Genomic DNA, 72,089 nt, shown 5'->3' with positions numbered 1-72,089 from the left:
TATATTTAAGTTTAAACTCTTTATTGAGATTTTTGCATGAGAATCAGTTATCTTTCTTAAGTCACTCACTAGGCTAGCAAGCTCAACTCGTTTTCAAATGTTTTCCTTTCCCTCAGGTAGTGGTCAAATCCTCAGAAGATAGTTCTGCATCTGTTCTGCCACTAAAGGATATAGATATTGTAACCCGTCTGTTTAGGTGGTTACTGTAAATATTGTACACATGTTTTCGTTGGTCATATAAGGACTGGGGTTTTTGGGCTTTGGGACTTATGAATCTAATGTTGTAATGACTCTAAATATGTTTTGTTTCTGAATTAATAAATTTTTGGCCTATAAGGCATTTCGCTATATATGAGTTATATCTTGGTATCAGAGTTATTCCGCAAGAGTTATTAGGCAATAAGTGTAAACAAAAGGGTTGATAAATGCTGCAGTCACGCCCTTTCCGAGGCTGAGAGGGTGGTCTGGGGCGGGGTGTGACATATCGCCAGTAAGTTTTTCGGTGCTTAGTAATGCCAACGTGGTTGTTGCCATTTTGAAAATTTTGCTGAAAGATAGGAACAAAACTTTATTAGATTTTGCTAAACCACTTTTAAACCAATCAGTGTTGCAAAACAATTTCAAGTACCCAAAGATATAGACTTCTATTTTGCAATGATGCCCCAGTGAGGTAGGACAAATGTCACCAGTGGGGTGATCAATTGTCCCTTCGCTGGGATGAGACATTCTCAACCATTAGGCAGAACGAACTCTTGGAATTAAACCTAACAGGCACCATTTTTCAGTCAAAAACTGTTAACCTTTAACAATTCCGTGTAAGTGTGACCCCTCGCTTTAGGTGCTACAGTCCCACCCTAATGAGCCCATCGTAGGGAAGAAGTAGATTAGGACAAGAAACTAAGTTACCTTATCCTCTTACAGGAGATCAAATAAAGAAACATGCAAAACTGTCATCCTTTAGGGGGACACTCCCAGGGTGCCTTAAGGTGATGCGTAGTAACTTTATTCAACCTAACGGGGGAGACCGAGTGATATGTTGTCGCACTTTCCGCTCCCACTTACTATGAACACTCTCTCCATCCACCTTGATATTGACCTACCCAAACACCATCCGTTATGGGGACATGCCAAAGGTGCCACGAGGCCGAGGGTAGATCTCACGGTGTGGACTATTTAGGAGAAACGTGAAAGGTTTAAGTGAAGCATCTCATGCCCCAAGTACCTCCCACTGAATGTTCTACCTAGGGGTTCATTAACCTAGACAATCCGACTACTAATTTTAGTCTAAGTTGTCTTTTTAAACTCGGCTCATAAACAACGTTTGTTTATGAAATATGAACAAGTTCAAGTAGTCACATTTAAACACTTTAATGGACTATCCTTAACTTGCATGTATGCATCAAATCTATCTAATTCACCTTTCCAAGTAAATTCCCAGGTAGAGGTGTTACGTTTCCGTCAACTTAAATACCCCAGCCTAGACAGAACCTGCCTTAGACAAAAGGTCCCTTATAGATAGATTTGCTATATTTTAACCTTTTTTAGCCAATTTAATCTTTTTAAACTGATTAAAAGATTAAAGCCTTAGGGTTTTTAATCATATTAGAACCGTGATCTTTGGTCTATGTTATCCAAGTTTTAAACACTTTAAAACCATAAAGTAAACCTAAGTGAGCATGCATGTCTTTCTTAGTTCTTTTAGTTCTAATTTGTCTTTAACTTTTAAAAAGAAACAACTAAAACCATTATGCACAATGAGGTGTTTATAACATTTATAAAGTAACCTATGTGTCATGCTTCATGCAATTTCCAGTCATTACTATATATAACTTTTATATAACATGTAACAACCAAGCAAACATACTATCATTCACCCTTATACTATAACAATTATAATATAAAGATGATTCATGTCAATGCATTTTATGCATGTATAAATATAACTCTTATATTATATGATGCATGAGCATGCTCTTACATAATTAAATCATGCTTCTCTAAATTATAACAATCACAATAAAGAGATGATGCATGACCATTGCATAACCTAAGGTGGGATTTACTATATGTGCATACCATATGATATATAAAAAACATACATCGCACATAATAAATAAAGGATTAATGGACCGGTATGAGCCTTTAAAAAAAATCGGAATGAAATAACCCTATCTATTTCATTTTTCATCAAGAAAATCGATTCACAGGCAAACCGGTTCTTGAACCGCCAGGAGGACTCCATCGTGTAGTAAACGTCGTAGGTAAACGTCCAGTGCGCACTAGACGATAGAAGCAAAATTAAAAGATCGTGTAGATGACAATGAGGCTGCGAAGCCAAATTGTCTATGTGATCGCTTAACGCGGCGACAAGTAAACAATTTACCTTGTGTTACTAAGCAATCGTTTAGTCAGTTACTAAGCGAAAAAGTCTGCTGGCCTAAACGATCGTCCAGTGCATGCGTGCGTTAAACGATACGCGAGGATTCCAACGCCTACACAACCCGATCTTATCACGAATGACTCAAAACCCAAACAAACTTTGAATACAGACTCGATAATGATTATTAATGCCCAAAAAACGCAGGGGCCTTTACAAACAACTACAAATGTAAGAGAATTAAACCAAACCGAGGCTACCATCCACGAAAACATCCATTATTCCGCACATCCACAACAATTTAACCATTAAACAGTGTAGAAATGCACCCACCATAAACGTAAATGTCATTTTGTTGCAATATATGAAATCGGAGTATCAGAACCTGGCTTTGATACCAATTGAAGGATCTCTTACCGAAGAGTTCCATGAGCACATTTGGATCGCTCCAATTTCACAGTGACCAAAATACATCAAATACGTTCAAATGCACAGTTATGCAAACAAGCAGTAATTATCGGCATGCTTTGAACAAGAAATTACAAGGGAGAGAGCTGTCATACCAGTTGAAGACGGTCTTCAAACTCAATGCAGCGAAAACCTCTAACCAATCAACCAACGCCTAGCAGATGTGTCGATTGAAGCAGCACGAACAACCGTAAACTCACGAACGTAATGGGGACAACACCACTAGAAAAGATCCCCAAGTATTCTTTGAGCGAGAACGCAAAGCGTGGTCTTTGGTGAATTTGGTAGAGGAAAGAAGAAAAACAGATCGTGTAGGCGATAAGCAAGTGGGAGGGAAAAAGACACTATCGTATAGCAAGATGCTTATCATTTAAGAGAAACTACACGATCGTGGGCCTAGGAGACATAAACGCGACAAGCACATTGAGTGGAAATACCATCTCATCCGAGAGATTGTGCATCGAGGGGACGTGATTATCAAAAAGATAGCTTTGGAGCACAATGTTGCAAATATGTTTACAAAGACACTCACGACTACAGTGTTTGAAGGTCACCTGCAGAGTATGGGTCTATGGAAGAGACCACGGTTGGACTAGGGCAAGTGGAAGATCTTATACCAGGCGTATTATACCCTAGTTTTTAGTTTATTGTTTTGTGTACTTGAATTTTGATTATCTTGTACAGCCCACTAGCTTTAGGACAAATGGGAGATTGTTGGCGTTGATGCCCTAAATCTCGTAGGGTCTTATAGTTTGTAAACCTTGTATGAACAAACATATATGTGAAAATATTTGATATTTTATTCACTTTGTCTATGAAATATATGATATTTTAGTTGCATTAACCACAAACCAATAAACTAACATCCACGATTATCGTTGTAACTTAAACATGTATGTGGAGACATACAGGTGGATCATGTTTAAATGATAACCTAAATGGTCTGTAGTATATGGATAAGGTTGGGTACCTTATCCTGAAAACACTACGAATATGACCCACTTTGTAGGTGTTACAAATGTTGTAAAGTACTACAAATGATCTTATCCTGATCATTCATCTATTAGACATACGAGCGGGGATATTCTATGCAAAGGAGTTTGTATAAGAATGGACCATGAAATGCTTAGTCTCATTATATAACGTCATTCATAATAGAGACTTTCATTTCACTAGGATTACCATAGGTAACATGATCTTAATCCTGAGTAAGTTGTGAACTCCTGCCTATGAGGGCGGTCCTTTGATTTTTATAGGTGAGAGTGGCCAGATTGCTAACTCAACAAGCCTACCATTTTGGGGGTTCCTCTATTTAGGGAGTTGGGAACTCAGCTACACAAGATGGAATTCACTCCTTCCCCAAAGTAGGGGTAAGTAGATAAATTACTCCCTTAAGTGCTGATTTCGGGACTTGAACAATGTGGCGCCACACCCTCTCTTGGTCCGAGAGGGGTTTAGTCATAGTGGGACCATGATGTATTGTTCATTAGAGGGATCAGTAGTATTTAAGGAGTTAAATGTAACTATAGGGGAAAAATGGTAATTTGGCCCAGCTATACTTACGAGCAATTTATGAAGGGTCATCGTAATGTTGATTGGTTATATCCAATGGACATAGAAATATATCTGTAGTGCGAAGAGTGCAACTGTCAGTCTTTAGTGGAGTGCCCGACAATTAACGGATGGTGGATAATGTAATTAAAGAATTTAATTAATTATTCACGTACCATTGGAGCTTTGAGCTACAAGTCTATAAGGTCCCCTTGGTAGCTCAAAGGGATTTAGTTGAGAATCAGCTTTTGGGTTAATTTGAAATGTTCAAATTAATAAGAGGAAATTTAATTATATATGATATAATTGAATAGATTCAATTATATATGATATAATTGACATAATGTATATGATACATTATAGTTTAATGGAGGAACAAATATTTGAATATGATTCAAATATATTTTCTATGAATAAGATTCATAGTTGTTAAATTTAAATAAATATGATTTATATTAAATGTCATAAAATAGAGAAAAGGAACTATAGTTTATATTGTATATGATGCAATATTAAAATTATAGATTTTAATATATAATGTGATAAGTTGGTTATCATATTTATTTATAATTATTAATTATTTGATAATTAATTTTCTTTTTCTCTCTAACCACCTTAGTGGGAAGTTAATCAGTTTTTGTGGCAATTTGGGATAAATAAAATATGATTTTATTTTTTCCATAATATGTGTTACACGACTTGTAAGACAAGAGATTACACGATTTTATCAGAGTCCATGCGATAGACTTGGTTCTCTACACGATTAAAGAGAATTCTATGCGATAGCTTGTTCTTTCTTCAATCATCTTCCTCCTCCAAACCACAAACTTCTTCCTAACTAAAATAGCCAAAGCCACCACTCCTGGGTTCTCAGCCTGAGAATACCAAAGTCACCAAGTGGTAGTGTCCTTTACACTTTTGGTTCGAAAGGAGTTCGTTCTGAGGGATTTACTTCAACAAGAATTCTTCAAAGGTATAATCTCTAAACCCTTTTCTAGGTCAAAAGAATGTTGTAATTATGTTTTGATGCATAATCTGTATTGTTTACTGTAAATGTTTATTTCAATTGAAATGGGATTTGGACGATCCGCTTCCGCTCATAGGTTCTCTATAAATGAGTTTCTTCAGTAAGGTAAGCGTGAATTTTCTTAGTATAAGATATGCTTGAGGATAAACATTATTCAAAATTTGAGGGTGTGATAACTTGTAGAATACAAGTTATTGTAGCCTTTTTCTGAAAATAATGAAGGAAGGAAAAAAGATTATGTGTCAATCATGCTTAGAATTCATGCTAAATATAAAACTTACGCTAAAGTATCTCAAAACACCCACTGACCGCATATCATGAGCATATTATGTCTAAAGTATTTATTTTGCAAATGACCGCAGAAGATGCCACATGCGTCGATCTTCCAAAGAGCAAACAGTTGATCCCATGCCTCGGGATCTCTGAAACTGTACCAGCTGATTTTCTGTCAAGCTTCTAGAACGTTGACCATGATTGTAGTGCTGACATTCGCACCTACCACGTCAGACGATGACGACTGATCAGAACGGGAATCCTAACAAGGAACAGCACGTGGCTCTATAAATAGAGTCTTAACGCTACGAAAAAGAGAGACTAGATCAGATCATTTGAAAATTTACGATCCAGAGATTCTGTTATTTACAAGAGAGAAATCTAATTCTATCTTTCTCACTCTAATTCATCATCGGACCCTCACCGGAGTAAGAGTCTGAGAGGGCCTTCTCCATCCCGCTCAACCATATCAACACCAGCAGCTTAGACATTCACTTGTTGAGAGCAAGAAATTGCTACCAACTACCTCTTCACCTTATTCTTTTATCATTTTGTTGTTGTACTACACTATAGCTTAAGAACTTATTCACCTGTATTCAACAACTGTATCTCTATCTTAATATCATCATGTCTTCATGCATCATTTCCTCTATCTTTGTTTTCATTTTAACCTTTGCCATGAGTCACTAATCTCAACGGGGTAAGAGAAAGCTTAATATCATGAGCTAAGTAGAATCTGAGGAAGTTGTCTTGTTTGCTTAATGTATAGTCATTTAAATGTTGGCCTATGAACACTCATAGATACAAGTAGCTATAACTATCCTCCTGAGAAGGAAAGCAATTGTGGAACTCGTTAAGCAAAGCAAGAAGTGTTTCTAGAGATAGAAACAACCTTGTGCTCATAACAACTTCATTCATGCATCATAAAGATATGATAAGTGTGGCTGGCCACCAAAAGGTGTGCGATAATTGGAAGTTGTGAACTCAATAAGCCTACCTTTTAGGGGATTTTTCTGATTGGGGAGATGGGAACTCAGTTACACGAGATGAAATTCACTCCTTCCCCAAAGCAGGGATAAGTAGATAGATTGCTCCCTGAAGGGCTGATTCTGGGTCTTGAACATAGTAGCCACATCTTCTCTTTGGAAGAGAGGACCTAGACATATTAGGACTATGACTTATTGTTCACTAGAGGAATCAATGGTACTTAAGGAGTTAGATGTAACTACAGGGGCAAAACGGTAAATTGGCCCAACTGTACTTACGAGCGATCTGTGGAGGGTTATCGCACTATTGATTGGTTGATATGGACACATAAATATATCTGTAGTGAGAAGAGTGCAGCTGTCGATCTTTAGTAGAGTGCCCGACAGTTAACGGATGGTGGATCCCGTGACTAAAGAGTTTAGTCAGTTATTCATATACCGTTGGAGCTTCAAACTATAAGTCCATAAGGTCCCTTTGGTAGTTCAATGGATTCAAGTTGAGAATCAGTTCTTGGGATTGATTTGAAGTGTTCAAATTAACAAGAGGAAATTCAAATATATATGATACAATTGATGTGATGTATGAGATACATCAAGTGGAAGATTAATGTAAATATGATTTACATTAAATACCATAAAATAGAAAAATAACTATGGTTTGTATGTTTCATGAGATGAAATATTAGAACTATAGGTTATGAATATAATATGGTAAGTTGGTTATCATATTTATTTTATAATATATTGATTGTATGATAATTAATTTCCTTTTCTCTAATAACCGATTAAGCGGGAGGTTATTGGTGGTTTTATGGTAACCGTGAGATAAAAGAAAAATGATTTTCCTAAATTTAGAGTTGCCTCATTTGGAACTAACTCACGGTAAAAAGCTATCAAATGAAAGTGTTTCACTAAGCGATAGCTGATAGAGACTAAACGATCGTGGAGCTTTTACTATATGATAATTCATTAGCTGATCATAGCTAAACGATCGAGTGGCTAAGTCTATACAATAGGCTGTCGTTTACTACACGATCGAGCACATTGTCTATATGATAGACAATGTATTATCTCCCACTTGCTCAATTGCCTACTCGATTGTTGTCCTCCAGTCTCTTCCTCAAGCCAAGATCATACAGCGCCCACAACTCATGGATTCTCACACCAAGAATACCTAGGTAACCATTGTGGTGGTGTCCTTACTCACTTCGTGAATCGAGTGTGACTCGATTGTGCTATCATTGTGTTTGTGTTGTTTCGGTTGTTACGTTTGAGTATTTCTGTTCTTAGACGCTCGAAGATTGATCGAGAGAGTCTTGAAGAATGGTTTTTCAAAGGTACGCATACTCTATCTCTTGATACTTTTGTTAGCATGCTGTAACTTCGTGTTGTGCATGACTTGTTAGTTTCCGTTCTTAGACTGTAATTGATTGTGTTCATTTGAATGGAATTTGGAACGATCCCTTCTGCTGCTCATGGAAATCCTCATGCTTGATTTCCTTCAATCTCTCACGAGCATCTCTACTAGTTTAGAACTGAGTTAATCACATGTTTTCAACCTCATTCTTATAACTTCGTAACTCTACTGTATATTCACACTTATCTGTCTCGATTGGTACGAATTCCCATGTTCGACCTTAGCATACCCTGAGAAACTCATAATCAGGTTACACTTGGCTTAAGAACAAGAAAACTTGTGATTGACACACACTCGCTATAGTTAGAAGAAGAACATTAATAACGACATTAAACCTTAGTGTAGACTAGAATCAACGCATATTTTCAAACCAACATCCGCACCTGCGAACGTCAAGGCCCCGAGAAGCTTTATAGGCCACGGGGGTTTTTATCGAAGGTTTGTTAAATATTTTTCCCAAATCATGCGTCCACTAAGCACGTTATTAGAATTAAACAGGCCTTATGTATGTGACGAAAACTGCCAACATGCATTTGAAACTCTACGGTACGCGTTGATAACAAGACCCATATTGGTAGCTCCTGATTGGACACAACCTTCCATCTTAATGTGCGACGTCAGTGATGTGGCAGTTGGAGAAATACTGAGCCAAAAGAGGGAAAATCTTATACATCCTATTTTCTATGCATCCAAAACACTCAACAAGTCTTAAGAACATTATACAACTATAGAGAAGGAAATGCTTGCAGTGGTCTTTACAATTGAAAAATTTCGAGCATATCTGGTTGATGCATCAGTACCATTTATACAGACCACTCCGTCATCAAGTTCTTAATGGATAAGAAGGACGCAAAGCTCAGACTCGTTCGCTGGGTACTTCTACTATAAGAATTCGACATGGAAATTACAGATAGAAAAGGAACAGAGAATCAAGTGGTTGACCACCAATCGCGCCTGAAGAATAAGGAAATATAGTTGAAGCTGGCTGAAATTGAAGAAACATTTCTTAAGCCTGCTTAAAGTTGAAGATAGAGAACCTTGGTATGTTGATATTATCAATTACTTAACCACCAAGTAGTTTTCCGAAGTAGAGGTACAACACATACTATTTGAATGTCATGACTCCCCCTATAAAGGCCACTTCAAAAGACAAAGGACCGCGACAAAGGTCCTTCAAAGTGGGTACTTCTAGCCCACTCTGTTCGAAGATGCACGAGACTATGTACTCAGATGTGATTCATGCCAACGCACGAGTAATATATCAGCAAGAGACACAATGGCCCTTAACAATATACTTGAAGTGGAACTCTAAGTGGAACTCTTTGATGTTTGGGGTATTGATTTCATGGGGCCATTTTCTCCCTATTGTGGTCATCAATATATTGTGGTAGCATTTGACTATGTATCGAAGTGGGTTGAGGCAGTAGATTATGCAAAGAATGATGCGGCGACCATTTCAAAATTTCTAACAAAGTACATCTTCACACGCTTTGGAACACTTAAGGTGTTAATAGTAATGAAGGTACGCATTTCATTAACCACATTATTTCTAAGTAACTGCTAAATACAATGTTAGGCACAAGGTGGCCACTTCCTACTAACCACAAACAAATGGGCAAGCTGATATCTCAAATAGAGAAATTAAGACAATCTTGGAAAAAGTAGTCAATGCATCAAGAAGGATCTGGGCGCCGAAACTCGATGAAACACTATGGGAATAACAGACCGAGTTCAAAACACCAATAGGAATGTCTCCGTATGCGTTAGTATTTGAGAAAGCATGCCACCTATCATTAGAATTGGAGCACAAAGCGTACTGTACAGTCAAGAAGCTGAATTTAGACCTGAAAGTCACTAGAGAACACCAAAAGCTGCAATAAATGAATTGGAGGATTAATGATTGAATGCATATGAGAACGCGATGATATATAATTAAAAGACCAAACATTGACATGACAAACATATCAGTAAGAAAAAACTTTTTGTTGGTAAAAAAGTTTTGCTATTTAACTCGCATTTACGATTGTTTCCAGGAAAACTAAAATCCAGGTGGTCCGGACCACTTATTATCAAGACAATCTTTCCTCATGGAGCCGTGGAACTAACTCGAGAGGATGGAACAAACGCCTTTAAAGTGAATGGTCAGAAAGTTAAGCCATACTTTGAAGGGAATGTTGAACGTTGCAAAACATCCATCGACCTATGCAAGCCTACTTGAAGCTTGTGTCGAAGTTGTCCCTACGTGCAATCAGATACGAATATTTTAGGGACGCTTCCTTTTTCATGCTTTCTTTTTTATTTCTGTATATCATGCTTCTTTTATGTTATTGTTTGAATTCTTGTTTGGTAGTAAAGTTTTGAGTTTCCTTTTGAATGGATGTCTTGAAACCAACTTTATGGATTTGTAATTTGAGGAACTAGAATTGGGGTGTAAGAGTTAGACCAACGCATACCCATGCATTGGAAGAAAAAAAGTTGTTATATTGGGAGACAAATCACTCAAGTATTTGAGTGGCCCTAGGCATCTTTTTATGTCCGCATTTAGCGCATAGTCGTAACGTCACGTGTAGCTGAAGAGGGGTCACGTCTGTCCCGAAGGGTAAAAAATCCCAAATATTCTTCTTCTTCCTCCTTCGATCTCTAATGCCCTAAACTCCTTTGTGATCCGTCTGCGTGGCTCTAATCATTATTTTCAAAGAACCTTCAAGTTTCCTCACTGGAAATCATGTTAGACACTTTGGACAACCAAAATGACTCAATGATCTTCGTTGGAGATAGCCCAACAAGATCATTCTCATCCCCTTTGTTTCTCTACCTTCATCCCCATCTCCATCTTTAAGGCCTGCAGTTTTCACCAAGAAATTGATCGTTTCGTCTTCCACCACTCAACCTGAAACAATATTGGTGAAACCCTTCAAAAATCCTTCCATTCCCCAACAATTGTCTGCCTTCTTTAAAACTCCTTTAAAACCCAAACCCTTCATCTCCCACAAACCCAAAAATCCCAAGTCTTCAACTCCCTACAAACCAATGCGGCAGCTTGCGTTGAAAGACCCTGCCAAAAAAATTCCAACAAAGCCTTATAAAAAGTCCACCCCTCCACTAGTTAGCCCAACCATCACACCCAACGTGCCAATGCATGATCCTATTCCTAAACATCTAAGAACTACACCATCGCATGTCATGCATCCAACAATGCCTTTAGCTATCGAACCTTTAGCCCCCATCTTCCCTATTGAAGCAGCCTCTTTTTCTCCCACATCCTCTCCTAGTTCATTGCACACACCCTCTGATTCCCCCATATTACACCACCACCACCCTCAGCTGATCCACCAAGGTCCAACAGCCTTGCCTTGAAACCTACTAAGCAATCTGAAGAATCGCACCTAGATCTCAATGAGCTGGATTGAAGAAACGAGCAAGAGGTCTTTAGACCTATTTTAGCTAGTCTTAACTAGAGACAATTTTTTGAAATGGATCAACTGATGCATTAAGAAGCTGTTGTTGTGTTGGTTGAAAATGAGCCAGAAAGAGAAAGGAGTGAAAGCGAATCAATCTCAATAGAGGAGGAGATGGATGAGGCTGATCACTATGCCCTTATGTTAAAAGAGGAAATGGAAGTTGAAGAAGATGAAGAAAGGTCGTAAAGATTTAGCCATGCGGCGGTCGATTAGACGTATCCCTACTGCGATTTTCATATGTGAATGAAGGGGTCCTCAGTACAAACTTCAAGAAGAAAAAGAAGGTTAATAGTGGAAGAAGAAGAAAAAAAATAAAGGAAAGTGAAGTTGCACCTAAACCTGTGGATGCAACGCAGGAAGGCAACTCATCCAATTCAAGTGAGCTGAAATGTAGGCTAGAGGAGTATAAACCTACAAAACATCGACAAAGAAAAGGAGCCCTCTAAAGAGTGTTGGAAGAGGAGTTGAGAGCATTGGCCAGAGAGGCCGAGAAGCATAAGAAGAAGGAAAAGAAAGGAAAAAGGGTGGCACTTACATCACCTAAACAAGCAAGGGCGAAGAAACGGCAGTTCAACGACATACTTGTAGAGAAGGGATTCTTCCACGAACGCAATCCCTTGCTAGAGTACATCATACATACCATCAAGGAAATGGGCTAGCGTGAACTCTATGTCAGCCCATCCAGAATCTAGCCTCACCTCGTCTGTACATTCTACAGTAGTGAATTTGATGAAGAAAGGAATCCGACGTTGGTGGAAGACTACATTGTGTGCTTCTCCTCCAGAATCATTAATGAAGTGATCGACGCACAAGAAAACCCTGATGTAAAGGGTAATCGCATCATGGAACAGCCAACTCCAAGCCAACTGGAAGATACTGTACAAGTAGTGGCCAAGCCCAGGAGTTCATGGCAAATTTCAAGAATGAGCATCATGACTATGGCATAAAAAATTCTTCTCCCTAACACCAACTTGTTGTTGTATTTGATAAGAATCGAATCACGCCCACAACGCATGATGAAACTATATCACAAGAGAGAGTAATAGCTATCTACTGCATAATGTGATGCATACCTCTTAACGTGGGAAAGCTTATAGTTAATTAGATCAAAGCTGTCAAGGGGAAGCCACGCAGGCAGTTGTACTTTCCATGGTTCATTTGTGCGTTGTGGAACACGCTGGCTTCACTCTAGGGGATGATTTTGAGGAAGTTGATGGGTTGATGGACAAAAAGCTCATAAGGTGTTTATTAAGAGGATCACCCAATCAGCCTAGCTTACCTCCTAAACAAAAACTTCAACACCTCAGCCTTCATAGTGCAAGAAAAAGAAAGCACGCGTTGAAACTTCTGATGATGAACTAAGCAATGAAGCTTCTCCTGTTGAGCAAGAGTCAGAAGTTGAACTTGCGTTAGATTATGAAGACACCAACCTTGTGCATCTCAATCTTCCTCTTCATCTGTTAAGCCTCTCAACCCTCACGTCTTCTGTTAATGAACCAAATGATCCAAGTCACCACGATGAAACGCAAAGGGATTAGATTGGTGAAACAGAAAGCCCTCAGCGTTCTCCTCTCCACTCTTCTTTACTTCCTGCCTTTGACCCTCCATCAGTCATCTATGAGCCAACTAGGTTGGGAACAAGCAATGCCCATACCATTAATAGCCCAGTTGAAGAGATGCGTGAACCACAACCACTTCAGTCCAACGTACCTACACCTTTTACTGCACAAGCCAACATGGATGAACTTAAATAGTTCATCCAAGCACAACCCTTGGTCGCATCCAGGGAAGCTTTTCACCTGCATCTAGTGATTCTGCAATGCCAAAATGTTGTCTTAAGGGATTACTTGCATTAGCAAATGCAAAGGAGTCAAGACCAGTTCGACTTCACAATGCAGTATATTAATAAAGTCTTGATGGGATTTTTCGCCCCACCTCCACTGCCACAACACTTGTGCGATCCCCTTAGATTCATGGATGAAGACCCTGCTTCTGAACACAGGGATGACACACTGGCCTCGTAAATAAATTTGGTGGTGTTGGCCTATTGATTTTGTTCTTTTCTTAATCAAATTTTGTATGTGTTTATCCATTTAGAATTTCATGTATATATATCTTTGATATGAATGAAATTTACAACGCTTTGATCCTTGTGTTTGTCTTAAATATTCCTCTTATATTTCCTTTATCATTATTTTTGTGTCTTGTGTCATGCTTTGATACCTCAATGATAACACTAATGTATGATAACTCACATGTTTAGATAGGCGTTAGAAATCTAAGTCTAAAAGACCTCACTAAATGAAACATATTTTTTATCTCACATGCGTGCAAGCCTCACCTCAAACCTCATTTTGAAATTTTCTAAGGCATTTTTGTAGTTCTTTTTCAACAATGAGGACCTTGCTAATCTCCAAAATTTGAGGGTGGAGAGGTTCGAGTTGATGCATTCTCTAAAGATCTTCATAATTTCATTTAATTCTTCAAAAAAAAATAATAAAAATAATATATATATTAGACATAATAGCAAAACTCCACTACCAACGCATAAGGGTAAACCCAGCTTGATATGAGTTAAGATTGGGAATGACACTTACTCGAAGTTGGATGTCTGCATGACACCCATGGAGACAAGCCAAAACGAAGGTAAGTAATCAGGACCAACACGTCCCAAACTCCGTTATCTAAGCCTAAGAAAGAAAACATAAGGCTTAGATAGGAGTTTAGTCGTGAAGGACATTTGCTCGTAGTTGGATGTCCGCATGACCTTGTGGGGGCAAGCCAGAACGAAGGCGAGTTACCTGAATCGATACATGGGTAGTATTTAAGAAACAAAAACCTATTTTTAAAAGAATTTTGTAATGAGAAAACCTTCCAACGCATTACTGAACTTGAAAGATGGAAATGTGTTGGAAAGCAAAAGAATATTTGAAAAATATGCTTGCAGCATAAGAGATCGAGTATATCTTTCTTTGGGAAGGGAAGCTTATATTTTAAACACTAATCTAAAAAAACTTTGAGGATAAAAGACATGATGAGAGGTGGAGCTAGTGCGTTAATACCATGAGAGTATGTTAAGGAATTGTTTTAGGAATGCTCGGGCACGAGCATTGTTCAAAATTTGGGGTGTGATAACTTGTAGAAATACAAGTTACTGTTCTCTCAAAGTTGAAATAATTAGGATTATAAGTGATGTAAACGTACTCATGATGAAGGAAAACGCATGAAATTGTATATATGTGATAAACTCATTCAACAGTATCTTTTTCAATGAAAAACTGCATCACTAACGTACTTTAATGTAGAAATCAGAAAATTTCACCAAGTGTTGTAGACAAGGTAAATGCAAGGGCATGCGTCTATTTTACCCGACGCATGAAAGATATATTTGGCTCGCGCAATTCACGTCAAATCACAACTTTCAAGCATGGGCATTTGACTGGCAGCGTCTGATCGAAGTAGAGTGGTGGGCAGCTATCTTAGGGTATCATCACCAGGTGGCTGAGCAGATTGCCTATATAAAGAGTAGCTGCCTACAAATTAAGGAGTTAGCAAGTTAAAGAATTAGCCAGTAATTAGAGAGTTAGTCATTTTTTTTCATCTTTTTTGTCTGCAAGCAAGAAGTAAGAGGGACGACATCCATTCTTCATTGTTGGTAATGATGTGCTGCCAGAGAGAAGCTTAAGAGGGACATCTCCTTCAACCCCTCAACCGAGTTGGTCACAGCAAGCATAAAAACAAGCCAAAGAGGACAGATTAAACCCTGTGGCTTGACTTCTTTCTTTTACCTTGCATTCTCATTATCCATTCCACTTGATTGAATTAAGATTATTTGTATCTAAACTTATATCATTAATTCGATCTCATTTCCTATCATTCTTCACGTCTTCATCTATTAATTATCTAAGTTTTTTGTATTTCTGAATCTTCTGGTTGATGAATGCATAAATTTGGTTACTTGAATCCATAAGATCAGTTGATTGAAGTGAAAATGAAATTAGTCACTCAAAAGAGTACTTAATTATTGAACGTATCAAGCTAGGGCATGAAGTAATTCTAGAGAAAAAATTATTCATGTCACTTATTTGTTCATTTTAACCAATGCATGCACCCTAGAGATAGGATAAGAGTGGCATCTGCATCGAGAGATGTTGAACATGAATTAAAGAACAAATCTTCAATGCATCACACATACACTTAGATTGTAGCAGACATCTGTACCATTTCCATTTCATTGATATTGTGCTTATATAGGCTTGTGGTTACCACTAGGAAATCAACGTATAACATTTATGCTTAAATTAGTCATCCACGATATACTTTTCTTCTCTCTGAACTCCTATTTTTCTCTTGCATACGTGCTAATAGTTTAGTATATATAACCAACGTATATTAAACAATTAGGAAACCTTTGCAATAGATCTAAAACCCAAACCTGCGTTAGAGTACTTTAGAGTCCTTGCATTCGACCCTGAGCTTACTAGGACACTTAGGTTAGATTTATACTTGGGTTTAGCTTAAGAGAACTTGTATGCACTAGCAAGGTGAGTACATAAAACCAATCATAAGTCCAACACATAGCATCATCTTCATACCAAGAGATAGATTAAACATCTTTTCCATTATCATTCATCCTCGTCATCACAAACACACAACGCAATAAGCAATACTCTCCCTAATTCGTAATAATAGATAAAGTTACCAAAATATCCTCACTACTCCTACAACTCATTTCCACTAATGGTTGGTACTAGTTACTACTGCCATCATTCAACCACTTCTAGCTAAACTCTTGGCAATCATCTCCAACAACAACCACCTCTGGCAAACCAATTCTAACAACCACCACTAGTAGCCACCTCATGTGGCCAACTCCAGTGACCTCCTCTGGTGACAGCCACCAGCGATCAAATCATGTGACCACCTCCGACGATCAACTCTTGCAGGCAACACCGATGGCCCCTCCAACAACCAACTTCGATAACCAACTCTAGAAACAAGTTGCATTTATTATCTCCAACAATCAATTCATAACGAAAAACTCTAATGACCAATTAGATCAACCGTATGCTAAAAAAAATAAAATCTTGATTAATAATATTGTTTTTAAATACAAATTTAAAATTATTAGTTAATTAAATTGAATTGTAAAAAAAGGAAAGAGATCTAAGTTATGGCTTTCTTTATAATAATTTGGCATTAATATAAACATTTTGAGTATATAGCAAACAAAACAAACTTATACATAAAAATAATTTTAAGAAAATGTAACCAAATACATGAGTATTTTTATTTTAAACAAATTTAGCAAAAAAATAAAATATTTAAATGAAAATGACTTTTTGAAAAGCATTTTTTTTAATCAATCAAAATACGGCTTTAGTGTCTAACAATTATTTAGTGTATATTTTACTATTTATAACAAGTTATTTTCTACCATGAAAAATTCTATACAAATTAAAGATCATTTTTTATTATGTAATGACTTAAGATGTGTTTCGAGTTAGAGTAGCGATTTTAGAAAATGAGATTTTGGTACAATTTATTTGTAAGGCCCCGTTTGGTAACCATTTCGTTTTTTGTTTTTGTTTTTAAAAATTAAGCCTAATCCCTCTCCGTTTCGTATAATGATTTCCACCTTTGTTAAGCACAATGGTTGAATTCTTAGCCAAATTTCAAAAACAAAAATAACTTTTTAAAAGCTATTTTTTTCAGTTTCCAAAATTTGGCTTAGTTTTTTAAACCAGACACTCGAAGGGCTAGCCATATGTACCTCGCCTCGGGAGACCCAACCCATTCAAATCAAAATCGAATGAGCACCTACGACTAAGGGGAAAAGATGTAAAGAACGCGGAGCGTGAAGTGATATTGGACTCTTCGATGAGTTCCATGAACCAGACCCACAAAGCAGCATCATAGGTGCAATGCAAGAGGGAACTGCCTTTGCAAATACGATGTTAAAAGTACTAGACAAATTTAGAAAAAAAATGTCAACTAGAAAAAAAGTATTCTAGGGTTTTGTTGGATCTTTTAATGCACCGTTATATCCTTTCTCGTTCAAGCAGCCTACTGTAAGCCAGAAGTGACTCGGGAGGAAAAGGAGGAGCATCCCCCGTGCACCTTAACTATAGCTTCGCAGTGACAACCTTGATCGAATGTGTAGGATAGGTGGTAGGTGGTGGTATGCACTTCCGTGTACTAGCTAAAGCTTACGTATGACTGGTGGGTCAGCAAACTGGTATCTCGCCCAAAAAGCAAAGCAGATAACAAAGGAAAAAATTTGGATGTAGAAGTAATGTTATAGACTTAATTTTTCAAAAACAAAATAGTTACCAAACAAAGCCTAAACAATCCAATTTATGTTTTGTTTCAAACTCTTTAAAGTAATTTTCAAATATTTAAAAGTGATTTTGAATTATTATGGTTGGTTTTAGAAGTGAACTAAGAGTTACCCCATTACTCAAAATTGTATTTTCTATTTGAGAAATTATTATTTAACTAAATATCATAGTAAATATCTATTTATATTTATCTTATGGTTAAATTCTTATATGAATGGTTGATATTTTGTGTAAGTTTTAATATATATTAAAAAAATTCAAAATATAGATAATCGTTTGTTTTATTAACAATTTAGTAAAAGACAATATTTGTCATATTTTGTTCCTGTATTTAAAATTAATAAAAAAATTGATTTTACAAATAGTTAACCAACAATATTTTAATAAAAATTGAATTAAATAGTTATTTTGGGACTGATTCCTGTCAATCACCTAACAAAAATCACCTATCAACTAGTTCCTCCAAAATCATTTTGAAATTATTTTAGATTCTTCTAAAATCAATTTTAACTCATGTCAAACACCATCATATCTCAAAATCACTCCCAAACATATTCTTATTTTTTTTATGGTTATACACACATTTTGATCTTGATCCGTTTACAAATGTACATAGATATGAAATATCCTATTGAATCCTAACAACATTGTTGAAGAAATGGACTTAAAAGTTACAAATTTTAGAGTAAGAGAGTGTGTTATTGCATACTAAAGTTTATGGACTCAATTATAACAAAATTGTAATACAAGAACTAGATTGTCACAAACTAAAATTTAATTAATGATTGTTAAGTTCACAAAAGTTAAACGGACCGAATATATTTTTTAATTAATAAATTAAGGAGGAAACAAGACGAATGACAAATTTAAAAATACATTATGAAAAATAGTAAAAGATCTATATCTATTGAAAAATGGCATACCAATATTCTTTGATTAAAAATCAGACTTAATAAAAATACTAACATACTCCCAACACAAAAATGCCGCGCCTAAATTCTAAATTTATGGGTTAACTAAAAAGAACATTATTAATTAATCCATAAATTTTTTAATTATGTTTTATGTTTTCATAAATTTTTGAATAAAAAATTATTTCAAATAGTAAAACTGTTGAAAATATTTTGATTTTTTTCTATATTTAAAAATAACCATTTTTTAATTATGTTTTATATTTTCAAGTTCACTACATTCAATACATTCAATAAATATATATTTAAAAGATAATATGAAATTTGTTTTTAAATTTTTTTTTTTTCAATATGTGATATATGTAAAATTTGAAAAATAATATTTTATGTTTTAATTGTATCCATGTTTTAAATTTTAAATTTTATAATACAAAATTAAATCAAACAAAATAAAGAGTTTAGAAATACTGTAATTTAAAATAGTATTATGTAATATATTATAAATTATATAATATTACAAAATAATAATTATATAGTTTTTTAACCTAAAATATGGTCATAACTAATTAATAATATTTATAGTCAATCTAATATTTAGTAACTACAAGTACCGTTATAATTTATAAATATAATATCAAATACATTTAAAACAATTGTTTAAATTAGAATCAAGTGATTTTGTTAGAATCTTTTGTTTTCAAATTTTTGTTGTCAAATACATTGTATTTGTAGATTCATAGCATCGATGTCACAGTGACCATCAGTAACACAGACCATTTATCATGTCACCCAAGACAATCGACAACCATAACAACTTCTTGTCTTGGTTAATCGTAAGTATATTGGACTTATTAGATCCATTCATCCAAGTTAAAATCTCTATTAAAAAGGAGAATTGAGGAGAGAAAGAGTGAGAGAGAGAGGGCAATATATGCATATCTACTTCTCATGTAAAATTGATCCTTCAGATACAGAAAGAATTCCTAAATTGAATTCATGAACCTCTATGCAAGCTTCCCATATATTTTCTATTCAAGAGTCAGAAAGTAATGGGGGGGTGGTCAAATTAGTGAATCTACCAAAATTTCTGAAGTCTGCTTCTTCTACCTTTCACCATGTATGTGTTTCATCAGCCAAAGAGGAAGAAAAGTCCTCTTGAAATAGCCATCTTCTACAGTTTGAAGTCTGCTTCTTCTAAACCTTCACCATGTGTGTTTCGGGCAATGACGAAGAGAGGTCCTCTCGAGATTGTGACCGTCTACTTTGAAGGCGCATCTGACTTCGGCGCGGGGTCCAGAAGGAACCAACACTGCCATTGTCAAATTGCATTTGGCCAAGGCTATTTGAAGAATAACTATGGGAAACCCCACTACTCGTTGACCGGTGCAATGACGACTCCATAAGTTGGATGCCACTGCTGCTGCCGAAGCCATGCCCTAAGCCAAAGGGTCTTTCTTGAGAACCTCTAACTGTTGGACTCAGTGGCATCTTCACTCTGCCGTCACCTGTTGCACCATGGTTTCACATTGTATTCATAGTTTATACCAAAAAAAGGGGCTATAAAAGAAGCAATCATACAGAAAAAAGAAACCATGATAACTAGACTAGATTAGAAGCCATATTGTGTGTTATATAAATATACGTACATTTGCAGATTTTAGGTGAAAGAAAATTACAGCTAAAAACTTCGATAAAAATCACCATTAAACGAAACACACAAATGTATGAAGACCATCACGATATTTGGAGCCTTGAACATGATTTTTTGTTTTAGTACAATAGAGATTTTAACCCCAAACATTAAGAGAAGAAACCCTTAACCGCTAAGCTATACTCACGTTAGCATAGAGAGGCTTGCAAAGGATTAAAATGATATTTCTTATGTGGATGCATAAAAAGTGGCATAATATCATTGAAGCAGGGCAGCAAATGTGCATCTTCTACTTGTAGAAAACTAACATTTCAAAATGAAGCCGACAGCACATTCAAAAAAGTGTGACCCGAAAATTGTAGATAAGTTTATCTTAATCAATAACCACATTTCTTTCAACTTTTTCCACTAACAGATGAAGATATATTGCTCTAAAGAAAACTTCCCCATTTAGGAAGGCAAAGCAGAAAATCACGATAACGTTGATAAAGCATAAGTAGCCTACTGATCTCATAACATAGAACTATGACAATATGCATTCAGGCCAAAAACCTTTTTTAGCTGACGAAATCTTCATGCATAAAAGTTTCTTCCATAGAAGTCAATTTGCACATCTGTCTGATCAAAGATTGACATAACACATTCACATTGCACATGCGGGATATTTCATGTTAGACAAGCTCATGGAGAAAAATTCATGTATGTAAATATCAGAACAGAGTCTATTGCAATGTAAAACCTAAAGATATTACATGTGTAGAAACTTACCAGCACTCATCGGACTCCACCGCTGTAACCGAAAAGGAGATGGAATGTTTAGAACAGATGTGGTGGAGACAGCATTATGCCTGAAAATTGGGAGATATGGCCTCCGGAAAAATCTAGGTAATGCACTTCCTACACAGGATAATGCAAGCAGGAAAAACAATGATGTGAACAGAATGACCATTAGAATTAGAGGATCAATCTTCATTTTAAAAATTTCATAACCACGGAGTCCTAGCCTGGTTGTAACAGTAAATGCATTTCCAGCCTCCAACAGTGAAACACCAAATGTCCAAGTCGTACTCCCGGAACCAATAGTAATTTGTTTATCAGTAATATGCAACCCCTCTCTAAGGAGTGAGACTATGTATGGTGCTCTAAAGCAGTATTGCTCAATAAAGGGTTGTGGAGGAACACTAGCCTGTGCAACATCCCAAGGTTTCTCACAAAATTTGTGGCCCCTTTCTAATACATCATCAAGTGTAGCCTCTGAACTCAGATTGAAAAATCGAAATACCACAAAGAAACCAGAAATGGCATAAAAATTTCCGTATGGTGGAGGGTAGTTATTAGTTATGGCACAAGGTTGTACATCACAATCAACTCCAGCGCTTGTATTTGACCACTCAGAAAAATTTACAGCAACTTTAGCAAGTGCGGAACATTCTTCCCAATTTGGAGCACCAATCAGCCTTAGAGAAATTCCAGAATTGTCTCCTCTGTCCAGTAACTTTCCACACTGGTTACAGGTATACTGCTCATTGTACCCAGTATGCAGGCAAGGGTGGTTAAGTTTAAATTTTCCACTAGACAGGTCCTGCTTTTCAGGTTCTTGGATCCTTCTTAATAAGTGGACAACAGATTTCCCAAATGCATCATTTAAACCATAGCCAGTAAGAGAATAGGCATTAAGATGATAATCAACATTTCCAATTTTAATGTTCAAACTAGACTCATTTTGTTCCTTGCTTTCGAAAGTTACTTGCAAAGAAGAACCACCCAAGTCAAGTGCCCCATATGTTGGTTCCCTTGGTGTAGCCCCCAACAATTCTTTTTGATAGTTAAGGGCTATCCATCCATAATAAGCCTCTTCTGTACCCGAAATGGTTTTAACCCACTCTCTCTGGCAAAGAAAGCGCGAACTCTTTAATATAGACCAGGCATTGTCCAGAAGCCATTTCGAATCTGCAGGCGGTAACTTTCTAACTCCAGCAGTCGCATAAAGGAAAAGAGAGGTGCTTTCATGGGCACGCTTGGGAATCTGCTTCTCAGCCCATTGAAGCAGAGGTTTAATAGCTTTTCTCAAACCAGTTACATTACGAACCAACTTATCGAGACCAGGTTCTGTTTCCATTCGATCATAAGCCCGTCCGCTTTGAGATTTCAATTTCTTCTTTTGTCCTGTATATGACCTGATGGCAATGGGAAGGGCTCCATTTTTCTTATAATTAACATTAGCTTGATATACATAAGCTCGAGTTCCAGTACTTCCACAGTCAAGCACCACATAGTATCTGAGTGTTCCTTGGGACCAGTATGAATAAATATACATAGAAACCGTATAAATTAGAAAACAAAAGAGCAATAAACACAGAAAAAGAAGAATGGTCCGCACCCACTTCCTGTTCAGCCACCAGAAGGAGCCTCCGGGCAATGTTTTCTCCTTTGAGAAACTAGAGCTGGCACTCTCTCGCTGAAGTGGTGAAAACTCAGGAGTAGCATTCTCAACACCGCGCTTACCCTCTTCAAGATCAAGTCTACGGTAAGTAGAGAGATCCTGAAGAGACGATGAAAGCCTTAGATTGTTCTTAAGCGCAGGACTAACAAATCCAGCAACCAGAGGAGAAGGAGAAGCGATCAAGGGAGGCGACGATGACGACAAATACGCATCTGTAGAAGAATGGCGGCCTGACCAACGAGTGGTCACAGACGAGAGAATATCCCTAAATTTCCTAAACACCATTTTTCTCCGAATCGGTACAAAACTTCAAAAATTCATCAGAAACCCACCAAAATCCATAATCATAACAACTGAATTTCGTAATTGTAGATCAAAGTGATCCCCAAACTCGCAGTTTCTCCCAAAACCACAGTAGAGAGAAAGAGAGAATGGGGGGATTTTCAGATTGAAGTTCGTTTAAGGGTTGACTAGAGGGATAGATCAAAATACATGGAAAGAAATGATGGGAAAGAAAAGAAGTGGAGAAGATCAATGGGAGAGACCAAATTCTTGAATTGTGAGATACATACAGTAATAGGGAGGAAGAAGAAGAAGAAGAAGAAGAAATAAGGGAGTGTATGTGTTAAAGTTAGGTTTAAGGATTAAGACTGACCTGAAAGAAGCGATTCGCAATAAAATTAGATCAAAAATGGAAGTTAGAATTGAGAAATCACAGTTTCTCCTTCTTCGTCACTTTTTGGTCTCAATCTCATCAGATGATCAGATTCAGATCCAACTTCAGCGACAAGCTGCTCTGCCAGCCACTGCAACCGGACCAATTTTTTCTTCTTTTTTTTTTTCTCTTTTAATCCACTTTTTCCTCTAAAACTTTTCCAAACTTAAATAAGTATAGTCTTAAACTTTAAACTTGAAAAATATATACATATACATACATACACATATATATATATATTTGTATGATAATTTTTTATTATATTTTTTTAAAAAAATGAAATGTCAATAGTATAATTCAAATTGTTTAAACATATACCATTGAGTTATTGACCTACAAGTTTAAAGATTTGAATCTCTCAACTTCAAGATGTTCAATTACGAAAAAAAAAACGACATTATAGTAAAGGATGTGTTTCAAAAGACAAAAACTAAACAAAAATAAATAAATGCCACATGTGCATTGCTCAAATGTAATTGACATATACTTTTTTTCTTAAAGTTGATAGTTCGAATCTTCTATTCCACTGTTGAAATACTAAAAATTAACAAAATTATTTAATTGAAAAAGAAGAAGCAAATATGTGATTTCTAAAATTACCATATTTCCATTGTACGTCCTTATTAGTTGTTATTATTATTATTTTCTTCTTTTTAGAACCCTTGATTATCTTTTTCTTATATTATTCTTATTATTTACATATATTAACAAATTGTGAAGGGTTAAATTGAATCCAGATAACATAATTAAATCCAAGGTTTAGGTAAAAGTAGTTGAACTAAGAAGGTGGGCTAAGGAAGGCCAACCAAACTCAACAGGCAACCCGAAGGTGGAAGCCAAGCTAATAGACTTTCAAATGGTTTTTGGCTAAAGCAATATTGTATCTTGTGCATATGGAATGATATATGCATAAATAAGAAATATATATGTGTATATATATATATATATGTATGTATGTATATGTATGTATGTATGTATGTATGTATGTATGTATGTATATGTATGTATGTATGTATGTATGTATATGTATATATATCCATGAAGTGAAGAGGGGGCCAGCCGGTTTCCCCCAGTCCATTCAATGCTAGCCCAAGTGGACTGGCAATTGGGCTTTAGGCCCAGCTAGCCTCCAAACGAGGCCAGCTCAAAAAAAATATTTAATAATATAATAATAAATATATTTTTATGAGTAGTCAACCTCATAGTCCATTTCTACCCTCAATTGGGCTAGCCCAATTGATGTAAGGAATTTTAGCCATGTATTAATCTTTCAAGAAAAGGAAAATTAATGAAAACCTCCTTTAAGATGGTTAATTTAAAGACTATTTATTTACCCAATTCTATTTGTGCAGCTTAATTATTACATTATTAAAGAAGCATAACACATTAAGAATAACTATTGATAAATCAAAAGTCATACTTCCACCTAAAAGTCGAGTACATTAAGGGTTGAAGTCCGTAACAGTCTAGATAATGATGGCTCAGGTGAAAAACGGATAAAGTAATGATTAATGATGGCTTGAAAGCCGAAGAGACAAGCTATGTTCAGTTATTACATGGATGACCTATATAATTCAAGGGGTACCATCATAGAGAGGTATACTTTTCAACCTATGCTAATTGTTACCAGTTGACTCAAATTCAAACCCGATTCTAACTTGAGCGTCGGAGTGGATTTGGCTCAACACCACACCGGTGTTAGCTTTACTCACCTTTTTTGTAGGATATCTAATTATTCTCCTCTAAATACAAATTTATCATTGGTTCAATTTTCGGTATCAACAGTTGGCCCCATCTGTGGGGAGAATAACAATATCTTTTAGCCTTACCACTATACTCTGTGTTCAAACCATGGGCAACAATGTGAATAGAGAAAATCTCCCAACTGACGAGGATGATTCGGATCGTGAACGTCACCCAAGGCAGATCCACACGTGTTCAAGAAACTTACGTGGGGGGAACCCATCGACTTGAAAATGAGCCAGCTCTGGAGTACGTAGCTCTAGCTGCCAAAGTAGATAACTTAGGTCAGAATTTGAGCTAGATCATAGAGATGCTCAGATGACCAAACCCCATCATCGAGGCCATCAAGAAGAATATGATCCACTCTCCTGAGGAAAATAAGTGTGATGGGAAGCAAAGGCACAATTTGGGCCAAAGCACTACCTTAGTGGCCCAAGACCCAATCAAAGGTATGAAGGAACTCTAATTATAGAGGATCTATGAGTGAAAGCGAATTGTTCCAAACTCCATTGTGAAAGAACTCAAACATTTACAATCATACGGAAACGATTATGCATTAAAGATAAATCACAACATGCTTCTTATAAAAAAACAAAGGATAGAGTGACAATTCCTTTGAAGAACACTTTCTTCATGTATTTCCCTCGATCGGTCACCAATGCGTCGAACAGCACGAACGCAACGAGCAACTGGAACTTCCTCGATCACCAGTGAGTAAAACTTGATCCTCAAACAAAACTAGACACCACCACAAGATTATCTTGGTATTCTCGGTGTGAGAATCCAGGAGTTGTGAGCTCTGGCTGATTTTAGATAGAATGAAGGAGGAAGTGAAGGAGGAAATGATCGAGTAAGCGATCACACAATCATGTAATAAATGAAGTTCATCGTATAGACTCGACGCTCGATCATTAAGGCTCTGTAAAGCTATGGTGTAGTAAAACTCCTTTCATTTACTCGAAGTCAACCTTATAGTCACTCAATTAGTAATCTGGTTACTTGTTGCGTGTAGTTTGTAAGATTTTGAAATCTCATTTCATTTTTATCTCACAGTTGCCATCAAAACCGTGTAAAACCACCCACTAAGGTAGTTATTGAGAAAAAGAAATATCAATTATTATACAATTAATAAACTACCAATAAATAAAATAACCAACTTATCATATTATATTTATAACCTATAGTTTTAATATTACATCATATGCAACATATAAACTATAATTCTTTTTCTATTTTATGGCATTTAATATAAATCATATTTATACTAATTCCTCCAATCAAATAATAATGTATCAAATACATCATATCAATTATATCATACATAATTGAATTAATTTAATTATATCATATATAATCAAATTCCCTCTTGTTAATTTGAATATTTCAAACTAACCCAAAAACTGATTCTCAACTTGAATCCATTGAGCTACCAAAGGGACCTTATAAACCTATAGCTTGAAGCTCCAACGGTACATGAATAATTGACTAAACTCTTTAATCACGATATTCACCATCCGTTAACTGTCGGGCACTCCACTAAAGACCAATAGCTTCACTTTTCGCACTACAGATATATTTTTATGTCCATTAGATATAACAAATCAACAATAAGATGACCCTTCAAAAATCACTCGTAAGTACTACTTGACCAAATTACCGTTTTTCCTTTATAGTTACATCTAACTCCTTAAGTACCACTGATCCCTCTAATGAATAATAGATCATAGTCCCACTACGACTAAAACCTTCTCGAGCCAAGAGGAAGGAGTGAATTTATCAAGCCCCAGAATCAGCCCTTAAGGGAGCAATTTATCTACTTACCCCTTCATCGAGGAAGGAATGAATTTCATCTTAGTGAAATGAAAGTTTCAATTATGAATGGTGTTATATAACGAGACTAAACATTTCGTGGTCCGGTCTTATACAAATTATTTTGTATAGAATATCCTCGCTCGCATGTCTAATACATGAATGATAAAGATCAGATCATTTGTAGTACTTTATAACATTTGTAACACCTACAAAACGGGCCAAACTCATAGTGTCACAAGGATAAGGTATCCCTCTTTTATCCATATACTACAGACCATTTAGGTTATCACTTAAAACACGATCTACTTGTATGTCTCCACATACATGTTTAAGTTACAATGATAACCATGGATCTTAATTTATTGGTTTGTGGTTAATGCAACTAAAATATCTCATATTTCATAGACTGGAGTGAATAAAATATCATATATTATAAATCACAAAGTGTTTGTTCATACAAGTGTTTACAAACTACAGGACCCTACGATATTTAGGGCATCAACCACAACAATCTCCCACTTATCCTAAAGCTAGTGGGGTGTACAAAATAATCTAATTACAAGTACACAAAACAATAAACTAGGGACAAACACCCAGTACAAGATCTCCCACTTGCCCTAGTCCAGCCGTGGTCTGTCCCATAGACCCATACTCTGCAAGTGACCCTCAAACCCTAGTCGTGAGGGTCTTCGTAAATGGATCAGTAACGTTGTGCTCCAAAGCTATCTTCGTGACAATCACATTCCCTCGATGCACAATCTCTCGGATGAGATGTTATTTCCGCTCTATGTGCTTGTCGCACTTATGACTCCTAGGTTCACGGGAATTCGCCACAGCACCACTATTATCACAATAAAGGGTGATGAACCTAGACATATCTGGAACAACTTCCAGATTAGTCAGGAACGTCCTGACCCAAACGGCCTCCTTAGCAGCTTCATAAGCCGCTATATACTCGGCCTCAATGGTGAAGTTCGTGATGCACTCCTGCTTGGTGTTTTGCCATACTACAGCCCCTCCGTTAAGAGTGAACACCGATCCTCACGTGGATTTTCGAGAATTATTATCAATTTGAAAATCAGAATCCGTGTATCCTGTAAGGATCAAATCCTTAGAACCATACACAAGCACGTAGTCCATTTTTCTCCGAAGATACTTAAGGATGTTCTTGACGGCTATCCAGTGACCAGGTCCTGAATTAGACTAATATCTACTGACTATCCCCACAGTGTAGCAGATGTCAAGTCTAATACATAACATCGCATACATTAAACTACCGACGGCAGATGCATAAGGGACCTGTCTCATTTCCTTAACCTCTTGAACTATCTTAGGGCACTGTTCCTTAGACAATGTAACTCCATGCTGAAAAGGCAATAGGCCCCTCTTGGAGTTATTCATCGAGTACTTGATCAACATCTTATCAATGTATGATGCTTGAGATAGTGCTAACATTTTGTTCTTTCGATCCCAAAAAGAACTGAATCCCAAGAACAAACTGAGCCTCTCCCAAATCTTTCATTTGGAATTGGGTCACTAGCCAGTTCTTAACTGAGGTCAATAAGCCTACATCATTCCCAATGAGTAGGATATCGTCTACATACAACACTAGAAAAACTACTGAACTATTGATGATTTTCTTGTAGACACAAGACTCATCAATGTTTTGGTCAAAACCATAATATTTTATCGCAGTATCAAACCTCATGTTCCAAGATCGAGATGCCTGTTTCAGTCCATAAATAGACCGATTCAGCTTGCAAACCTTTTGCTCTTGACCTTGGGCTATGAATCCCTCGAGCTGTACCATATAAATGGTCTCCTCAAGATTGTCATTCAGAAAAGCAGTCTTGACATCCATTTGCCATATCTCATAGTCATAATATGTGGCAATGGATAGGAGGATGTAGATAGACTTTAGCATGGCAATATGCGAGAAAGTCTCCTCATAGTCAACTCCCTCTACCTGGGTATAACCCTTTGCCACAAGTCTAGCCTTGAAAGTTTGCACCTTCCCATCAGCACCCTGTTTCCTCTTATAGATCCATTTACAACCTATAGGTTTAATCTCATCAGGTTGATCTACAAGATCCCAAAGGAAGTTGAAGTACATAGACTTCATCTCGACATCCATGGATTTAACCCATTCATCTTGGTCTACATCCTCCATTGCCTTCTTGTATGACAATAGATCCTCAACCTCGCCATCAGCTACCATAGCTAAGATTTCAGTTAAACCCATATATCTAGGTGGGTTCACAACCTTCCCACTATGTTGAGGTTCCCTCAAAACTTGAGGTGGATTTGACCTACTAGACAACTCTTGTTGAGGTAGCAGGCTCTTCAACAACTCTCGTTGAAGTTTCAGTAATTTCTTTGGAAAGTTCATTCAACACGATTTTGCTTTTAGGACTGTGCTCCCTTATATGATCCTCCTCAAGAAAAGTAGTGTTTGTTGATACAAACACTTTGTTTTCCTTAGGATCATAAAAGTAACCCCCTCGTGTCCCTTTGGGGTAGCTTACAAATAGACATAGCCTCAAACGTGGTTCCAGTTTCTTAGGATTAGCCTCAAACACATGTGCTGGGCAACCCTAGATGCGGAAGTGTCGTAAACTAGCTCTACGCCCATTCCACAACTTCAAAGGTATTCTGGCAACACTCTTTGAGGGAACATAGTTAAGGATGTAAGCTGCGATCTCTACTGCAAAATCCTAAAACGAGTCCGGTAAGGAAGCATAACTCATCATCGATCGAACCATGTCCAATAGGGTTCAATTTCTCCTCTCCGATAAACCATTCTGCTGAGGTGTACTAGGTGCTGAGAGTTGGAAAACTATTCCATGTTCTATCAAATAGTTCTGGAACTCCTAATCCAAAAACTCTCCATGATTCCCATTCTTTTGGCCTCCTCAATTTGTATGATCAGATCAAAGCGTTTTAATCATTTTACTTAATGCATTCTCAACTTCAGCCTTGAACTCTTTGAACTTTTCAAAGGACTCAGACTTATGTTGCATTAAATAAATGTGTCCATACCTCGAATAATCATCAGTAAAAGTGATGAAGTATTCTAGCCTCCCCTGGCTCGTATATTCATTGGACCACAAAGATCTGAAAACACTAACTCTAGAGGCTCTTTGGCCCTATAACCTTTTCCAGTAAAAGGTCTTTTAGTCATTTTTCCTTCAAGGCATGACTCGCACATAGGTAAATAATTTTCTTCTAACTCGTTTAGAAGTCCATTATTCACCAACCTCTCAATCTTATTGAGATTAATGTGCCCTCAACGTAGGTGCCAAAGTTGGGCATTTTCTTTAGGAGAAAATTTAAGTCGTTTGTTTTGAGTTACGACAGTTTTAAACATCTCTATGTTATGGAGGGAATTTGTTGCTAACGGCCTTAGTACATACAAATTGTTTTCCAGTTGAGCTGAACATATATCAACACCATTTTTTATAATAAACACTTTATCAACAGAAAAATTCAAGGTGTAATTACATTCAAGCAAAGACTTTACAGAAATTAAGTTCCTCTTTAACTCGGGAACTACATATACATCATTCAAAACGATAAACCTATTCTGTAAAGTCAATTGGAGACCTCCCACTACCACAACTGAGACGACGTGCCCTGTTCCAACTCACATCGTCATCTCACCAGCTTTAAGCTACCACCAGGAACTAATTCCCTGAAATGAAGAACAAACATGGTTAGTGGCCCCAAAGTCAATAATCCAGGCAGAATCATCATTCTCCTCTAACAAATCTCCAAAACCAGTAAATTTTATTTACCTTATTTGGTCTTCTTCTTCTCAGCCAAATAACGAGGGCAGTTTCGCTTCCAGTGCCCGTCCTAGTTGCAGTGTAAATATTTTCCCTTTTCAACCCACATTAGTTGCCTACCCCGGGGAGCGGCAAGTTGTGGGTTAACAGGGGCCTTCCCCTTACGACCCTTCTTCTTCTTCCACTTGCTGGTGCCAGAAGAAGAATGTGCAGACTTAGTTCCTGAGGTCAAACTTTTATGGAACTTTTTAGATGATGAAGCAACATTTGCCTCACCAACCTTTTTCTCCTTGCTTTTAAGAAAGGATTGGAATGTCTACAACTCATTCAGTAGAGTTGTAAGGTTGTAATCAACCATGTTCAGAACAACGTTGCTTATGAAATGAAGGAAGCTTTCTAGTAACGACTCCAGAATGATGATAACCTGGTTGGCCTCATCAATGCTTGACCCGTTCATCTCAGTCATGTTGAAGTGGACCATCATGTTCAGAACATGTTCACGAATAGATGTACCTTCCTTCATCTTGGAGTTAAAGATGAACTTAAGAGCGTCGTGCCTGAGCTGCGCGGACAGGTGTCCGAACATTCCCCTCAAGGACTCCATGATCTCGCGTGCATTGATCATCAGCTCATGCTTCTTGGCTAAAACATCGTTGAGATTGGCCAAGATGTATGCTCAGGCCTTCTCGTTCTCCTGTGTTCAATGTTCCTATGCCTCTCGAACATTTCGAGTGGCATTGGGAGGTGGAATAGAAGGACAATCCTCCATAAGGACGAATCTTAGGTCATCGATGATAAGTATCGTGTTTATGGTATTCTTTAGACTAGCATAGTTATCACCAGTCAGTTTATCGACGGCTAAAAGTGCAAGAGTAGCGGTAGCCATAATAATAAAGTTGCTAAAAAAAGAACAAACTTAAGGAGTCCACTTGCATTACCACTCTTAACACCAATTAAGTTTTAGCAAAATAGTTCTATTGTACCCTAAGTGACATCTATTTTGCAATGATGCCTCAGTGAGGTAGGACAAAAGTCACCGTTGGGGTGATCAAGTGCCCCTTCACTGAAATGAGACAATCTCAACTATTAGATAGAAACAACTCCTTGTAACTGAATCCAATAGTTACCGTTGTTCAGTCCAGAATTTGTTAACATCCTTAACAATTTTATGTAAGTGTAACCCCTCATTTTCTAGAGTCCGGCTCTAATGCGCCCACTGTAGGGAAAAAGAAGATCAGGATAAGAGACTAAAGCAATCCTATCCATTTCTGGAGATTAGATGAAGAGTTATGCAAATACAACCATCATTTAGGGGGACACTCCCAGGGTGCCTCGAGGCGATGCACGAAAACTTTATCCAACTTAATGAGAGAGACCGAGGGATATGTTGTCACACGTCCCGCTCCCACTTACTATGAACATTCTCTCCATTCGCCTTGGTATTGACCTACCCAAATGTCATCCTATAGGGGGACACTCCCAGAGTGCCTCGAGGTCGAGGATAGATCTCACGGTGTGAACTTTTTATGGAGAAACGTGTAGAGGTAAAGTGAAGTATCATATACCTCAATTACCTCCCACTGAATGTTCTACCTAGGGATTTATTAACTTAGTAAATCTGGCTACTGATTTTAACTAAGTGGTTGTTTAATTTGATAAAAAACAACACTTGCTTTTGATGATTAAATAAATTTGATTCAAGTCTTATTAATCACTTTAACAGACTTTCATCAAATTTGCATGCATGCAACAAATCTATCTAATTCATCTTTCTAGGTAGGTTCCCAGGTAGGGGTGCGACGTTTCCATCGACTTAAGTACCCCAACCTAGCCACAACCAGCCTTAGCCAAAAAGTCCCTTATAGATAGATTTGGTACATATTTAATCTTTTATTAGTCAATTTAATCCTATTAGACCGAATTAAAAGATTAAACTTAGGTTTCTAATCTCATTAGAACCATGATCGTAGGTCTATCTCAATCAAATTTTAAAACTCTTTTAAAACATGATTAAAGCCTAAGTTTGCATGCAACTCTTTCTTATTGATTTTAATTCTAATTTTATTAATTATAACTCTTAAAAAAAATGAAACAACTAAAACCAACCACATTGCTAAGCTAGATATCCACAAGGCATTTATACCTTTTATAAATAAACCTAAGTGCCATGCTTCATGATATAACTTTTATATAACAAGTAATGAACTAAGCATACATGCTAATATACATCCTTATATTATAACATTTATAAAATAAAGATGATGCATGGATATGCTTTAATGCATGCATATACTATAACTCTTATATTATACGATGCATGAGCATGCTTTAAGGTAATTTAATTATGCAACTACTATATTATAACACTTATAATATAAAGATGATGCATGAATAAGTGCATGACCTATGGTGGGTTTTAAAATTATATGACATACATTATGACATATAAGTAAACATACATCACATGTACATTCAATAAAAATTGATGGACTGGGATAATATGCCTCAAAACTGGAAAGAAAGGCCAATTATTACAAAGATTGAGTCAATTGGTTTAAACAGGTGAACCGAGTCTTGAATCGCTCGGACGAAGCCTCGTCACTTGATCGTGTAGCATCTCCTTCAGATCATCGAGTAACACTTAGCGAGTATAAACGATCGTGTAGCGTTGATCGCATGGATAAGGACTATGCGATGAGCATGAAAGTCCACGCGATCTTGCAGCACATATCGAGTAACGCATGTCATGCGATCGTGCAGCCAAGGACTATACAATGAGCATGATTGTCTATATGATCGTATACCGAGTGATCATGTAGCTAGTGACTATGCGATGAGCATGCTAGCCTACACAATCGTTATGTGAGCATGCCATGTAATGACCCGACCCCCTAGGACTTAAGTTAGGTCGTTACTAAATACATGCATGCATGAAACTTAAAACGACACTCTTTTATGGTGAAATAAATGCTAAGTAAATAAGGTGAGTGCAAAAGGCTTTCATTAAATTCAAATATTAAAAATAAGTTTGAAAACGATTCTTAATAGTAAGTTTCAAACATCAAATTTGAAAGTTAAAAACATGAAAATAAATCTAAATCTCTTGAGCGGAAGCATAAAACTAGTCTCAGTGGCTCGATCACGAATTCTTGTCCATCGCCGATGCAGCTCTACCCTTACCTGAAATAACAACATGAAAAAGAATGAGTATAAAATACTCAGTAAGTAACCCCACTACTGGGGTCAGGTTAGGCATCTATGTCCTCTAGATGCCTACCTCTGGTGGAACATATAAACTGTCCTAGTCCTCATGGGACACATACATACATTAAATACTGAGTTCTATCCTACTGTAGCTAAATATGCCCACTACCTCTGATGAATCCCGAACGAAACACAAACTGGTGAATCCCGAACGAAACACAATATCTGGTGAATCCTGAAGGAAACACAAATTGGTGAATCCCGAGAGAAACACAAACTGGTGAATCCCGAAGGAAACATAATATTTATTGAACCCCGAAGGAAACACAAACTGGTGGGCATTCTAACTAATCAGTAAAATCACTATCACAATCTCGACATCACAATCTCAACATGGTTCTATAATATACATATACATCTCATCATCACGATTCTACAATATACATATAAATTTCTTCATCATAGCTTTACAACATATGTATGCATCTCATCCTCCTCAGATTCAGCAGGATATCCAATAAAAATAATATACTCAAATCATACTAGTATTCAAACATCTCTATGCACAACTAGCCTTTTAAACTCTCATATCAACAAAGCATACATAAACATTAAACTATCAATATATCCTCAGTAAATCATATTTGTCAATTCCTGGCTCCAGTCATTTCAAACCTCAGTCAATGAAGGAGACATAAATATCATGCTAACTAATGATCCTCAATAAATCATAATTATCATTGTCGGGAACTAGGGCAGTTCCAGTAGTAAGATTACTTACCTCAACTTGATAAAAAACACAAAACTAAATCTCCTTAGAACTTCTTTAGCACCCTTGAATCAACCTAAAGTTGTGGCTTGGTCCAAGACAAATTCCAATACTCGATTTAATTAGCCAATTTGATCATGAATTAAATCCAAAATCAATAACTTAATTTTCTCACTATTACTCTCAATCCAAAAGAATAACCATCCAACAACTTACAAAACTTACCGATCTTCACTAATTTTCTGCAAAACAAAATGGTATCTAGCTTGATGGTCAATACCTCAAAACTTCCACACCTTGAATCTAAGTTTCAAACCAAAGAGAGGTTACTAATTTAACCCAAAATCAAAGGGGTGAACTTCACCTCCCAAATTATAAGGAAAAAATAAGTCTTACCCAAGGTTTTTTCTCAAAATTCCGACAAAGATTAGGGCAATGGCGGCCGACGGCGCGTCGACTTATGGCTGCCATAGATAGGCAACATGTGTTGCTATCGAACAACATAAATTGTTTAGGCTAGCAGCTGGTAATGAGGGTCTTGCATGAGAAGGGTTTGCGAGAGTGGGAGAGAAGGGGAATTTCTAGTTTACATATTTTATTCAGCAGTGATTACGAACAAACCAAAGCTTCAAACAATGATCCAACCATTCAAAATGAAAATCTATATGTCTCAAACAAACTGACCAAATTTGAGCACGATCTAACGGATCAAACTCTGGCCATCGATAATTTTGTGGAAGATGTTGCTGAAAAACCGAATTGTTTTCTCCCCAATTTTTGACCTCTTTTCACTCCCATTTAATTTCGAAAAAAATCTCAATTCTTTTATTTTTTTTCTAAATTTTGAAAAGATAAATAAAATATTTTATCACAATATCTCCAAAATCTCCAAAGATTCTATTAAATCTAGAAATCAATTAACTTTTCAAATTATCTTAATTTAGGCTTCAAAAACCCAAATTAAAGGGCATAAGATCCATCAATTTGATACAAATTAAATCCTTTCAAATATTTAAATCAATTCAAAACCACATGAAATTAATTATCTCTTTTAATTTTTTTTTTAAGTTGGCCCTAAAATCCAAAATCAAAGGGAAGCAAAATTCAATATTTTCAAGATAACCCGTTCGAATATTTAATCAATTAAATTCAATTTAACCAATAAAAGTTTTTCAATTATTCGAATCTAACCTCAATTTTCCAAATGAAAGGAAAATTTAAACTCAATAATTTTAGATAATTAACTTAAATTTTCCTGAAATTCGAGATGCTACATGCCATGCGTCGAGTATCATATACTCTGCATCGTTTACCCCAAGCGTCTACGCGATCAAGTAACCAACACAACACGATCGAGTAAACTCTTTAGTCGAATGCGTAGCATTAGGTATGCGATCGTTTAGCAAATACTACACGATTGAGTAGAACTTTTCTACATGATCGCATAGCCAAATCTAAACGATCATTTAGCTTGGGCTACACGATGCAACCAACGATTCGTTTTCTCCCTTGAAGCAAACAACAACTCCTTGTGTCTGAAGCTTCATCAATAACGACTAAAACAAACAAAAAAATGGATACATACTCGATAGCAAGTTAATTATGCCCAAAAATGCAGGAGCCCTTACAAATTAACTTTTGTAAATGTAAAGAAGGCTTTAACAGAGGTAATTATCCTGTAAACATCCATCAAGTTCATCCACAACCACACTTAACACTTAAACGCATTGCAGAATTCATAAAAACCACCAAGACTGTGAATGACATTCAATACAGCAATGGAATTTGGAAATCAGAACAACTTGGCTCTAATACCAATTGAAGAAACTCTAATTATAGAGGACATGTGAGTAGAAGCGGATCGTTTCAAACTCCATTGTGAAATAACTCAAACATTTACAATCATACAGAAACGACTATGCTTCTTATAAAAAACAAAGGATAGAGTGACAATACCTTTGAAGAACACTTTCTTCACGTATTTCCCTCGATCAGTCACCAACACGTCGAACAGCACGAATGCAACAAGCAACTGGAACTTCCTCGATCACCAGTGAGTAAAACTCAATCCTCGAACAGAACTAGACACCACCACAAGATTACCTTGGTATTCTCGGTGTGAGAATCCAGGAGTTGTGGGCTCTGGCTGATTTTAGATAGAGGGAAGGAAAAAGTGAAGGAGGAAATGATCGAGTAAGCGATCACACAATCGTGTAGTAAATGAAGTCTATCGTATAGACTCGACGCTCGATCGTTTAGGCTCTATAAAGCTATCGTGTAGTAAAACTCCTTTTTTTTACTCGATAGTCAATCTTGTAGTCACTCGTAGTAATCTGATTACTTGTTGCGTATAGTCTGTAAGATTTTGATATCCCATTTCACTTTTATCTCACAATTGCCAGAAAATCGTGTAAAACCACCCACTAAGATAGTTATTGGGAAAAATAAATATCAATTATCATATAATAATAAATTATAAATAAATACAATAACTAACTTATCATATTATATTTATAACCTATAGTTTTAATATTGCATCATATGCAATATATAAACCATAGTTCTTTTTCTATTTTATGGCGTTTAATATAAATCATATTTATATTAATTCCTCCAATCAAATAATAATGTATCAAATACATCATATCAATTATATCATATATAATTTAATTAATTTAATTATATCATATATAATCAAATTCCCACTTGTTAATTTGAACGTTTCAAACTAACCCAAAAACTGATTCTCAACTTGAATTCATTGAGCTATAGAGGGGACCTTATGGACCTGTAGTTTGAAGCTCCAACGGTACGTGAATAACTGACTAAACTCTTTAATCATGATATCCACCATCCGTTAACTGTCGGACACTCCACTAAAGACCTGTTAGGATTGGTGTCCTAATTCTCCTAGAGTCTCGTTGTTGATATATACACATTGTTATGAATAAAATAAGAGTTATTTTATTTGGCATTTACTCATATCCAATAAACAAAGCTCCATGGTTATTGTATGTAAACTTAAGCATGTATATGAGATATACAAGTGGATCATGTCTTAAGTGATAACCTAAATAAATCTATAGTATAAGGATTAAGGAGGAATACCTGATCCTGGTGACACTATGGATATGGCCCGCTTTGTAGAGGTTTGCAAGTGTTGTGAACTACTACAGATGGTAGATCCTGACTATTCATGTGGAGACAAGCAAGCGGGGGTGTCTTATACAAAGAGTTTATATAAGATCGAACCACGAAATGATTCGTCTCTGTATATAACATCGTAGATACTGGAGACTTACATCTCACCTAAACGACCATAGGTGACATGACCTCAATCCTGAGTGTTTTGGGAACTTCTGCCTTTGAGGTCGGTCCTTTGATTAATATGGGTGATAGTGGCCAGATTGCCAACTCAACATGCCTACGTTTTTGGGCACTTGTCTGATTGGGAGTTGGGAACTTAGTTACACAAGATGGAATTCACTTCTTCCCCGATGTAGGGGTAAGTAGATAGATTACTCCTTCAAGGGCTAATTCTGGGGCTTGAACATAGTGGTCACGTATTCTTTTTGAAAGAGATTATTCGATCATAGTAGCACTACGACTTATGTTCATTAGAAGGATCGATGGTACTTAAGGAGTCAGATGTAACTATAGGGGCATAACGGTTACTAGCCCAGCTGCACTTATGAGCGATCTATGAAGGGTTATCACACTATTGATTGGTTGATATGGACACATAACATATATATAGTAAGGAGAGTTCAACTGTTGATCTTTAGTGGAGTGTCGGCAGTAACAGATGGTGGATCCTGTGACTAAATAGTTTAGTTAGTTATTCACATACCGTTGGAACTTCGAGCTACAGGTTCATAAGGTCCCCTTGGTAGCTCAATGGATTCAAGTTGAGAATCAGTTCTTGGTGTTGATTTGAAATGTTCAAATTGACAAGAGGTAATTCGATTATATATGATATGATCATTGTGGTGTATGAGATACATCAAGTGGAGGATTAATGTAAATAAGATTTACATTAAGTACCATGAAATAGAAAAAGAACTATGGTTTATATGTTTCATGAGATGGAATATTAAAACTATAGGTTATAAATATAGTATGGTAAGTTGGTTATCATATATATTTATAATAATATTAATTATTGGATAATTATCTCTTTTTCTCTAATAACCAATTGAATGGGAGGTTATTGGTAGTTTCATGGTAATCGTGAGATAAAAGAAAAAATATTTTCCAAAACTTAGTTGAATTGAGATTTCTATTCTCAGAAATTTCGCACGATAGCTGTCAAGTGAATTAGATTCACTAAACGATAGCTGAAGAGAGACTAGACGATCATGGAGTGATACTATAAGATAGTTCACTCAGCTGACCTTTAGCTAAACGATCGTACAACTTTTGCTAAACGATCGCATAGCATCTGTTAAACGATTAGGCATCGTCTATACGATAGACCTTGTCATCTCTCACTTGATCAATTGTTTACATGATTTTTCCTCCGGTCTCGTCCTCTAACTAAGTCCACACAGAACCCACACTTCTGGATTCTCACACTAAGAATACCAAGGTAGCCATTGTGGTGGTGTCGTACTGAACTAAACATAGTCGAGGTTTTTCGAGGTCGTTTGTTGTGTTCATGATCTTGGATTTCGTTGTGTTCAAGATTGCTGTTGATTGTGCAGTGTAGCGATTGAAGTGTTCGAGCATTCGGGTTTCCAGTCTTACTGATTGTTCGAGCATTCGTGATCAAAGGTGTTGAAGATGAGTCTTCAAAGGTATGTGCATTCTGTCCCTTGATTGTATAGTAAAGCATGTTGTAATTTCGTTTTGTGCACAACCTGTATGTTTCCGTTTCTTGATTGTAATTGTTAATGTTCATATACAAATGGAATTTCGAACGATCATTCCATTGCTCATGGAAATCCTCATGTCCAATTTCCTTCAATTGGTATCAGAGCCAGGATATTCTGATAATCCAAATTTCATTTTTGTTTTGAACTTCTTTTACAATTGTGGTGGGTTTTTTTCTGCATTACGTTTAATTGTTAAATGCGTTTGTGGATGGCATTGATGAATATTTATAGGTTAATTGCCTCTGTTTAAAGCTTTCTTTAAATTACAAAGTGTTAATTTGTAAGGGCCCCTGTGTTTTTGGACATAATTAACATGCTATCAAGTTTGTAATTCAAAGTATTTGAGTTCGTCGAGTCGTTCGTGATGAAGTTTCGAAGCATGGAAATGCGATTTATCAGCGAAGAAGAAGACCAAGAGTTGGTCGTGTCGTGTAGTCTCAGGTAAACGATCATTGGGATTTGGCTAAATGATCGTGTAGTTTTTTCTATACGATCGTATAGTATTTACTAAACGATCATTTAGCTAATGCTAAACGATGGGGTAAATTGTTTACTCTATCTCGTAGCAATCGTTGCCCGATTGCATAGACGCTAGAGGTAGACGATCGAGTGGGAGCATATGATGCTCATCGTTTAGAAAATGGCGTGCGCTAAACGATCATGTAGTTAGCATGCCTCATCACATAGTCACTACCTACAGGGTCACGCGGTATACGATATGAAGGCGCTCGCTAAATGATCGTTTAGACGATAATGCTTCACTACATCGTTGTCGTTTAGACGATCGTATAAGGTTGCGTTGCGGAGCACGCTGCATGATCGTGTACCTCATGCTTCATGCATAGTAAAAGGTATACGATCGTTTAGCTCTGGAAGTGTAGGTAAACAATTGAGTAAAGCATTTGCTCTTTCGTGTAAACGATCGTGGAGAAGTTTTGGTACACGATCAGTGGAGATGTGGACTTCAACCGGATGGTTCAAAACTCGGTTCACCTGTTTGAATCAGAGACTTTTTGCATTTATAATAGTTAGCTTTAGTTTTTGAGGATTTGAGGCAAATTTTCCCGGTTCATCAACATTTATTTATTATACATGAGATGTATGTGGTTTATATGGAAAAGTGTTTGACATATAGATTTGAAATTCACCTTAGGTTGTGCAATTATTTATGCATCATGTATTATAAGTGTTACAATATTGCATGATGAAATTATAAGAGAGCATGCATATGCATCATGAAAATATAAGAGTTATATTTATGCATGCAGTAAGCATATTCATGCATCATCTTTATATTATAAGCATTATAGTATAAGGGTGAATGGAAGCATGTTTTGTTTGGTTCGTTGTTGTTTTATATAAGTGTTATATAAAAAGGTAGCAACGAATGAACGATGTATGGAGCATGACACTTAGGCAGGCTATTTATAAGCATTATGAATGCCTTGTATGTGTTTGCTTCGTATTGCAATCAGTTTTGGTAGTTTCTGTTATAAATATTATAATAGAAATTAGAACTAAAATCAATAAGAAATAGTTGTATACAGACTTAGGGTGAACTCATGTTTTAAAAGGGTTTTAAAATTGGATTGAGATAGGCCTAAGTTCAAAGTTTCTAATGGGATTAGCAACCTAGTTTAATCTTTTTAAATCGGTTTAATAGGATTAAATTGATTGACATAAAAGATTAAAATTGTATTAAATCTATCTATAAGGGACCTTTTGTTTAAGGCGGGATTTGTCTAGGCTAGGGTACTTAAGCTGACGGAAACTGAATACCCCTACCTGGGAACCGACCTGGAAAGGTGAATTAGATAGATTTTCTGCAAGCATGCGGTAGTTGGTCAAAGACTCCGTTAAAGAGTTTAATGAATGATGATCAAAAGTTGTTTTAACTATCCAAGGTAAAATTTACTCTTGGGAAAATTATTTTAACTTAACCCTAGGTTATAAAAAGTCACTTAGTTAAAATTATTAGTCGTGTTCTTTTCTAAGTAAACTTAACCCTAGGTTATAAAATACTCAGTGGGAGGTAGAGATATATCTGATATGTCAATGATTCCACTTACGTTTCTCCCTAAATGTTCACGCAGTGAGATTCATGCTTGGCTTCATGGTGCCTTGGGAGCATCCCCCTTCGGATGGTGTTTGCATGAGTCAATATCAAGGTAGATGAAGAGAGTGTTTATAGTAAGTGGGGGAAAGGTGTGTGTCAACACGTTCTATGGTCTCTATCAATTGTTCGCATCGTGAGATCATTCTGTACTCCCTCGTGGCACCTTGGGAGCGTCCCCCTTTGAATGGGTTTTGTGCAGTTGGTCCAAATCAAGGCAAACTCTAGAATTGGATAGGGTCACTTAGGTTTTGCCCCAATCAGATTTTTCCTTCGAATTGGCTGTTTGGTGTAGATATCTAGGGCCTAAAATAGCAGGTCACACTTAGGGAGATTGTTAACTAAGTTAATGATCTCTTGGTAAAATCAGTGATGGCTAGTCATTATAGCAGCAAGAGTCGTTCTGGTATTAATGACTGGTTGAGAATTTCTCAATTCAGATGAGGGATAATTGACCTCCCTTCGGCGGCTTTTGCCCTAAACCTTTGAAGCATCATTGCGAAACTAGATGTCACACGGGGTTCATGTTAGTTTTGTTAAACCGTATTGGGTGTTGTATGTTTTTCAATGGGTATTTGCTTAAAACCTAACGTAGGTCAATGTGTTTTTGTTTTTCAGCAACATATTTGTATTTCCGTTTAATGCCTTTAATTTGACCAATTACATACAGTGGAAAGAGTCTTGTAAAACATATTTCGCAGTAAACGACCTCGAATTTGTCATGACTGAGGAGTATCCTCAAGTCTCGACCCTTGTGTTAGAGTTAAACAACATGCAGCGGAAGTATCAAGGATCCATAAGCATTCTAATTCACTAATTTTGGCAAAAACTAAAGCATGCTTCATAAAAATGGGTTTTCAGAACATACATTTGTAGAACTCTTCAAGAAAATCGTTCTTCAGTTGCTATCTTCACTTGATATCATCGTGAACCACCTCAAAGCCTTCCCCACTATGCTCTTGGAGCTTTAGGCAGAGTTGTGGGACTGAAGAACAACTTGTAGATATGGAGAAACAAGGGAAGCTCACAGCAGCAAGTTGAAGAAGACAACTTTTTCTTCACCACGATTTTTCTCTCAAAATTCTGCATTCATCTCTTTTCATCTCATTCTCCAACAACTCCAATCTTCTTTACATATCATGATGAACATGCAAAGAGATGGAGTGCATGGCTTGCAGCTCATGCTTGAAGAATCAAGGTAGAGAAGATCATGGTTTGTGTGTGAGCATAAAAGATGATGATAATGGAAAATACTCTTTTTCCATTATGTGCCATGCAAAAATGATTTTTCCATTTCATTTTTAAAATACAAAATGACTTTTAAATCATTTTAATTTAAAATTTGATTTTCTTAAATTAATTTCATAAATCAATTTAAAAAATTAATTAATTTAATATCAAATATTAAATTAACTTTTGCACAATTATCATCTTTATATATTTAAATCATATTTAAAAATGTATTCTCTTGTTCCGTTTAATTTGAACGTTTCAAATTAATTTCTCAAGCTACCCTAAAACGTACCCATTTACGAGCTAGTAGGGGGACCTCACGGACCTACAGATCATGGGCTCCAACGATCCGAGATTAATCGGCTAAACTCATTAGACCGATCTAACCCCCATTCGTTAACTAATGGGTGATTTCACTAAAGCCCATAGTTGAACTCCCCTCACTGTAGATATATTATGTCCACTCGATATAACCATGATTAGTAAGTTAACCTTTCACAGGTTTCTCGTAATAACGGTTGGGTCGAATATTTGTTTTACCCCGAAATTACCTCTTGTTCATTAAGTTCCACTGATCCCCCTAATGGACAATTGATTTGTGATCCAATCAATAAATTTAATCCCTTTCAGGCCAATGAGAAGGTGAGGCCTCTTGTTCAAGACCCAAAATCAGCATTTGAAGGGAACAACCTCTCTACTAACCCTAATCGGTTAGGAGTGAATTCCCTCTTGCACCCTATGTTCCCAGCTATTCATCTGGTCTTATCCCCAAAATGGTAAGCTTATTGAACAGAGGAAATTGGTCTACTCTCACCGTTTGCAGATCAAAGGATAATCCCGAACAAACAGGAGTTCATAGTTAGCTCATGATTAAGGTTAAGTTACGTAGGTCATCACTTTGAAATTGCCAGTCTTAAACAGTAAACAGCGTTATAAAGTAAGAGTGACAGATTTCATGGTCCGATCTTGCACAAAACTCATTTGCATAGGACACCCCCACTTCTCATGTCTCAATGAATTAGGATCACTTCGTATGTAGCACTTTACAACATTTTGTAACAACTACAGAATAGGCCGCATCCAATAATGTTACCAGAATAAGGTACTCAACCTTATTCATATACTATAGATCATTTTGACTATTTACTCGAACCTGATCCACTTGTATGTCTCCACATAAAGTTCAAGTACTCATATAATAGTCAAGAGACTTAGGTTTATTGGATTTCTAAAAAAACAATATATATTCAATAATAACTTTATTGAATTCTCAGAATAAGTTCTAATGTTTACAAACCAAGAGTTTTAGGACATAAAATCCCAACACCTTGATGCACCACAAAGTGTTCGTAATGCATATGAGGTGTGGATGAAGGCTAATTCATTGGCCCGACTTCACATATTGGCTAGCATACCTGATGTTTTGGCCAAAAGGGTTGAGAACATGGTCATTGCACGCGAGATCATGGACTCATTGCAACATTTGTTTGAACATCAATTCTTACTTTTCGAGCACAGGGGGGATGAATGACTAAACCAGTAGTGTCAGTTCCCAAGTTAAACTTCAGGAAGAGGAAGCAAATGTTGTTGACTTTGTTGAGGTTCATAGAAGAGAAATATTCTCTGACATTAAACTTGGAGCTTATTTAGGTTCTGATGCTAATCCCACTACTCTCCAAAAGAGGAGGATGTCTAAAGACAGTAAATCTAATTTATTGGTCTTGGAGACGTGTTTGGTAGAGAATGATGATTCTGCCTGGATCCTTGATTTGGGTTCTACTAATCACGTCAGTTCCTCTTACCAAGGATTCAGTTCTTGGAAAATGTTTCCATAGGGAGAGATGACTTTTCGAGTTGGTACTGGTGAGGTTGTTTCACCTGTTGCTGTAGGCAGGCTGAAGTTATTTTTGGACAAGAAATGTTATGTGTTACTGGATAATGTTTTCATAGTTCCTCATAATAAGAGGAACTTAATCTCGGTTTTTTGTCTCATTGAACAAAGTTATACCGTCTCTTTTTCCAAGAATAAAGTGTTTATTTTCAAGAATGTTGGGTTTGGTTCAATGGAAAGTAACTTATATGTACTAAGGTCGTTAGTCATAAAAGCCTTGTTTAATACTGAAATGTTCAGTACAGTGACAACAGTTAAAAGACCAAAGGTTTCTCCTGAGGAAAATGTTCATCTTTGGCATCTAAGGTTAGGTCACATCAACCTCACGACTCTTCATGGGAGCTTTATGTGGATGGATCATTCTATAAAGGGTTGCGAAGGCAGATTGCTGTTGTTGTCACCAGAGGGAGGGCGTCTTGAGTATGCCCTAAGGTTCAAGTTTTGGGCTTCGAATAACGAGGCGGAATATGAAGCACTATTAGCTGGATTGCGACTAGTTGTTGGAGTTGGAGTCACCAACCTAATTATTTACAGTGATTTCTAACTCATTGTCAATCAGGTAGCCGAGAAATACTAGACCAAAGATCGTAGAATGGCTTTTTATCTTTCAAAAGTCTGGAAAATGCTAGGCTCATTTAGTAGGTGCAAGATAAAGCAGATACCACAATCTTAGAATACCAATGTCGACTCCATAGCCCGGTTGGTAGCAGCTTATGATGCTGACTTAAGTAGAATGACACCTGTAGAAGTTTCGAATACACCCAATATATTGAGAGAAGAAGCTATGGAGATAGATGAGCAAGCATGGATCGAGCATAGCAGTTGGATGACCCCCTTAATCCAATTTCTGGAAAAAGGGTATTTCCGGATGACAAAGTTGAAGCTCAATGGTTAAGGTGCAAGGTTGGCCACTATGTAATAAATAATGGAAGACTGTACAAGAGAGGATATTCTCTCCCTCTGCTAACATGTGTTGATTCAGAAGAATCTGATTACATCATGCGGGAAATGCACGAGGGAGTGTGTGGTAATCACTCTGGGGCCCGATCCCTCGTAAAGAAAATAATTCGCCAAGGTTATTATTGGCTCACACTAGCTCGAGATGCATGTAAGTTCACCGCATCTTATGATCAGTGTCAGTGATTTACGATTGTACCTAAACAACCTTCTAAACCTATCACAAACATTATGATGAAGGAACTCATTTACAAGGAGAACCATGAGCGAAAGCGGATCGTCCAAATCCCATTTTGATTGAAAACAAAAATTCACAGTAAACATACAGATTATGCATTCTATGTAAAATTACAATATGCTTTCTAAACAAGAAGTAGAAGTCAAGTGATTATACCTTTGAAAAACACCTCTTCTCGTACAACCCTTGAACAGTCACGAACTCTTCGAACAACAACAAAATTTGAACACAGCAACCTTGAAGATTTTCTTCAAGAATCTCACGAACCAAAAACGAGACACAACCACTTGGATTCCTCGGTATACTCGGGGTGAGAACCCAGGAGTTGTGGGCTCTGACTATTTTTCTTAGGAGGAGTTTTTGAGTTTGAAGGAAGAAGACGATTGAAGAAGAAACACTATCGCATAGAGAGCCTCTCAATTGTGTAGTAAAGAAAAGTGTCTATCGTATAGCCTCTATCAATTCGTGTAGTGTAGTAAAGGAAAAATGAAACTTATTTTATTTATCCCATTTGCCATAAAAACTGCTCAACCACTCACTAAGGTGGTTAGAGAGAAAAATGGATTATTATTCAAAATAATAAATAATATAAATACATATGATAACCAACTTATCATATTATATATATAACCTATAGTTTTAATATTGCATCATATACAATATAAACTATAGTTCTTTTTCTATATTTTATGGTATTTAAAATAAATTATATTTATATTAAATTTAACAACTATGAATCTCTTTCATAGAAAAATATATTTGAATCACATTCAAATATTTATTCCTCTAATTAAACTATCATGTATCAAATACATTATATCAATTATATCATATATAATTTAATTAATTTAATTATATCATATATAATTAAATTCTCTCTAATTAATTTAAACAATTCAAATTAACTCAAAACGGATTCTCAACTAAATACTTTTGAGCTACCAATGGGACCTTATGAACCTGTAGCTTGAAACTCCAACGGTACATGAATAATTAATTAAACTCTTTAATTACATTATCCACCATCCTAACTGTTGGGCACTCCACTAAAGATCGACAACTGCACACTTCGCACTACAAATATATTTCTGTGTCCATTGGATATATCCAATCAACAGTACGATGTCCCTTCACAAGTTGCTCGTAAGTATAACTAGACCAAATTACCATTTTGCCCCTGTAGTTACATCTAACTTCTTAAGTACCACTGATCCCTTTAATGAACAATAGATCATAGTCCCACTATGACTAAAACCTTATCGGGCCAAAAGAAGGTATGACACCACATTGTTCAAGCCTCGGAATTAGCCCTTAAAGGAGCAATTTATCTACTTACCCCTGCATCGAGGAAGGAGTAAATTCCATCTTGTGTAGCTGAGTTCCCAACTCCCCAATCAGACGAATCCCCAAAACGGTAGGCTTGTTGAGTCGGCGATCTGGCCACTTTCACCCATGCAAATCAAAGGACCGCCCTCATAGGCAGGAGTTCACAACTCACTCAGGATTAAGGTCATGTTACCTATGGTCATCCTAGTGAAATGAAAGTCTCAATTATGAACGACATTATATAACGAGACTAAGCATTTCGTGGTCCGGTCATATACAAACTTCTTTGTATAGAATATCCCCGCTCGCATGTATAATCTATGAATGATCAGGATCAGATCATTTGTAGAATTTTACAACAATTGTAACATCTACAAAACGGGCCATACTCGTAGTGTCATTAGGATAAGGTACCTAACCTTATCCATATACTATAGACCATTTGGGTTATCACTTAAACATGATCCACCTGTATGTCTCTGCATACATGTTTCATTTGGAAGAACATCATATGTCAATTGGGATACATGTTCTGATCACTGAAAATGGTCATCAATTTGAAAATGCGGCATTCCACCAATTTTGCACGAGCCTCAGTATCAAACATTATTTTTTTCTCTCCAGCCCACCCGCAAGCTAATGGAAAGATTGAAGCTGTCAATAAGATCACTAAGTGAAATCTCAAAGTTAAGCTAGAAGGATTAAAGGGGTTGTGGCTGGAAGAGTTTTCGAATGTGTTGCGGGACTATTGGACGGTGTCTCGAGCCTCAACGGGTGAAACACCATTTTTGTTAGCCTTCTGGGCAGAAATCGTGGTACTGATTGAGATTGGAATCCCTTCCCCTAGGGTCGAGGAATTCGAGTTAGCTGAGAATGATGAGGCGCTTCGTCTAAATATAGACCTATTGGAAGAACGTCAAGAGACAATGAATCTAATGGTGGCAAAATATAAGAATCGGGTGGCATGATACTATAATTTCCATGTACGCAAACGAAGCTTTAGAGTGGGAGACCTAGTCCTTAGGCGAGTCATGCCTAACACTAAAGATCCAGACAGTGGAGCTTTGGGACCAAGCTGGAAGGGTCCTTACCAAGTAGCCAAAGTAATTCGACTTGGAACATATAACTTGACTGACCTAAACGGGAAAAGCTTACCCCGCCCATGGAATGTCGAACACTTGAAAATTTATTTTCAGTAGTTTTCTATGTTCTCCTGATAAACGAATTTGTACTTCCTAGATTCGCTTCAAAATTTTAGCAAAAAATCTATAATGTCTTTCAATTCAAGTGTAAGACTTGTCACTTTTGAAATTGACGATGAGCATTTTGAATCTTAGAGTTTACTCAAGCAATGACATCCTTTCTTTTATGCATAAAGTTACTCATGCGTGAGTGAAGGGCAAGGAGCAATAATAAAGAAAAGCTGGAATATAGCATATTCTGATAGGTAAGCTACAAGCTTGACTTACAAGCAAATCCGAGCTACAACTTTGGATAAGTAAGAGTTAAATAAGTAAATTCCCATAAGTCGAGTTGTAAACAAAAAAAAAAATATATAAAACTCTACATTAAGCGTTGGAGTTTCAAATTTTGCTCAACTAAATTGCAAGTTCAAGCTATCAACCTGAGCTACGAATAAAATAATTACATGCTCCAATAAGAATGATAATAAATTCAAAAAAAAAAAAAAAAACAAAACAAAAGAAAAGAAAGTTTATTCATCTATGTGACCGATATCATCGAGCTCCACAAAACTCCTCGAATCAGGAAAATTATAAACACCTTGGAGAAGATCATCGAAGGCAAGTTGAGGGGCAGTTGGCAAGGCTTGACTGGCAAAGATACCCATACTATCGATCCCCCGGGTCTCGTCATTACATTAGGCCTCAATTTCAGATTGGATGAGATCACCATCAACGATAGGATATTTTGACTTGATAATGCCCATAGTTAGCATAACCCCACATTGAAGGCAGTCGTCCTCCATCTGGCTGTATGCCTTCATTTTTTTTAAAACTCTCGGCCAAGTATTTAGCATCTGAAAGCTTGGTCCGAGCCTCCTGCAACTCAACTTTAACCACGGAAAGCATCTCCTTCAGTTCGTTGACTGAAGTGTCATTTTGAGCTTGAAATGTGGCTAAGGATGCTTGAGAACAGGCAAGCGGAATGGATGTCTCGACATAAAAAGCAAACACTCGATCAAATTCCCTACGAGAAATAGAACTCCTCTTGAGGGTCTGCACCTTTTGACACAGCTTCGCATGATTCAGCCTATAAAACTCTACTTTGTTGCTTAATTTTTGGCAAGACATCATTATTTCATAGGATGCATGTGGGAGTGAGAAAGATGAGAGCAGATAGACAGGTGCACAGAAGAGACAAAGGTATGATCCAACATAATTACTTACCAAGTGAAGATGTTGTTGGGCCTGTGTAATACTCGACCTGGGATCAACATGCCACTAGGTCAGTACTTTCTCGCTCACTCCAGTCCATTGAGCCATAGCCTGAGTTTGGAAGGCACTCTCTTCACCATCGGACTTGTATAGCCCGTTGAAGTCAAAAGGGTGTGAAGGAGACGAGGTAGAACCTTCAGTAGTTGGAGGTGTTGGGACTATCACAGTAGAGGTAGAAGGGTTATGGTAGGGTGAGGTTCGAATGCATGGACATTGGGAAGATGGCTCATCAGGGAGACTCTGTGCGAGATCAGATCCTCTCAGCTCACCTGTGCAAGGCATGGAAAGAGGGTTTGACAGGTGAAATTGGATGGCATATACGTTGGCCCCCAATCCGTCACATATCCTTTGATGCAAGCTCTTGCGAGGTGCCATTCCTAAAAAGGAAAAAGAGAAGAATAAACTTCAAATTAATTCTCTACAAAGATTTTTTTTTTTGAAAAAATAGAGCATCATTCAGACCTATGCGGGTGGACGGGTCGAGTTCAGAACTATCTAAGAACTCTTGCTGAACCAAATTGGGACCGTAGCAAAGCAAGCTGTCAGTTGAAAGAGTTGAGTATCGAAACATAATAACCAAGGTAGGCTTGTATTCAACTGCAAAAAAAAAAAAAAAAAAAAAAAAAAAAAAAAAAAAAAATTAGAATAAATTATAAAAATAGGTCCCGATTGAATGAACGTGCCAAAAAATTACTAAAAGTACGAAACTCGGTCGAGACCAGTAAAGAGGGCTCTTCGTAGTTCGAGGCGAGCCAGTCACTGTTGATGAAAAACCATTGTTTATTCCACTCCTTCATGGTGGTTGGACAAGAGACAATAGAGTTCCCCTTGCGATAGTGACATGATAAAAGTTTGAGGATTACTTTATTTTCTTAAGAGTATGAAGGGACATAAATTCCTCCATAGTAATAGGGTTGGAGTTACCTAGTTAGAGCCAAAGGAAATAACACCCTAATAGCACGTAGTAAAAATTTGGAAATAATTAGAAGGGTGGTACTTTTACATAGATTAAGAATTGTTGAATGAAAGGGTGAAGGGGAAATCTGACTCCAAAAGTAAATATGGCTGGGTAGAAAGCCACTTCGCCTAGGGGTGGATTAGATGGATCTTCACCTAGGGAAGGAACTCTCATGCGAACCGATAAGAATTCGGAATTTGATCCTAAGAGAATTTAAGGCGTTTATGGTTAACGGACTCGAAGGAAGGGCGTGAGAAGTTAAGCCATCACTTTGGAACTCACGTTCCCTCCGTGTATGGTTTGGAGCCCTTTGATTAGGAACGAAGTCGGAATCGTCAGAATTAGTCGACACATTAATCCTAGGAACTAAGACTCGAGTATTCTCCATGGATAGAAAAAAAAAGGAAATATAAGTCAAGTGGTAAGTTACCTTGAGGAATGTGGGATTAAAGATGAAGATTGGAGTGTGGTGAGTTTGGTGGCCAAGTAAACCCTTTTTATATCGAATTCTAGCATGAAAAACGAGGCTCTTCACCTAAGCCAGACTAAGACATGAACGCCAGGAAAGCTTGAGAAGTAAGTTTTGAGCTAGGCTTCAACTAGAGGATTTGAGTCGCTCAGTTTGAGAGAGGGGCAACTGTGGAGGGAGAAATTGAATCCAGATAGCATAATTAAATCCAAGGTTTGGGTAAAGACAGTTGAGCTAACAAGGTGGGCTAAGGAAAGCCAGTCAAGCTCGATAGACAACCCGAAGGTGGAAGCCAAGCCAATAGACTTTCAAATAGTTTTTGGCTAAAACAATATTGTATCTTGTGCATATGGAATGATATATGCATAGATAAGGGATATATATTTAAATAAAGATATATATATATAGACTGAAGGAGGGGGTGGCAGTCGGACTGCCCACCCCCTCCATGGATGAAAAGGCTAGTCGCAAGGGGCTGGTAGCCGGGTTGTAAAGCCCGACTGGCAAGGAAGTGAAGAGGGGGGCCAGCTGGTTTCCCCCAGTCCATTCAACGCCAGCCCAAGTAGGTTGGCAGTTGGGCTTTTTGGAGGCCAACTCAAAAAAAATATAATAATATAATAATAAATATATTTTTATGGGTAGTCAACCTCATAGCACATTTCTACCCTCAATTGGGCTAGCCCAGTTGATGTAAGAAATTTTGTAAGGGATCTTAGCCATGCATTAGTCTTTCAAGAAAAGGAAAATTAATGGAAACCTCTTTTAAGATGGTTAATTTAAAGACTATTTATTTATCCAATTCCGTTTGTGCAACTCAATTATTACATAACACATTAAGAATAACTATTGGTTAATCAAAAGTCATACTTTCACCCAAAAGTCGAGTACATTAAGGGTTGAAGTCCGTAACAGCCGGGATAATGATGGTTCAGGTGAAAAATGAATAAAGTAATGATTAATGATGGCTTGGAAGCCAAAGAGACAAGCTATGTTCAGTTATTACATGGACGACCTATATAATTCAAGGGGTACCATCAAAGAGATGTATGCTTTTCAACTTTTGCTAATTTTTACCAGTTGACTTAAATTCAAACCCGATTCTAACTTGAGCGTCGGAGTGGATTTGGCTTAACACCACACCGGTGTTAGCTTTATTCACCTTTTTTTGCAAGATATCCAATTATTCTCCTCCAAATACAAATTTACCGTTGGTGCAATTCTCGGTATCAACACAAATAACTAATTTTTAGGAGTAAATATTTTTAGTGATTCATTAGTACATGAAGCACTTCTTAGTCTAATTCTTACAATTATATACTCTAAGATACATCTACATACGTATATAGTTTAGTTTTACGATTATAATTATAAGATATGTTAATGAGTTGTTTTAGTTCATATGAATGAATAAATCAAGCATATATACACAATATTCAATATTTTATATGGTTACTTGCTTTAGTAGAGTACGATTGGTAAATTTTTTAGTATTGTTTTATATGTATGTATGGTCTCTTTCACAGGCGGAGCCACATAGGGACCAGGAGCACATGTCCCTTCAATTAATCCGTCTTTTATTATATATATATATATATATATATATTATATATATATATATATATATATATATATTATATATATTATCAATACTATTAATATTCAATCTATATAATCAAATATAATATTCTTATTATTAATACTTTTGTAGAGTTAATTCAAAATAAATATGGAGAGATATTATAAAAGAAAAACAACAATAGAACCTGTAAAGATATCATTTTCAAAGAAGAAAATGTTTTGGATTTTGATCAATTTTATACAAAAATCAATCTAGAAAAACTACTTACAAATCCTGGTCTAAGAACCAAAATTTATGATTATAGTTATAATATTTGAGATGAAGTTCGTATAGCATATTTACTAAAAGGTCTTTCTCAACCTTGAAATCGTACTTTTCCCACTTAAGAATTTTGGTACAAAGTCAAGACGATTTAATACAGTTTGGTTAAGTGAATATTCTAATTAGTTAGAACATAACATTTGAAAGGATGTTGCATCTTATTTATGTTAGTATCTATTCAAACCAGAAGTAAATGAAGGGTCAAGATCAATTTCAAAACATGAAAACTCATATGGGACAATTGTAACGTAATAAATTAGTTAATATATGAAGTTGTGAATATTTCCTTTGCATTCATTTATAGATTTTTTTTTTTTTTTTTGTTAGACTTATATATATATATATATATATATATATATAGTATCCTCCTATATAAAATTCCTAGCTCTGCCACCGGTCTCCTTAAAAAGAAAAAGAAAACAAAGAAAATATTTTTTGAGTTTGAGAATGATGCAATTGTTTTACTAATTTTGCTAATTTTGTTTTTTGGTTGCTAAGTTTGTTGTTATTTGGGCCCTTTTGCGAAAGCAGCCCATATATCTAATTTCAAATTTGTAGGCTAAATCACACATAGACACACATCTACATACATATACAAAAATTTACCTTTTTTGTTTTAAAAATATTTAGTTTCTTCAAAATTACAATATGATGTTTTGACTTTTTGACAAATATTCAAAATGATATCATCCCATTTCTTAAATATAAATTTTGCTTTTAACGTATGTATTTGCAACGGTGCAAGGAAAAAATAATGTGAAAAATATATAATGTCATATCAATCTTTAAAGATTTTGTTGTTGTCGGGTGTGGAGAATATATAATTTTTAGTAGGAGAAATCTTGTGGGTAGGGGATTAGACTTTGTTCCAAGGTGTCCACCGTGCGGTAGAAAGGCAAAGACGTCGAAGCAGTTTTTTTGGAGGTGTAAGAAGATGAAAGCATCCCACAACACCATAACAAGAACAAATAACAAAACATAAAACCATATCCAAAAAAGAAAAAGACCCGCTCTTAATTGCTCATCTCAATCTCACCCTATGAAGAGCTAAGTATGCAATCAGCCGGTAGCCCACCAACATGAGTGCCATTATACAAACATCAACCCAAAGCCCATCCAAGCCCACCGATTTAACAGCCGGAAAATCCACCACCCGACAAAACTCTCCTTTCCCACACTCATAAACGTCGTCGTTCTTGTACTGCACGCCCAACAAAAGCTTGTAGCAATAGTAGCTATAGCTGAGATACTTGAGCCACACAATGAATGGAGGGATTTGTTGAATATAGTAGCCACCTGCAATGAGGAAGACCAGGGTGGTGACGGAAGCAAGAGTGGTGGCTTGCTTGACGTCCATGAGAATGGCACCGAAGGCTAAGCCAAGACTCTGTGAGACAAGAACACTGTAAAGAACGACGAGGAGGGAGAGAAGGAAGGTGGGAGGGTGGGGGTTGAGACCACCCATGAAGTAGATAATGAAAACGAAGGCCGTGGGAAGTGCGAGTTCTAAAGGTAAGTCACCGACTGTGCGGGCGAGGAAATAAGACGAAAGACGATACATGCCAGACGAGCGCTCTTTGATTAGCATTGTGCGTTCTTGCGGGAAGGTGAACACTGCGTTGTAAAGTGGGTAGAAGCCCCAAAAGACAGAGAAGAAGAACAACAACGCTATCTGAAACATCGAAAACGTCAATTTGTTAAATCATTTATAAATGATTCATAGATGCATTTTAGAGTCAATTTAATTATATATCGGAGATTCTTACACGATCCTCAACGTGAGATGTTGGAGTGTGCCACCAAAGAAGTCCACCAAGAGTGGCCACACTGATTACTTGAAAAATCCTTAGCCTATTGAACGCATCATACCTTCTTTCCTTTAGCCCTCTCTGCAATAGCACTCTGAATTGATACCACCAGCTTGTGCACCACTCTTCTCTTGATCTTCTTTCTCTTTCTACATCCACATTTCATTATTATTATTAATGACTATTATTAGAATCTAATTCCTCTCAAATCATCACAATTTACTATACTTTTTTTTTTTTTTTTTTTAATTTTAATACAAAAAGTGGGTGTTATTGTGTCATGTGTTGGTGGTGTCATATTCATTATCCAACTCCCCATTCCTATTTCTAAACTTTTTTCTATTTATCAATTGAATGACTTTCTTTTAAAAAAAAAAAAAAAAATTAAAAATTCAGAGTAAAAGAGTTTTGAGATTGAGCTTACTTGAGGCATCTTTGGCATAGTTATTGAAGTTATTTGCATCCAAACTACAAAGCTCAGCCTTCAATGTGGAGGAAATGTTCTTATCATAAGCTGAAATTAGGGCCTCCTTCACACCCTTTTGCTCTTGTTCCATATTCTCTCCTCCGTCATTTGCATACTTTGAATCAGGGCCAATCCCTATCATTAATTAGAACAAAAATAAAAATCCATTTCATGACTTCCAATCATATTTAAATATACATCCTTCACTATATATATATATATATATATATAAATTCATTAGTCAATATGATCAATCACATCATAATAATTTTTATTCTATTTGAATAATTATGTTATGAAGAATACTTATAAATTTTATCAGATATGTCATTATGAACCTAACTGAATAGATAAGAGATAACTTTTTACTCTACAATATTGTCGAACTAAAAAATGGGTAAAAAAGTGGAAATTAAAAGAAAGAGTGGTAGAGGAGGGGCCAAATTTTAAAATGAGGGGAAAAAAAAAGTTTAAAGCATCAAAATGTGTAGTAGTAGGCCAAGTGATTATAAATGGCCTACACATGATTCAGTATTATAAAGAGAAAACAAAAAGGACAAATAAATTCATATATTTTTTTAAAATATATATAAAATAAAATAAATTAACTCAGAACCCAACTTTTTTTTTTCCTCCTTTCTCTTTATTCATATTGCTATAATAAAAAAATACCTATTTTAAGAAAAAAAAAAAAGTTTCATAATACCATTTGCAAGATCAAGAAGAAGATCAGCTGGATTGATGGTAATGGAGGTTGAGAATCCAATGGAGGAGAAATAATCCATGGCGGTTGAAGCTGAGCCGTAATAAATTGGGCTTCCTTCCGACAACAAAACCACCTTATCAAACATGTGGTACAGGCGGCTTGACGGCTGATGAATTGTCGTCACGACGGTCCGGCCACCGGCGGCGAGGCGTTTTACGGTGGTGAGGATTTTCATAGCGGTGGTGGAGTCTAAACCGGAGGTGGGTTCGTCGAGTAAAAGCAAGCTTGGGTTGATCAGCATCTCTTGACCGATGCTCACTCTTTTTTTCTCTCCGCCGGAGATTCCTCGGAAAAGTGGGCCGCCGATCATGCTGTTGCGGCAGCGAGTTAGCCCCAACTCGGAAATAACTCGCTCGACCGCTTCGGCTTTTTCGTCGGCGGTTAGGGAAGAAGGGAGACGGAGGAGGGCGGTGAACAGTAGGGTTTCGGCGACGGTTAAATGAGGATATAAAACGTCATCTTGCGCAACGAAGCCGGTACGGCGCTTGGTGGCGCCGGAAAATGGTTGGCCGTTGTAGGTGATTTTTCCGGAGAGTTTACCGGAGAGACGGCCGCCGAGGGCAGTTAAAAGTGTGGTTTTTCCACTGCCGGAAGGGCCGAGCATGGCGAGGATTTCGCCAGGGAATACGACGCCGCTTAGGCCGTTGAGAATGGTTTTCTCTCTGGTGGCTCCCCATGAACCACCGCCGCCCCAGCAGCTGCCACTTTTCCCTTCTAACTTCACTTTGTAAACAACTTCTTCAAACTGAAAAATCCAAATTAAAAAAACATCAATCCCCATAGTTTTCCATCTTAGATAATTAACAGAAAGCAATAATACATTAAAAAAAAACCCTTCTTTTAAAATGCAAATAAGTCAATATATTTTAGATTAATTCAAACTTTTAACTCAAAACATAAATGAAAAAAAAGGGGAAAAAATAAGAGGAAAAGAGAAAGAAAGGGACCTTGAGAGTAACAGTAAGGAGAGGAAGTTGGTGGAGATTATTATTGTTATTATTGTGAGAGTCAACATGAAAAGGGTAGGCAAGAACGGTGTCGTTTTGAGGGTCAGACATATCTATTATTTCTAGATCGATGGAAGAAGAAGAAGAAGAAGATGATGATGAAGAAAGCCCTTGATCTTGCTCTAACTTGTGTTTGTATGTTGTATGTTAAGAAGAATAATCACTCACTCTTTTAAACTCAAATGCCCAAAAATATGATGAGCAAATTAAAAAAAAAAAAAAGAGAGAAAGAAAGAGCAAAAGAGTTACTTAAGTGAGTGTTGAAAGAAAGTGGGAGAGAACAAAGAAATATATAGGGAGAGAGGAAACTAGGATGTGTATGGTTGATGAATAGAGAGAGAGAGAGAGAAGTTGGAGCTTTTTTCTCTCTCTCTCTCTCTCCCCTGATGGGATTCCACCATCTTTGCTTTGCCTTTTCTTTTCTCTTAGTTTATTCTCACACTTGCTTTCTTCACCATTCTTTATATTAAACCTACTTAACCCCTTCTTCCTTTATAATCATCTCTCCCATTCTTTTACTAAATAACTTCCTTTCCAACTAACTATTTGAGTGAGGACAAAACATATATTATAAGAATTCGTGTTTATCTGTAAAGATAATGATCTTTACTTTCATTAGTCGTTCGAGATAAGTAAGGTGTGACATGACCAAATTGCACAAGATCAAATGTAAGAGACTATCAATGTCAAATCTAGATTCTGAAGTTTGGTTTGAATCTTAAGTATGGGACTTACCATTAAATATTACTGGTACAATTCTCTTACATTTAGGAAATGTTTAGGAGACTGGAATGTAATGGATTTATAATGAGGTTTAATCCCAATCCCAAGTTTGGATCGTGAGTTCCGAGCCCGGTTCATAACCTTTGTTACATTCCCTTCCCACCGTTTTCAATGCAACATTCTTTTCCATCATTTTCACACAGTTCATTCCCCATTCCAACACCGATTTTAACATTTCATTATAATTTTGATTACATTTTAGTCTCCCTAACACACTCTTAATATAGATAAGTAAATCTCTTGTTAATATTTTATTTTATTTTGATATTGCCACTCCAAAAAGTTAATAGAAACTAGTTGGGTTAAGTGGTTAGACAAGTGTATATTACTTCATCATTACAATATCTATTGAATATGTCAATATAGCCATCGATATACATCAATGAAGTATTATTTTATAAATACTCATAAAATATAAAAAGATATCATCTATTAATCACAATATAAATAAAAGTATAAATAAAAACTATCTAATATTTATAATATAATATATTTACCTAATTATTTACTTATTTTGAGAGTAAGAACAACTTAATTGTTAATTATTTAAATAATTTTGAAATTTTCTTCAAATTGTAGAAATATCTGTCCATCAACATTTTATCAGTATATATTTTGTGAAATCAAAATTTTGATCTCATCATCGTGATCAACATTTTAATATTTTCCTTTCTCTTATTAATGGGCTATGTAGTTCAGATATATTTTAAAACAAAAATTAAATGTATCTAGAGTTTCTCCCGTTTTCATATAACTCTTTCAATTATGATTATGTGACAAATTTTTTTTTTATAAAAAAAAATTATTTCAACTTTTTTTTTTTTTTTTGTGTGTTAGGTATAATCGGAGAAAGTTGGAAAAAGATGAATACCCATTTTTGTAGAACTCATAAGGCTAAATTGAAATGAACTCCATGGAAGTTAGTATTCTCTCTCTTCTGTTTGATTTTGACTGGGTACCTGGTGGTGGGGTGGGTTGAACTTCATAAATTTAGTTATTTTTTATTGTTTATTTTTAAAAAATTTTGTTGGGAGGAGGAAAAAAAAACTCTGACAAAAAATGAAATGTACCACTATAATTAATTTAAAATAAAAAATAAAAAAGGGAGAAAGAAAAAAAGAGTTAATGATTACAACACTCATGAAGAAAAAGGGAATTCACTTAAGTTATGATACACTTTGGATATTGGAAAGGAGAAGAGAGGAGGATCCAAGTCTCCTCTACTTGATTGTTGATTGTTTGATTATTCAACTTCTTAAATCATATTCATCATTCATTTTGCCTTCCATTCATCTTATTTTTATATTCATTAATTAATTACTATGATCATTTTTCCAATAAAGTGTTCACTAACTAAAGTTTAGTTGAGGGTTTTTTTTTTTTTTTTTTTTTTTTTTTTTTAAGCTACATTCATAACCATTTTCTCAATTTGATATGATTTTAATTCTTATGCCAATAACTTGTTTTTTTTTTTTTTTATAATGTAGTTTTCCAAAAAGGTTCATAGAATCTTATGAATTAATTAAAGTAGCTAGGGATAATGAAAACTATGTATGACCTGTTTTGTTTGTTTTTCATTTGTTCATAAATTATTTATTTTCGTTTTTTCTTTTGTGCTAATGATAAGTGTATCTTTTCAAGTTGATGATTTTATTTGATTGTGGCATATAAGATATTGAAGTGAGTTTGGTATAAGTCTTGAGTAATATTTTCAAACAAAAGACTTCGAGGAGGAAAAAAAGAAATATGAAGAAAATTTAAGGACTCGGAAATCAAAATCTCTTGTGACTTAGGCCACATCACCTTATTTGTCTTTATTCACGTGTTTCTAGAATAATCCTCAAGAGATCATTCAATACGGGATTTTCTCTAAATCAAAGAAGCTTAATATTTTGGAGTTTGCATACTTGAGCGACGGAAAAAAATCACTTAATATTGGTATAAATAGTAACTACTGATTATTTTATACTTTTTAAATTATCTTGTATTTTCTTAAGTTTTCACTCTTATTTAGATGTGTCTTGATTTATTTATGTGCCTACTTTCTACTCGAACTCCACTTGTTCACTGACTTTCTTTTTGAGTTAGTCTCCAAACTACATCTTACTAAAAGAAAGGTTTTTGCTAGATTTCTTGAACTTGAGGCATTACAAATATGACTTTTCCACCATTCCAAGCTTCAAGTGATCACAAATCAAATTATATATTGAAAAAACTATGACAATATAGAGTATGTAAAAGTCATTAGCAACTATTGTCCAAAAAAAAAATGAAATGATTAAAAATGATACACGTAGATTGTTGGGCTTGAAGAGCCCAAATTAGGCCCAAGGTTGAGCTCGATTCTGAAGTGAGATTTTTTTGTAGGTGGAAATGTGGCTGACAGAGGAGCCACATAGCTGATGTAAAATCACAAGAGGAAGCTTCATACTTTTTTCCTCAACACTCAGTTAATGGAGACATGCACTCATCTGAATGTAGAACAAAAAACTCTCTCTCTTTCAATTTTCTTACTGATTCTCTCTAACCTGTCGTTCTTTGATGGCTATGCAAACGAATGAGAAAATGAAGCCTGGATAATCGAATAAGTAGAAGGAGGAAATGAGAGAAAGATGCAAACAGATGTACATAGTCGGCTGATTGCCTACATCCATGGGAGAAGAAAACTCTTGACTTCTTAGAGAATTTTACTAAATTTCTTGCTCACATACTCTCTTATTTTCTCACATTTTTTCATCCTTTATATAAAGTAGGATGTTACACAGTTAGTGAGAATAATAGTATAAGTAAATGTTGTTTTCACAAGAATTGTTACAAACTTGACATAGATAAAGAAAAGCTGACAATAATTAATCATAATAGTTCATTTATAAAAAGACGTAATTAAAGAGGTAAATGAAAAGTATGTAAAAATATTTTAAACTAATTAAAATATTATTACACCTAGACCTATAAATTAAAAATCTATTGATTCTGATTTCTTGTGACTTAGGCCAGATCATTTTTCTTGTCTTCACTCACATGTTTTTTAGAAAAATCCTAACGAGATCACCTAATATTAAATTTGCTCCAAATCAAGTGAGTTTAGTTTTGAATTTCCCATATTTGAGCAATCGAAAAAATAAAAAATCACATATTCAATATAAATAATAACTATTAATTCTTTTATACTTTTTAATCGTATTTGTATTTTCTCAAAATTTCTCTCTTATTTGGATCTTATCTCAATTTATTCATATACACATTTTTAATCGGTAGGTTTTTTACTTAAGGCATTACAAATACGGCTTTTCCACCATTTTAAGTGCGTCATTATGTGATCACAAATCGAATTACCTATTAAGAAAACTATGATAATATCGAGTAGGTAAAAGTCATTATATTTTCAAACCAAAGATTTCAACTAAAAATAAGAAATACGAAGAAAATTTCAAAAATATTTTAAATTAGTTAAAATATTATAACACCTTGGCCTAGTAAATCGAAATCTCTAGATTCAGGTTTTTTTTGTGACTTTAGGCCACGTCACTTTAATTACTTGTCTTCATTCACATCTTTTCCATAAAAAACTTCAAGAGATCATCCAATATAGTATTTGCTCCAAGTCAAGTAAACTTAATTTTCGAGTTTTCATAATTAACCAACCGAAAAATTTAAAATAAAAAAAAATCACTTAGGTTCTTTTTGGTAATCATTTTGTTTTGTTTTTTTTTTTGAAAATTAAGCTTATAAAACTACTTCTATCTCCAAATTTCACTCTTTGTTATCTATTTTTTACAATTATTTTAAAAAATCAAGTTAAATTTTAAAATTTAGAAAAGTTGCTTTTAAAAAGTTATTTTTTTTTTGAAAATTTGGCTAAGAATTTAACATTATTATTAGTGCAAATCATTGAAGAGTTGGAAAATAGGCATAATTTTAAAAAATAAAAAACGAAAAATAAAAAACGAAGTAAACGAAATGGTTACTCAAACGTGGCATTAGTATTTGGATATGAATAATAGCTATCAATTTTTTATACTTTTTTAGTCTCTCTTGTATTTTCTCAAATTCTTTTTCGTATTTCGATGTGTGATCTCGATTCATTCAAATACACATTCTCTATTCGAACCCACATGTTCATCGATTTTCACCTTGGGTTCGTCTCCAATTTACATCCTACTAAAAGAAAGGTTTTCACTAGATTTCTTGAACCTAATTACGATATTACAAATACAACTTTTCTACCGTTCTAAGCGCATCATCGAGGGATCACAAATCAAATTATCTATTGAAAAAACTATGATAATATCATACAAAGAAGAATGAGATGATGATTAAAAATGACCCACGTAGGTAAAGAAAAGCCCACAATAATTAATCATAATAAGCACATAATTCATTTATAGAAAGCTGTAATTGAAGATGTAGAGATGAAGAGTATGAAAATGGGTGGTAAGCAGTCATGATAGAGTGCTATAATAATTCTTGTCACACTTTTAATGTCACATTACGAACTATAAAAGAATTTCGATCACTCATATTTAACAAAGGAAGATCTTTTAGAAGAGATATATATTCGTAATTTATGATAAGACACGCTATGCTATACTATATATGATCAAGTGCCTCAATGGGTTTTTTTCTTCTTCTTTTTTTTTTTTTTTCTTGAAGGAATTAAAAAAAAAAAAGGAAAAAAAAATAATTCAAATAGTATCTATTTAAATTTGCTCCACTCGTTTAAATTTAGTAAAGGGAAGCAACTTAAAGAAACAACACATGACTCAGATTCCGACACATTAAATATATAAACACATGAAGAGGGAAGAATTTTTGAAAAAAGGATGCATTTTTCATAATTTGACAATACAAACAAGGGGCCTCTTGGGCGGTTCCCATGGCTTTACTTTTTCTTTGACAAAAAAGCCCTGTTTTAGGGTTTTTGTTTTCCTTTTTATTTTGTTGTAGGGGCTTAAATTGAAACCAAAGTATTAAAATTCTATCGATATGTCGACATTTTTATCGATATTTTATATTCGTAAATTTGATATCCACGTATATGTGAACCACTACTTTTGTTGTATATTAAAAAAAAAAAACCCCACGAAACAAATATCATTAATGTAGATCACGTTTGGTAGCCATCTGTCTTTTGAAATTTGTACTCGATTTTCTCACAATTTCTTATAGCTTTCATACATCTTAGGTAAACATTTGAATTCTTAGACAATTTCCAAAACCAAAAAACAAGTTTTTGAATTTTTGCTTTTAATTTTTAAATTTTGGTTTTAATTGTGAAAATACTCATAAAATACAACAAAACATAGAAACCAATGGTTGAAAGTGGTATTTATAGACTTAGTTTTCAATAACTATACTATAAATATAAAAGACATATTAAATTATTTATAGGTTGTAAAAATGATTTAAATTTTTCCTTTGAATTTTTTATCTTAATAATTTTTTGAAAAATTTCCATCGACATCGATATTTCTGTAAAATTGAGAGTTCAATATTTTTATTTTAAACTTTACTAAAATTTTATGTTTCTTTCTTTTTGAGTTTAAACCATATGGAGATGGGAGATTCAAAAGTAGATAATTTATCATTTACGATTGTTGAGTTATACTCTTATTGATAAATTTTAATGTTGATTGTTGTCGAGTATTTTTTTTAAGAACAAATATATAAAATGTACCTTTTTTAGGGTCTTGTCAAATTAAATGCATTATTATATTGTTTGGTCGCAGTCAATATGGGATTCCTCATCCTCTATATATATTAACAATATCTTTCCCTATTAGAGTGGAGAAATTTGTCAAACCATGTATCATTTTCATTATTTATTATTTCATTATTATATTTATAAATTTCCTACTTCTTTTGGATGACTAATCAACAGAAAGATAAAAATACAAAAAAAAAAAAGAAAAAGAAAAAGAAAAATTACTCTAAATGCTTAGCATTTTACATTTTCTTTTTACTTAGATTTGTTAGATTTGTTTGATAATGATAACTAAAAAAATTAAAACTTCAAGTCTATTCTGAATTTTTATATATCTACAGACTTTCGATTTTATGTTTAATAAGTGTTTGAAAATTAAAAAGTTTCAATTAAGATATTAAACTTTTGATTTTTTCACTAAATTTTTTATTTTATATCTAATATGTTTTTAAACTTTCAATTTTATGTCTAATAAATTATTGACCTATTTAACATTTTATAAAATTCACAAACTTATTGAACATAAAATTGAAAGTTTAATGTCATGTATTCACTAAATATTCAATCTTTACCTAATATATTTGGTTAATTTTTTTTAAAAACGCTAAATATAACTTCAACTTATTAGATATTTTTAAAAACCAACTCAAATATAAAAAGTTAATGAGCTAAACTTTTATCTAACTTTTGAAAAAAAATAGGAAAATTATTTTTAATGACAAAACTACCAAAAATATTTACAAATAATAGCAAAATAGAGTTTATCACGTTCTATTGCGATCTATCGCAGATAGATTGTGAAATTTTACTATATATAAATATTTTTGTTCATTTTAAACCAATCCTAAAAAATATTTATTAATAACCATCTCTTTTTCGATTTTTTTTTTTTTAACACTCTTTACCATGATCAGTTTTGGTACTTGATAAGCGAAATTTGAAAAAAAAAAAAGATGACTATTTATTTTGTTTTTAATTTTCTATCTTGAAAAGAAAACTTTGATGGTTACTTTTGTCTAACTAAGCTTTATTTTGTTGCATTTTATTATCTCCCAAAAAAGGTGGAAGGAATCATATTGACTGAACCAAATATAAGTGTCCAACGTGAAACTTTCATGAGAAGAATTTATTTTTTTATTTTTAAAATTGGAACATACGAATCCTTGGCAAGAACAAGAACAAGATTCCAACGACTTTTAATTTAAATATATATATGATTTATTTTCCAATGAAGGAAAATGAACTAACTTATTTATAAATATAATAAAATGACATTATCTTTTAGTGATAAATTACAATAGATACTTTCATCACTGAGTGATAGAAGTCTGTCGCAATCTATCACTTGGTGATAAAAGTCTATCGAAATTTATCATAGATAAACAATGACATTTTACAATACCTAAAAATATTTTTAACAGTTTTACGATTTAAACAACTACTCAAAAACTATTATTTTCATTTTCAATAATTTCTTTTTGTTACTATTCTAAAACATATTTAAATAGAACCTCATAACAAAGAAAAGTGAACTGTTTATTAGTTTTTTTTTTTTTTTAAAAAAAAAAACTAATGTCTAAACTCAAATTTAATAATTATTTGATTTTTTATTTTTTATTTTTAAAAATTAAACTGTAAATATCACTTTATTTTTTTTATTATTTTTTTAATGTTTTGTTGTTTACATTTTAGGAGTATTTTTAAAAGCAAGCCAATTTTGTTTTTAAAAAAATGTTTTTAACAACTTATTTTTTAATTTATGGAAATTGGCTAAAAACTTTGTTTACCACGAGAAAGATAAAAAAAACATGATCAAGAAATTGGGATAAAACATGCCCGATTTAAAAAAATCTAATGTTGTCTTTTTTTTTTTTTTTTTTTTTCTAGTTAAATTAAACCACAAGTTTAGTTAATGAACTTTAGTTTTGTATCTATATGGTTTACGAACTTTAAATAGTATTTAATAAGTTCTTAAACTTTCAATTTCATGTGTCTAATAAGTTTTTGAATTTTACATATTGTATTCAATATGTCAATCCTTGACTTATCCAACTTTGTAAAAGTTCCCAACGTATTAGAAACAATTGAATATTTAAGGTTTTCTTTCAACATAAAATTCAATTTTATATTTATTAGGCAATTGCATTTTAAAATATTTTGAACACGTCATTAACTTATTGGATATAAAAAAATATATATAAAAAAAAAATTATGAACATTTCTAAAATCAAGGGACCTACCAAATACAAAATTGAATAGAGATCAATTAGATACTTTTTTTAAAGTTAATGGTTCTAAACGTGTAATTTAACCCAAATAAGATTCAAACTATGATTTCAAAGTTGTAATAAATCAAGACTAAGTAAGATAAAATATCACTCTTCCAACCCATATCCACACAATAAGGGGGAAATGGCTATCTAAATCTTTCCAACACACCATTGGTCAATGTCTAATGTCAAAATTGATATGTTTTTGTGGTTCAAAAGCATGCACAATCGTCAAATAAAGCTCTATTGTTATTATAGATAATACTAAGACAAAAGCTAGGCCTATATTTTCCATACAAAGATCTTTCGTTTTCCTCTTTTTTTTTTTCTCTTAATTTTTTTATGTATAATATTTCTATTATGAAACTTTAGAGAGAAAAAGTGGGAAGAAAATTAATTTAAAACTTGATTTTTTTATATAATTTTCTTAACCTAACATGAAGGAGATTTGCAAAAACCTTTTCTGCTCTCCTTCTTTTGTTTTTTGTGGTAGGAAGTCGACAACCTCATTTCACTCTTTTGATGTTGCAAAGGTTGTTGTTTCTCTCCTCCTAATTACAAAGGGGGGAGAGAGAAAGATAAACTTCCTTCATATGGAAGGATCCATGGACACAAATTTCTTCATCTCGAAGTTTTTTTTTTTTTTTTTTTTGGGGTTTCTTTTTTAGAGAGATTAAAGAAATGAAAAATGTGAAGGGTAATGATTCAAAGTAGGTTTTGGGAGGAAGTATTTAGTTGTTAGTTGGATGTCCTGACTTAAACCTATATGATATGACCGATGTCTGAAACGATATCTTTATGTTTCAGTAGTACAACAAGAACATTAAATGAATATGAAATTAGGATGTGAATAGCATAGTTTCTATGTAACTATCTCATAATAAATATTTTAGAAGTTTTAATTCTAAAATATGTATGTCGCTAGCGACCACTAGAAATAAATGTGAGGTATACAAATTAATCCTCCCACATACATCCAATAATGTTAGTCTATCAATCACATTGTGGTTGTTCCTTGAATATTTTTTTTCCTAAACAGGTTAGAAAAAAAAAATATGGCTGTTTTCTTAGCAAAGTTTTGATTCTTTCATTATACCAATTACATCTAATATATGTGTTAGGTTTGTCAAAATATTAAAAGAGTAGTTATTCCATATCTGAAAGGTCCAAAAAAGTAATGGGCTCTAAACACTATAAAAGAAACTTGTACCTTTAAATTTAAATCATCCCAATTTGAAGCATTTTAAACCTGATATACTAACTCAGTTGTGTGAGTGTTATAATGTTTGAGAAATTGTTCTTGTAATTGGGGTCGGTGAGAGATTTACATATGATTGTAATAATTTTTGACAAGTGAAATTTTTCTATCATGTGGTTTTTTTCTCTCTCATTTGGAGTTTTTCCACGATAGTTCTTGTATTCTAAGTTTTATTGTTCCTTTTTAATATATTTTTTTTTACTTATTCCTACCATAGAAGTGAGAGGTTTTGTTCAACAATATCCATTGTTTATTCTTTCTTTCAAAAAAAAAAATAATAAAATAAAAAGTAAAAATAAATATCATATATTAAATCATCAATCAACGAAAAAGCTAAAGCTAATAGATACAATAAATTCAAGTGAAGATATCAATTTATTACTCTAAATTTTGGGGTTGTATCAATTAAAATTCTGAACTAATAAGTATATAAATTATTATTTATACTCTTTATTACATTCTATTTGGATGAACATCTTGTAAGAGTTTCTAAAATTTATCAATTAAACTTCTAAACTTTAATAAGTGAATCAATTTGGACTCTCAATTAAGTTTTTGTTTTTAATCGTGCATGCATCGATTTTAAACTTTCTGTAAAAACAGTGACTCAAATACCATTTCAGCTAGTTTAGTTTATATAACAAACTTTATCTTGTAACCATCAGATGGTATGTGTTATAAATACCACTGATCAGAACAAAAAAAAAAAAAAAGAAGAAGAAGAATCATCGTACTTTCTATTTTTTCTGTAAACAATAAACGTTTGTAAGCAATCTTCAAGTGAGAAAGAAAGAGAATCTTCCCATGAACGTAGGCCTATTAACCAAACCACGTAACTCTGTGTGTTCCTTCTTCTTCAATCTTCATCAGTTTCTCTGCAAATCAACGAAAACACGATCTTATAATCAAATCACAGCGTTTACAGAGTATCGAGTTGCAACGAGTAAAGAATTTTTCTCATCGAGTAGCATCAAGTCAAGAATTTCTCTCATCAAGTTGCATTGAGAAAGGATTAAAACTCGTCGAGTAGGATCGAGTAAAATTAATACTCGTCGAGTTCCATCGAGGAAAACATAGAAACTCATCGAGGAAAGAAGAAAAAATTCATCGAGTAATGAGTATATACAATCGATGATTTAATAATGTTCATCGAATAAGAGAGAAAAACAGAGAGAGCTTTACCCGAAGAAACAGAGCTTTCCTCAACCATTTTTTCACCAACTCAGGATTGATCTTGATTAATTGGGCCTACACAAGACATTATATGTAACGACCTGAATTCAGAAGGGGTACATGAATGAACTGGTATCACATCCGAATGAGAGGTATCCTGAGGACATGAAAGTATGGTTAAGAAAGACTTAAAAGAATTGAAAGTTACTACCTATACCAACAAGGTGTACCTTCCTTTTCGGTGGCTCAATCATAAGAACTCCAAAATTAAGCGTGCTTAGTTTGGAGCAATCCTATGTTGGTTGACCTCCTGGGAATTTTCCTAGGATGCATGTGAGTGAGGACAAAGCATAGTCACCACTGATGCCATTATTTTAGCATTGAGAACTAGGGAGACAACCTAGTGCAGGGTTCTATTTCTATTCTGATGCTTTAGCCTCTACTAGAAACAAAACCAACCAAATAAGTCCTCTAAGTCCTCTTGGAAAGCATGATTGGGTACTTGGTTTAATACCTACAAGGATGTGTACATGGGGAATAATGAAGCATGCAAAATCAAAAAGGTTGATTCAATATCCTTAAAGCTAAAGGATGGATCAATCAAGCTTCTTAGAAATATGCGACTTATACCTTTACTTAAGAGAAATTTGATATCTCTAGGTATGCTTGACTCCATTGGGTGTAAGTCAGAGAAAATGATGGAATTCTAGAAGTGATTAAGGATTCTAAGGTAATTTTGAGATCAGTGAGCATATTTTCTTTCGTGAACACCCTATTTTAGGGAAAGCTACCAAATAGAGCTTCACAAAATCTCAGCATACCACCAAAAGAATACTGGACTATGTTCCTGACCTATGGAGACCATCTCCTACACCAAGCCTTAATGGCTCAAGGTATTTTCTAACCTTAATAGATGATTTTTCTAGGAAGAGTTGGATATACTTCCTTACAACTAAGGACCAAGTCTTTGGAAAGTTTAAGGAATGGAAAGTTATGATAAAAACAAAAACATCTAAAAGGTTAAAATACTTTAGAACTGACAATGGGCTTGAATTTTGTAATGAGGACTTTGAAAAATACTATAGTGAGAATGGTATAACTAGGCATAGGACTGTGAGGTACACACCTCAACAGAATGGGGTTGCTGAGAGGTTAAACAGAACTATAATGAAAAGGGTATGATGTTTGCTTTCTGATGCTATCCTAAGTGAAAACTTTTGGGCAGAAGCTGCAGCCTACATTGTTTACACCTTAAATAGGTACCCTCACACATCTCTAGAGTTGTTTACTCCTAAGAAGAAGTGGACTAATCATCCTCGTAGACAACCTTAAAGTTTTTGGGTGTGTAGGGTTTGTTCAACAAAATAAGGGAAAGTTGAAGGTCAGAGCTGCTAAGTGCATGTTTGTAGGCTTTACAGAGGGAGTTAAAGAATTTAAAATGTAGCATCCAGTAGAGAGGAAGTTCATAATTAGCAGAGACATCACCTTTAAAAAAGAGAAGATGTTTATGAAAAAGGAGAAGAGGCTTGAGGATGAAGCTAAGACATCTACCACAGGAATTGAGGTGGAGTTAACTACCAAGCAACCAACATAACCTAACTTACCTAGTGACACATGAGAAGTTGAGAAAGAAGTAGGGGAACAAGAGAAGACTGTTAATCAACAACCAGACTTGAGTCAGTATGCCTTACCCAGGGATAAACAAAGGAGAACCATTACCCCTCCAGCAAGGTATACTGAAATGAACCATATGAATTTAGTTCTATATGTTGTTGTGGCTCCTACTGAGCAAGAACCAACAACTTTTGAAGAAGCAACAAGTTATTCTAATGCAAGAAATTAGATAAAATCCATTAATGAGGAAATGGATTCACTAAATGTGAATGATACTTGGTTTTTAGCTCATCTTCCTAAGGGTTATAAACCAATAGCTTCCAAATGGGTTTTCAAACTCAAAGAAGGTGCATCCTGTGATCAGAAACCTAGGTATAAGGAAATGTTGGTTGCAAAGGGGTTTACACAAAGGGAAGGAATAGACTAGTCAGAGATTTTCTCTCCAGTTATCAAACAAACTTCTATAAGGCTTCTCTTATCCTTGGTTACTCAAATTTAACTTAGAATTATATCAATTAGATGTGAAAAATACCTTCCTTCATAGACATCTAGAAGAGATAATCTACATGATGCAACCTAAGGGATTTGAAGTTAAAGGAAAAGAGAATCTCTATTGCTTACTCAACAAGTCAATCTATGGGCTAAAACAATCACCTAGGTGTTGGTGTAGAAGGTTCAATGACTATATATTTAGCATTGGATTCAAAAGAAGTTCTTATGACATATGTGTTTATGTAAATACAAGTTCCTATAAGGACAAGGTTTACTTACTCATATATGTGAATGACATGTTATTGGCAGGTAGGTCCAAGAAAGACTTAACTTATGTTAAAAACCTCATAAAAAGAGAGTTTGACATGAAGGACTTAGGAGAAGCAAGCAAAGTTCTAGGGATTGAGATCCTAAGAAACATGGAGGAGTCTATCTTAAGCATCAACCAATTTAACTATTGTCAGAAGATCCTAAAAAGGTTCAACCTAAGTGATGCTAAACCTGTAAGTTTGTCTATTGCTCAACACTTCAAGTTATCCTCAGCCAACTCTCCTAAAGATTCTAACCTAGAACATAAAAAACAGACGTCTATTATACCCTATAGTCAGGCAGTCGGAAGCCTAATGTATTTAATGATTTCTACCAGACCTGATTTCTCATACTCAGCTAGTCTTGTTAGTAGGTATATGTCTAATCCATGTAAGAGACACTGTGAGGCCACTAAATGGATCCTAAGATACTTAGTTTGGTCTAAAAACTCAAGACTAGTCTACCAAAAACCAACTGAACCCAAACTTAGAGCTATATGGATATGTGGATGCTGACTATACTAGTGATTTAGACAAAAGGAGGTCCTTAACAGACTATCTATTCCTTTATGGTCCTAATCTAATCAACTGAAAAGCCACATTACAACCTATAGTGGCTTTATCTACAACAGAAGCTGAGTATATGGCGTTAACTGAAGTAATTAAAGAGGCATTGTGGCTTAAGGGATTGTTGAAAGACATTGGATTAAGTCAAACAGTGGTAAGACTCTACTGTGACAACCAAAGTGCTATACATTTATCCTGAAATCCACAATGCTACACTAGAACAAAACATATTAATATAAAGTATTAATTCATCAGAGACAAAGTCGAGACAAGGGAAATAGAAATCTTGAATGTTCACACATCAGAGAATGCAACATACATGTTGACAAAACCAATATCAAAACTTAAATTGATCAAGTGTCTAGAACAAGCTGGTTTCGAACTTTAAGACATAGGGTAAATAAAATGGTTAGAATCAGGAAAATCAGAAGATTGAAGGCATTAGAGTCAAGGTGGAGAATTTGTAAAAATAGTGACTCAAATACCATTTCAGCTAGTTTAGTTTACATAACAAACTCTATCTT

The 72,089-nt window shown here is 35.1% G+C and overlaps 2 protein-coding genes across 2 annotated transcripts; both read right to left on the bottom strand.

The window, feature by feature from the left end:
- Nucleotides 1-19,723: 19,723 nt before the first annotated feature.
- On the bottom strand, nt 19,724-23,825 carry LOC120083778 (GDA1/CD39 nucleoside phosphatase family protein). Its single transcript, XM_039039647.2, has 2 exons — nt 21,232-23,825; nt 19,724-20,317 (listed from the first exon to the last, which is right to left on the bottom strand). Exons 1-2 carry the CDS (start codon nt 23,189-23,191, stop codon nt 20,007-20,009), a joined length of 2,271 nt encoding a protein of 756 aa, XP_038895575.1. The 5' UTR covers nt 23,192-23,825; the 3' UTR covers nt 19,724-20,006.
- A 30,276-nt stretch (nt 23,826-54,101) lies between these two features.
- ABCG14 (ATP-binding cassette 14) lies at nt 54,102-57,861 on the bottom strand. The gene is made up of 5 exons (XM_090307112.1): nt 57,337-57,861; nt 56,330-57,134; nt 55,582-55,758; nt 55,116-55,306; nt 54,102-55,021 (listed from the first exon to the last, which is right to left on the bottom strand). Exons 1-5 carry the CDS (start codon nt 57,445-57,447, stop codon nt 54,371-54,373), a joined length of 1,935 nt encoding a protein of 644 aa, XP_090163238.1. The 5' UTR covers nt 57,448-57,861; the 3' UTR covers nt 54,102-54,370.
- Nucleotides 57,862-72,089: the final 14,228 nt, after the last annotated feature.

The sequence above is a fragment of the Benincasa hispida genome, chromosome 1 (assembly GCF_027475165.1).
Source record: "Benincasa hispida cultivar pf3 chromosome 1, pf3_genome.v1.1, whole genome shotgun sequence".
Classification (NCBI taxonomy): domain Eukaryota; kingdom Viridiplantae; phylum Streptophyta; class Magnoliopsida; order Cucurbitales; family Cucurbitaceae; genus Benincasa; species Benincasa hispida.
The sequence above is the reverse complement of the archived record's forward strand: the minus strand, read 5'-3'. Positions and strand labels throughout refer to the sequence as shown.

Excerpts from the sequence above, each read along its gene's own strand:
- LOC120083778 (XM_039039647.2), bottom strand. The coding sequence starts at position 23,191 with ATGGTGTTTAGGAAATTTAGGGATATTCTCTCGTCTGTGACCACTCGT. Across the intron at positions 20,318-21,231 it reads GTGGAGTCCGATGAGTGCTG|GTGACGGCAGAGTGAAGATG; the intron begins GTAAGTTTCTAC and ends ATGGTGCAACAG.
- ABCG14 (XM_090307112.1), bottom strand. The coding sequence starts at position 57,447 with ATGTCTGACCCTCAAAACGACACCGTTCTTGCCTACCCTTTTCATGTT. Across the intron at positions 57,135-57,336 it reads TCCTTACTGTTACTCTCAAG|TTTGAAGAAGTTGTTTACAA; the intron begins GTCCCTTTCTTT and ends TGGATTTTTCAG. Across the intron at positions 55,307-55,581 it reads CTATGCCAAAGATGCCTCAA|AAAGAGAAAGAAGATCAAGA; the intron begins GTAAGCTCAATC and ends ATGTGGATGTAG.